This window comes from Pristiophorus japonicus, chromosome 11 (genome assembly GCF_044704955.1).
Source record: "Pristiophorus japonicus isolate sPriJap1 chromosome 11, sPriJap1.hap1, whole genome shotgun sequence".
NCBI classification, from domain to species: Eukaryota; Metazoa; Chordata; class Chondrichthyes; family Pristiophoridae; genus Pristiophorus; species Pristiophorus japonicus.
Window position 1 is genome coordinate 97109179 of NC_091987.1, and position 72089 is coordinate 97181267.

General features: G+C 43.5%; 1 protein-coding gene across 3 annotated transcripts; it reads left to right on the forward strand.

The window, feature by feature from the left end:
• The first annotated feature begins 16961 nt into the window (after positions 1–16961).
• On the forward strand, positions 16962–42869 carry LOC139276180 (interferon alpha/beta receptor 2-like). 3 transcript variants are annotated; one of them, XM_070893767.1, is made up of 9 exons: positions 16962–17149; positions 22160–22354; positions 22767–22847; positions 28121–28250; positions 30368–30576; positions 31268–31449; positions 36238–36409; positions 40305–40432; positions 41678–42869. In XM_070893767.1, the coding sequence occupies exons 3-9, from the start codon at positions 22796–22798 to the stop codon at positions 42329–42331; spliced, it is 1527 nt and encodes a 508-aa protein (XP_070749868.1). In that variant the 5' UTR covers positions 16962–17149; positions 22160–22354; positions 22767–22795; the 3' UTR covers positions 42332–42869. The 3 variants fall into 3 exon arrangements, with proteins under 3 accessions (XP_070749868.1, XP_070749867.1, XP_070749869.1); XM_070893766.1 differs by having other exon boundaries at positions 16962–17131; XM_070893768.1 differs by lacking the exon at positions 16962–17149 and adding an exon at positions 17307–17387.
• The last annotated feature ends 29220 nt before the right edge of the window (positions 42870–72089 follow it).

Below are 72089 nucleotides of genomic sequence, written 5' to 3' on the forward strand. Positions count from 1 at the left end.
GTTCACTTTACGGACCAGAGCAGTTGAGACGCATTGCAGGAACATAAATCTCATCATTAAAAAGGTAGCTACGCTGTTAAGTAGCAGCATAACTTTCTGCGGTGAGTTTAATTGGTAATTAATGCACAAATGCAGCAATTTCTCAAGGGGAGGTTGCGGGTGAGCAGCTATTTTCAGGAGGATAACAGCGGACCAGTGCAAATCATCCAGCAATTTGTGCCGATTCGCAAATCACAGAGCATCTCTCCTAGCCACAAGTTGCTGGACGATTTACGCATTGATAACAGCGAGCGCCATAAAATTCGCTATTATTTTGGTCGCAAAATTTTAAATATCAGCCTTTTCAGAAAAAAACAGAGGATTCTTGAAATAAACTGCCCTCTACTCCAAAGGTGGTGAAGCATATGGGGCTAGTGTTATGTCTCAAATAAAGCAATGTGACTGAGTACTGTCGACTTGAGTAAGCATGGGAGGCCTGCTTATATTCAGTGCTCCCAAGGGATGCTGAGATCCCTTGGGACTCCAACAGATGCGTACTCTGGTGGCGGTAGAATGCTAGTTACAAGATGTTGCATACATAACATCACCCCCCCACCCCGCCCCCCCCCCCAAAGTCAATAGTACACTTATTTACAGCGTGAGACGATCTGGGGCTTTCCGCTCCCTAGTCGATCATCTCGGTACAAACACATGTGCAGGTGAGTTGGTTGGGCCTTCCCTGGGCTGCTGCGCAGCTGGCCTTGCTGGGGACGAGGAGTTCAGCTTCGTGGTCGACCGTGATGTCGGTTGCCACTTGTGTGTGTATCGGAGGGTCGAAGTTGGTGGTGTCCTCTTCAGGTTGCTCGTGGCTGTCTGTGAATCGCAGTTTGGTTTTGTCCAAATGATTTCTGCAAGTTAGTCCATTTGCAAGTTTGACCTCAAACACCCTACTCCCTTCTTTGGCTACGACAGTGCTAGCAAGCCATTTGGGACCATGTCCATAGTTAAGTACAAATACAGGTATTTGTACTTCAATATCGCGTGACAAATTTGCGCGATCATGGTACATGCTTTGTTGATGCCGCCTGCCCTCGACATGATCATGGAGTTCAGGTTGGACTAGAGAGAGCCTTGTTTTGAGTGCCCTTTTCATGAGCAGTTTGGCAGGGGAAACCCCGGTGAGCGAATGGGGTCTTCTGCGGTAGCTGAGCAGGGCTCGGGACAGGCGGGTCTGCAGGGAGCCTTCCGACACGCATTTCAAGCTTTGCTTGATGGTTTGGACTGCCTGTTCTGCCTGGCCGTTAGATGCGGGCTTGAACGGGGCAGTTGTGACGTGCTTGATTCCATTGCGGGGTCATGTATTCCTTTAATTCACGCTAGTGAAGCATGGCCCATGTCGCTGACAAGGACATCAGGCAGGCCGTGCGTGGCAAACATGGCTCATAGGCTTTCGATGGTGGCAGTGGACGTGCTTACAGACATTATTACACACTCAATCCATTTTGAATAAGCATCCACAACAACCAAAAACATTTTGCCTAGAAACAGGCCAGCGAAGTCAATGTGGATCCTCGACCACGGTTTGGAAGGCCATGACCACAAACTTAGCGGTGCCTCTCTGGGTGCATTGCTCAATTGAGAGCAAGTGTTGCATTGGCACACGCAAGACTCCAAATCTGAGTCGCTGCCGGGCCACCACACATGGGATTTGGCTATAGCTTTCATCATTACTATGCCTGGGTGGGTACTGTGTAGGCCGTGTATGAACATTTCCCTGCCTTTCTTTGGCAAAACCACGCGATTACCCCACAAAAGTCAGTCCGCCTGTATGGACATTTCGTCTTTGCGCCGCTGGAATGGCCCCTGGGACGCTGGACCAGCTCCCATGGAAAACACAGTTTTTTACAAGGGACAGTAAAGGATCCTGGCTGGTCCAAATCCTGATCTGGCGGGCCGTAACGGGTGACTTTTCGTTTTCAAATGCATCAATCACCAACAGCAAGTCTGCAGGCTATGTCATTTCCACTCCGGTGGTGGGCAATGGTAGCCGACTGAGAGCTTCAGCACAGTTCTCTGTGCCTGGCCTGTGGCAAATTACATAGTTATATGCAGACAGCGTGAGCACCCATCTTTGGATGCGAGCAGAGGCATTGGTAGTAATACCTTTGCTCTCTGAGAATAGCGATATGAGCGGCTTATGGTCAGTTTCTAACTCGAACTTAAGACCAAACAGATACTGGTGCATTTTTTCACCCTGTAAACGCATGCCAGAGCTTCTTTTTCAATCATGCTGTAGGCGCTTTCGGCCTTGGACAAACTCCTGGACGCATAAGCGACCGGTTGCAATGTTGTAACACGCACCCGACCCAGTACGAAGGCGCATCGCAAGCTAGCACTAAACGTTTACATGGGTCATACAGAACAAACAGTTTGTTGGATCATAACAAATTTCTGGCTTTCTCAAAAGCAATCTCTTGTGATTTCTCCCATACCTTGACCCGGGTAGGAAATGACCAAAATAATTGAGGAGTCCCAGGAATGACCGCAGCTCCGTCACGTTCTGTGGTCTCGGCGCGTAATTGAAGGCCTCCGTCTAGGCATCGGTGGGTCTGATGCCGTCTGCCGCGATTCTATTGTTCTCCCTAAGAACTCGACCTCTGGCACCAGTAGAACACACTTCGAGCGTTTCAACCCGAGTCCCACACGATCTAGCCGACTTAGAAACTCTTTCAGGTTCTGCAAGTGTTCGATGGTGTCCCGACCTGTGATCAATATGTCGCCCTGGAAAACCACGGTGCGCGAAACCGACTTTAGCAGACTCTCCGTGTACCTTTGAAAAATAGCCGTGGTCAATCAAATCCTGAATGGGCATCTATTATAGATGAACAGACCTTTATGCGTGTCGATGCAGGTGAAGCCTTTCGGAGATTCCGCCAGCTCCTGTGTCATGTAGGCCGAGGTCAGGTTCAACTTGGTGAATGTCTTCCCTCCTGCCAGCGTCGCAAATAGGTTGTCTGCCTTGGGTAGCGGGTACTGGTCCTGCAGTGAAAAACGGTTAATCGTTACTTTATAGTCCCCACAAATTCTGACCGTACCATCGCCCTTGAGAACCGGCACAATCGGACTGGCCCACTCGTTGAACTCAACCGGCGCGATGATGCCCTCTCGTTGCAGCCTGTCCAGCTAGATCTCCACTTTCTCTTGCATCATGTATGGCACTGCACATGCCTTGTGGTGGATGGGTCATCTACCGGGAACCAAGTGGGTCTGCACCTTCGCCCCAAAGAAATTTCTGATACCTGGCTCAAACAACGACGGGAACTTGCTCAAAACCTGGGCACATGAGGCATCGTCGACAGAGGAAAGCGCTCGGATGTCATCCCAGTTCCAGCAGATTTTTCCCAGCCAGCTTCAGTGTGGGGCCATCTCCTGGTACAATCCATAGTGGTAGTTCGTGCACCGCTCCATCATAGGAGATTTTTATTGCTGCACTGCCAATTACAGGGATCAGCTCTTTAGTGTAAGTTCTCAGCTTAGTGTGAATAGGGCTCAGCTTGGGCCTTTGTGCCTTGTTGCACTACAGCCTCTCGAAAACCTTTTTGCTCATATAGACTGACTCGCATCCATGTCCAATTCCATGGATACTGGAATTACGTTCAGTTCAACTTTTAACATGATCGGTGGACATTTCATGATGAAGGTGTGTACCCCGTACACTTCTGCCGCCTCGGTTCAAGTCTCTAGTTCAGTTTGATCCGCCATGGATTGGTCTTCCTTTGCAACGTGGTGGTTTGCAGGGTTTGCAGCTCGTCTGCACATTCGCTGGAGGTGTCCCATTGTTCCACAGCTTTTGCACGCAGTGTTTGAAGCGGCATTGATGGGCTCGATGATCACCTCCGCAGTGCCAACAAGGTGTTAATTGCCTCGCATCCACACTGGAAGGCGAACTCTGGGTCATCTGAGGTTGTGCAGCTGCAGGCATGTACGTTCTGCCATATGCATTCCTGCCTGAAAACAATGTTACTTTGTGTACAGTACTTGCCGATGCATCTTTATGCTGTGAAATTTGTTTGGTGTTATCAATGGTGGACATAAATGCCTGGGCTATCGTTATGGCTTTGCTCAGGTTTGGTGTTTCAACAGTCAATAGTTTGTGAAGGATAATCTCATGGCCAATGCCAAGCACAGAAATGTCTCTTAGCATTTGCTCCAGGAATCTACCAAATTCGCAATGTCCTGCAAGGCGCCTTAGTTCGGCGACGTAGTTTGCCACTATCCTGGCCTTCAGACCATTGACATGTATAAAATCGATACCTTGCCATCAGAATGCTCTCCTTCGGATTTAGGTGCTCCCAGACCAGCGTACACAGTTCTGCATACGATTTGGTTGTTGGTTTCACCAGAGGAAGAAGATTCTTCATGAGGCCATAGGTTGTTGCCCCGCAGATGGTGAGGAGGATCGCCTTTCATTTGGCAGCGTTCTCATTCCCTTCAAGCTCATTGGCCACAAAGTATTGGTCGAGTCGCTCCACAAAGGCTTCCCAATCGTCACCTTCTGAGAATTTCTCCAGGATACCAACAGTTCTCTGCATTTTCACGTGATGGTTCGTTAGCTATTACTCGTCGCCAGTTGTTATGTCTCAAATAAAGTAATGTGACTGAGTACTGTAGACTTGAGTAAGTGTGACCTTAGTCTCTTTATTCTGACTCCAGAGTGCTGGCACAGCATGGGAGACCTACTTATATGCAGTGTTCCCAAGGGATGCTGGGATCCCTTAGGACTCCAACAGATGTGCCCTCTGTTGGCGGTAGAATGCTGGTTACAAGGTGTTGCATACATAACAGCTAGAACCTCCACTTTTGTGGTTTTCGTCCAAAAATGGGTGATATTTCGGCGTGGGCATTAAAAAAGAGTTTTCAGATCACTGGCTTCTCGCCCATTCTCAAAGCACCTGGTTTCCATTTTTGAAAATGGGCATTACTGCGAGCGATATAAAATGGGTGGTAGCGCTAAATTTTTTTTAACCTTTTTTGGTCTTTTTGAAGGTCAAAATGTGGCCATCCTTAGCAACGGCATGGCAACGCTTGATTGCCACGATTCTGGAGGTCAAGGGTCATCACGACATGTGCAGAAGAGGCGACAGAGAGAGAGCTCAGAGGGATTGAAGGTGTGGCTGGGTGTGGTGTGGCTGCTTTGGGAGGAAGGAGGGAGACTTTAGGGATTCACAGCAAGTAGGCAAACAAAAAGTAGCTGTTATCAGCCACATATTTGATTGAATTTGGCCTATAATGGAGAGAGAGGAGGAGGCATCACAGCACGCAGTGGAGACTGACACCGGAGAGAGCAGTGAGCTGAGAGAGGAGCACATTTGAGGGCGCAAAAGAGCCAGGAGGTTCTCGCACGAGGCAAATGCCTCCCCCCTGCAGGAGGTCGAGTTACGCTGGGGTGATTTGACACAGGGAGGACGTGGGAAGCCCACCCCATAGACATACCACAAGATAGGGACAGAGATAGCAGAGGTGGTTTCGTCAGCGACCAATGAGGTGCATGAGGGCAACCAATGCCGCAAACGATGGAACAATCTTTTGGGATCCACAAGAGTATTGCATTGATTTACATGTACTTATGTATTTATATAATTTGATTTGTAACAGTCATGAGTGACTATCAGCAGATGTGAGGTCTGCACTTTTACCAGGAATGTTTTACTCAAAGTCTGCGGTCACGGTGTACATCTTTAGGTAAAGAAGGATAATTTTCATAATAATGATGATTACATCTGTCGGTTATGTGTTGTATCAGTGTCTGTGACTGTACCTAGCAATGATATCACGCAATGATCTCATGCCACGTCATCCTGTCACCTTTTACAGAAGAAGCTATCGACGATGAGGTCCATGCAGAGGCGAAGGGTGGGGGGCCACCAGTCCCCAGCGACATCACTCACATGGAGGAGCGGGTGCTCGCACTCGTGGGGAAGCACCCCCGAACATCCACGGATGCATCTGCAGACCCTGAATTGATGCCACGTGAGTAAAGCTTACACCATTGCGTGATGTGAAGTCAATAGATGCCACACCCACTCATATCCGAACTATCATATATGATAGATGATTTCTAAAATTGTCATAGAAATAATGATGGCCTAATCAAACTCATTGGAATGCAAATGTGTTGATGGTCATGAAATGTGGTGTCTGCGATGATTTTGAGAGCGGTGGTGCTTTTGTCATGCATATGCTGTGTGTGACGCTGGACTCACCTTGTGACCCTAGCAACCGCTTCTCCTCTAATAAGCTCATTTGTGTTTCTCAGCTCAGCCAGCAGCACGTCCCAAAGCAAGACCACAGAGGTCAGAAGGTGGGGGTGCGGGGCCATACTCGCCGGACGATCCTACATCTGGTGCTGAGGAGCTCCGATTCTCGTCCATCAATCCACTGGGTCTGTTCTCCATGGATAAGAGCGCGGATTTCGAAGAACCTGCATCGCCACGCTCCAGAAGCCATTCCACCCCAAGGCCATCTAGTGGTCCTCTGGTCATTCCCACATCCACTCTGAAGGTACTGGCCCCAAGCACCTCAGTGCAGGGCACCCCATTTGTCCCCAGGACGACACCAACCCCGTGGAGGTCCGGCGGACATGGCAGGTCTGTCCCACGAGCGCCACATGGCAGCGGAGAAATGGTACAGTTGTCCAGGAGGACTGTAGACATTGGTGACCAGCTTATCGAAGAACTGGGGGGCATATCCCGACAGCTGGCCACCATGATCGAGTACATTCTGCGGATGGTGGAGGTCCTGGATGCGATAGCCAGGTACACTGCTGCTACAGGCCTCCCAGTGGTCTCAGAGCGCGGCACTCCACCCCTAGGTTCCGCACCACCACTGCGAACGACCGATGAGAACAAGGACCAAGATCCTGCTTCTGTATCAGAGAATGTTGCCTCCTCGGCATCCGCCGCTCCCGTATCCATGCAACGACCACATCTGCCTTCATCCCCCCCAATGAGGCACTGCCTGAGGAGCTCCTCAGCCAGGCACCGTGGAGCGAGGAGGGGAAGTGGTAGAGGTAGGGAGAAGAAGGGGAGGGGGGAAGGAAAGTGAGGTGCATGTCCGCAGGTGATGGCAGTGTTATATCTCCATCTGGGTATATGCAATTTGTTGCAATATATGGGGGCTGGGGACCACGCTCCTGCTTTGCCTTTGTATTCGGTGTTGCTGGACATGTTGAACACGTCGACCTCAAAGGTAGTAATCTCAGGATTGCAACCAGTGCCATGTGCTAGTCAGAGTAGGAATCGCAGGATAGCTCAGATGAATACGTGGCTTGAGGAGTGGTGCAAGAGAGAGGGATTCAAATTCCTGGGACATTGGAACCGGTTCTGGGGGAGGTGGGACCAGTACAAACTGGACGGTCTGCACCTGGGCAGGACCAGAACCAATGTCCTAAGGGGAGTGTTTGCTAGTGCTGTTGGGGAGGAGTTAAACTAATATGGCAGGGGGATGGGAACCTATGCAGGGAGACAGAGGGAAGTAGAATGGAGGCAGAAGCAAAAGATAGAAAGGAGAATAGTAAAAGTGGAGGGCAGAGAAATCCAAGGCAAAAAACAAAAAGGGCCACATTACAGAAAAATTCTAAAGGGGCAAAGTGTGTTAAAAAAACAAGCCTGAAGCCTCAATGCGAAGAGTATTCGGAATAAGGTGGACGAATTAACTGCGCAGACAGCAGTTAACGGATATTATGTAATTGGCATCACGGAGACATGGCTCCAGGGTGACCAAGACTGGGAACTCAACATCCAGGGGTATTCAACATTTCGGAAGGATAGGCAGAGATGAAAAGGAGGCGGGGTGGCGTTGCTGGTTAAAGAGGAAATTAATGCAATAGTAACGAGGGACATTAGCATGGATGATATGGAATCGGTATGGGTGGTGCTGCGGATTACCAAAGGGCAGAAAACATTAGTGGGAGTTATGTATAGACCACCAAACAGTAGTAGTGAGGTTGGGGACAGCATCAAACAAGAAATAAGGGATGTGTGCAATAAAGGTACAGCAATTATCATGGGCGACTTTAATCTACATATTGATTGGGCTAACCAAACTGGCAGCAATGCGGTGGAGGAGGATTTCCTAGAGTGTATTAGGGATGGTTTTCTAGACCAATATGTCGAGGAACCAACTAGGGAGCTGGCCATCCTAGACTGGGTGATGTGTAATGAGAAGGGACTAATTAGCAATCTTGTTGTGCAAGGCCCCTTGGGGAAGAGTGACCATAATATGGTAGAATTCTTTATTAAGATGGAGAGTGACACAGTTAATTCGGAAACTGGGGTCCTGAACTTAAGGAAAGGTAACTTCGACGGTATGAGGCGTGAATTGGCTAGAATAAACTGGCAAAGGATACTTAAAGGGTTGACGGTGGATAAGCAATGGCAAACATTTAAAGATCACATGGATGAACTTCAGCAATTGTACATCCCTGTCCGGAGTAAAAATAAAACTGGGAAGGTGGCTCAACCGTGGCTAACAAGGGAAATTAATTATAGTGTTAAAGCCAAGGAAGAGGTATATAAATAGGCTAGAAAAAGCAACAAACCTGAGGACTGGGAGAAATTTAGAATTCAACAGAGGAAGACTTATTAAGAGTTTATTAAGAGGGGGAAAATAGAGTATGAGAGGAAGCTTGCAGGGAACATTAAAAACTGACTGCAAAAGCTTCTATTAAAATGTGAAGAGAAAAAGATTAGTGAAGACAAACGTAGGTCCCTTGCAGTCGGATTCAGGTGAATTTATAATGTGGAATAAAGAAATGGCAGACCAATTGAACAAATACTTCGGTTCTGTCTTCACGAAGGAAGACACAAATAACCTTCCGAATATACTAGGGGACAGTGGATCTAGTGAGAAGGAGGAACTGAAGGATATCCTTATTAGGCGGGAAATTGTGTTTGGGAAATTGATGGGATTGAAGGCCGATAAATCACCAGGGTCTGATAGTCTGCATCCCAGAGTACTTAAGGAAGTGGCCCTAGAAACAGTGGATGCATTGGTAATCATTTTCCAACAGTCTATCGACTCTGGATCAGTTCCTATGGACTGGAAGGTAGCTAATGTAACACCACTTTTTAAAAAAGGAGGGAGAGAGAAAACGGGTAATTATAGACCGGTTAGCCTGACATCAATAGTGGGGAAAATGTTGGAATCAATCATTAAGGATGAAATAGCAGCGCATTTGGAAAGCAGTAACAGGATCGGACCAAGTCAGCATGGATTTATAAAAGGGAAATCATGCTTGACGATCTTCAGGAATTTTTTGAGGATGTAACTAGCAGAGTGACAAGGGAGAACCAGTGGATGTGGTGTATTTGGACTTTCAAAAGGCTTTTGACAAGGTCCCGCACAAGAGATTGGTGTGCAAAATCAAAGCGCATGGTATTGGGGGTAATGTACTGACGTGGATAGAGAACTGGTTGGCAGACAGGAAGCAGAGAGTCGGGTTAAACGGGTCCTTTTCAGAATGGCAGGCAGTGACCAGTGGATTGCCGCAGGGCTCAGTGCTGGGACCCCAGCTCTTTACAATATACATTAACGATTTAGATGAAGGAATTGAGTGTAATATCTCCAAGTTTGCGGATGACACTAAACTGAGTGGTGGTGTGAGCTGTGAGGAGGACACTAATAGGTTGCAGGATGACTTGGACAGGTTAGGTGAGTGGGCAAATGCATGGCAGATGCAGTATAATGTGGATAAATGTGAGGTTATACATTTTGGGGGCAAAAACACGAAGGCAAAATATTATCTGAATGGCGGCAGATTAGGAAAAGGGGAGGTGCAACGAAACCTAGGTGTCATGGTTCATCAGTCACTAAAGGTGGGCATGTAGGTACAGCAGGCGGTGAAGAAGGCAAATGTTCTGTTGGCCTTCATAGCTAGGGGAGTTGAGTAGAGGAGCAGGGAGGTCTTAGTGAAGTTGTACAGGGCCTTAGTGAGGCATCACCTGGAATATTATGTTCAGTTTTGGTCTCCTAATCTGAGGAAGGACTATCTTGCTATTGAGGGAGTGCAGCGAAGGTTCACCAGACTGATTCCCGGGATGGCTGGACAGTCATATGAGGAGAGACTGGATCAACTGAGCCTTTATACACTGGAGTTTAGAAGGATGAGAGGGGATCTCATAGAAACGTATAAGATTCTGACGGGACTGGACAGGTTAGATGCGCGAAGAATGTTCCCCATGTTGGGGAAGTCCAGAACCAGGGGACATAGTCTTAGGATAAGGGTAGACCATTTAGGACTGAGGTGAGGAGAAACTTCTTCACTCAGAGAGTTGTTAACCTGTGGAATTCCCTGCCGCAGAGAGTTGTTGATGCCAGTTCATTGGATATATTCAAGAGGGAGTTAGATATGGCCCTTACGGCTAAAGGGATCAAGGGGTATGGAGAGAAAGCAGGAAAGGGGTACTGAGGGATTGATCAGCCATGATCTTATTGAATGGTGGTGCAGTCTCGAAGCACCGAATGGCCTACTCCTGCACCTATTTTCTATGTGATTGATGTCGATGGTGGAAAAAGTGGGGTGTGGGCGGGGGTTGGGTGTTATTGCCTGTGATACTTACGATTTCAGATCAATGTTGGCATAAAAGTTTTGTTATTGACCATAACCTTGTTGCGCATTGTCTCAGATAGCTGCATCGTTACACACCGGTGATTCTTTAACATGAAAGGGTTCAATAGAACTTAACATTAATCAACGTAAACTTTAACTGGCACCAAGGTGATGGGCACCATTGATGTCTGAGCTGCACACACACAGCAGTGTGTCAGTGTTGTCACTCACATCAACGCTCCTTCAGGCAAATCATTCTGACTTCAGCTCCTCACGTAAGAGTGGGATTTTAAAAAATGCCAGCCACACCACTGGCGTTCGTTCAAAACAGTTCCACTTTTTGTGGGCGGTTTTTTGGACGAGCAATATTGTGGGCGATATGTGTGCGAGCTGGGGAAAGTGACGGTGGGCAATCTCCTGTGCATTAGTTTTGCCAAATGTGCTCTTTACGACAAAAAAAAGTAGGCAGGCGGTATTATTGAATTTCAACGTTAATTCCGTGCGGAAAGTAACGCTGGGCGACATTATAGCCGTTGATTTCGCTCATTCTGATTATTCCGCCCAAAAAAAGTGGGCGGGCGGTAATATTGTTTCCCGGCGTTAACCACATGGGGAAAGTAACGCTCGGCAATAAGTTTTCTAAAAATGCTCGTCAGTTTCCATTTTGTGCCAAAATGGGCGCTATATGGGCATTATACGTCATTTCAGTGGTAAAATGGGCATTAAGTGGTCGTTAAGCATGCAAAAAAAGTGGAGGTTCTAGCCCATGGAAAAATAGAAGAGTACAGCACAGAAGGAGGCCAGTTGACCCATTGTGTCTGCGCTGGTTCTTTCAAAGAGCAATCCAGTTAGTCCCTCTCCCCCGCTCTTTCCACATATTTATCCAATTCCCTTTTGAAGATCACTATTGAATCTGTATCTACCATCCTATCAACAAGTACATTCCAAATCCTAACCACTTGTTGCATAAAAAAGTTTTTCCTCTTGTCGCCTCTGGTTCTTTTGCCAATAACCTCTGATTATCGACCCTTCAGCCATTGGAAACAGTTTCTCTTTATTTACTCTATCTAAGCCGTTCATGATTTAAACACCTCTATCAAATCTCCTCCTTAGCTATATATATATGGATCGCAGCCATCGCAGTTTAATTCGCACAGCTCAAGCGTATTCCTACATCATAGCATTGAAGTAGAACTCAGTACGTCAACAAGAGATTCTGCATGTTGGGTGTATAGAAATAAGTTTTTGGTAAAATTAACATTGTTCTGTATTTATTTTGTTTCTATTTGAAATTCATTCTTGTAATAAATTGAACTTATAGTCTAGCCTGAATTATACAATTTTTTTCCACCTATTAAAGAGGACAGGAGCATATGGTGGGCAACCCACATTGAACTTCAGTGAGAAATAACTCGGTAAAAGGGTCATTGTTAATCCTGCTGCATGTTAACCTATTCAGTCCACACATAACATCACAAGTTTGTGATTATAGGAGGCGTGGATCTATCTATGACTGCTGCCTTGTAATGTGATCACGAATGGTGTTGGGACAGTTCTGAGTTGTAACAATCACATGCATAAAAACTCTAAAATAGCATGGAAAATTCAACAGCAAAACATTAGGAACCATACAATGTTCCCTCTAAAAACAGTTTTGGTGTGCGATCCTTTTAAATTTGCTGCACGGTATCCTTTCCAGCGGAGTAGCCGTGCACCTTAGAGGGAACATCTATGACCATATATGATATTGAATGTAATAGTATATCATGATTGAATATGATGGATCTCGCTACCACATCGAGTGATTGAGGCAAATAGCATAGATGCATTTAAGGGGAAGCTAGATAAGTACATTAGGAGGAAAGGAATAGAAAGGATACGGTGATAGGGTGAAATGAAGTAAGGTGTGAGGAGGCGCTGTGGAGCATAAACACTGGCATAGACCTGTTGGGCCGAATGGCCTGTTTCTGTGTTGTCAATAATTTGGAATACTTTGTTACACTACTGTAAATTGCCCGGTATAGCCCAGCACTAAACAATTCCTTAAGAAATGGAGGGAAGAAATCATTTTTTTATAACTGGCCCATTATCTCTGACCATGTATAAAGGCCAGCAAAGACCTGTTGGGCCGATTGGCCTGCTTCTGTGTTGTGAATTCTATGTAATTCTATGATTGTTGAAAAGCAAATGCCTCATTGTCCATACAATCGGAATTAAGAAATGCAGCACAGCAATCAAAGCACTCCAGACTGAGTGAAAGGACAGTTGCTAGTATAAGAGGCCAGTTTATAAAACCCAGTCAGGCAGAACGAATGGAACACACCTGACAACTACATGGTTTGTTGCCTAGCAAGGATTCAGCAAAATCAAAACGGAGGCTCCATTCTTTCCAAAACCAACATCTAGTGTTGCCAGGAGAAACTGTTTGGTCTCTGAGCAGATTTGCCAAGATTCATTCTTTTTGCATGAGCCTCATTTATTTCCGTTCCAAAATATAATTAATTGTTTTGATGTAACTTACACTTCAAACAACGCGCTGGTTGCTACACCTATAGACACCCTGAATTGTGCTGCACAGGGGATGAAGAGGAACAGAGAAAACTGACAATATGAAAACATTTGATATTTAGATCAGATTGACCCAATGAAAATTTCCACTCTCTACCCACGCTATAAAGTTCCTATCTGAAATGAGTTTTTGTGGTGTCAACTCAGTTCCTGCTGTGTTCACGCCATTTCCTTTTTCCCTTTATCATTCACTCCAGTCTAAGCACCTTCTACAGCCAAAAGGGCAAGCCAAGTATGCTGCAGTGGCACCCTTGGCTGGCCACCACAAAAAGCATCACACCTCTCAGAAACAGTTGAAAGTGCTTCGCATACAATGAATTGCTTTGAGGTGCAGGGGCTGGTATTACATTGGAAAGCCAGCAGCCAGTTTTGCACATGGCAGGATCCAACAAACAGCAATGAGATGAATGACTAGATGATCGATTTTTTTGGTATTGGGTGAGAGAAGATTGGGCAGGATCCCCGACTGAACCAGTGTGTGTCTTTCCAATTAAAATCAATGGTTAATGAAAATTGGGCGGTTTCGAGAACAGGCAGCTGATCCACATCACCAGATTAACACAGGGGTGGCAAGTTGAAAATCCACCACAATGGGTCTGGGATAAGCCAATTGACACATTTTGGGCAGTTTTAACCTAACCCATCCGATAGAAAATGACGGGATCGGGTGCAATGTTGGTTTCACACCCTGCCTAATTTTACTGTCTGTTGAAGTTAATGGAGGGTAATATTGGGCAGGATGTAAACCAGAGTTCTACCCAATCCCCCAGGTTTCCGACCAGGAGAGTTAGGTTAAATTTACCTCCAGTGTCTCAGTTCAAAGTAATATTCAAGTAGCAACATTCCACAAACTGGTTTATTTATCTTGAATAAGCATCTATTCCCCTTCCCCCAATCGCTGGCTGCCGTGATCATTTTAATAACTCTGAGACCTGATTTTAACTTAAATGTAACATGTAAATCTAACCAGGATCTTCTCTGTGGAAAAATGGTTAAAATTCCCAAAGCATTGTCCATTCCCCAAAACAATAATTGTTCAGTTGTCATCTATGAGAATTTACACATTTGGACAGAGTAGATAGAGAGAAACTATTCCCAGAAGCATCGAGAACCAGTGAACACTGATTTAAGGTGATTGGCAAAAGAACGAAAGGCGACGTAAGAGAAAACTTTTTTACGCAGCAATTGGTTAAGATCTGGAATGCACTGCCTGAATGCACTCTTTCCTAGCTCCCTAAAATCTGCTTGCAGTGCCTCATCCCTCTTTCTACCTATGTCGTTGTTACCAATATGGACCACGACCTCTGGCTGTTTACCCTCCTCCCTTAGAATGTTCTGCAGCCACTCAGTGACTCTGGCACCAGGGAGGCAACATACCATCCTGGAATCACGTCTGGGGCTGTAGAAATATCTGTCTGTTCCCCTAACCATCAAATCTCCTATCACTATTGCTTTCTCAATCTTCCTCCTCCGCTCCCCCCCCCCCCCCACCCGCCCCCCCGTCCCCATACAGCTGAGCCACCCATGGTGCCATGGACTTGGCTCAGGCCATATCCTTCCCCAGAGGAACCATCGCCCTCACAAGTGTTCAGTGAATACTGATTGGAGAGCGAGATGCACTTAGGGGACTCCTGCACTATCTGCATGGTTGTCCTTATCTGTCTGACGGTCACCCATTCCCTCTCTGCCTGCACACTCTAACGCTGCAGGGTGACCACCTCCTGAAACATGTTAGCCACGTAGCTCTCAGCCTCACAGATGCACCGAAGTGACATCAGCTGCTGCTCAAGCTCCAAAACCTGAAGCATGAGCTCCTCCAGCTGACGACACTTCCTGGACATATGGTTGTCCAGGACACAGGAAGTGTCTTGGAGTTCCCACATGGCACAAGATGTACATTCCACGGGACTGAGGTGCCCTACCATACCGCTACTTAATAGATTATTTACTATCTTAACAGAAATAAACTCAAGACTTTAAAAAAAGCAATCACCAGCTACTCACAAATCAGCTCCTTCTCTTGTGCTGACATCACTTCAGTTTTTTTTTTACCTCGCTCCCTAATGCTCAGACCCCCAGCTCTACTGCCTACCTTTATCTGCGGCCGCTTCTCTCGCTTCCCCGCAGGTCCACTTAAAGTGTCTATTAACTTAAAGTGGCTCCACTCCTCCTTTTCAGTTAGACATCTCAACCGCCTTCCACCTTTGCACCAAATTCCTGCTCTCACCAAATTCTTTCACTCTGCTTGCGATCCACTACGATTGCGTTTTCACCGCTCTGTCTCCAAACTCTGTGGCCTGTCAGATGAGACATTAAATTAGGTTATGATGGGGGCCTCCAGGAGTGTGTTATTAATTGGAGGGGTCTCTGGAAGTGTGTCAACATGTGCAGGGACTGTCACCCACATAGAAAAGTTTGCAAATCAATCCAGTATACCCAATGCCTTAAGTAAGGAATGGAGGGCAGAAATTGTTTCTTTTATAACTGTCTCATTATCTCTGATCTGGCTGACTCAAAAAATAAATGCATATCTTAATTTGAGATAGCAATTGGTTTCACTTTTGCTTGTCGTAGATGGCATCTCCTTTAAAGGAAAATTACCCATGTTGATAGCTCCATTTACCTGAAGTAAAAACTGAAATTGCTGGAAACACTAAGCAGGTCATACAGCATCTGTGAAGAGAAAAAGGTAGGATTGGCATTTCGAGTGGATGACCTGAAACATTAACCCTACCTTCCTATCTCCACAAACGCTGCCTGACCTGCTGAGTGTTTCCAGCATTTGCAGTTTGTATTTCAGGTAAGTGTGTTAAAAGTGGTTAGGATTTGGAATGCATTGGCTGATAGGGTGGTGGATACAGATCCAATAGTAGCCTTCAAAAGGGAATTGGATAAATACTTGAAGGAGAAAAAATTGCAGGGATATGGGGAAAGAGCAGGGGAGTGGGAATAATTGGATTGCTCTTCAAAAGAGCCGCCGCAGACTCAATGGGACGAATGGCCTCCTTCTGTGCTGTACTTTTCTATGCCCCAGCATTGAAGCACTGACCACATTCGATCAGCTCCGCTGGGCAGGCCACATTGTTCGCATGCCAGACACGAGACTCCAAAAGCAAGCGCTCTACTCAGAACTCCTTCACGGCAAACGAGCCAAAGGTGGGCAGCGGAAACGTTACAAGGACACCCTCAAAGTCTCCCTGATAAAGTGCGACATCCCCACTGACACCTGGGAATCCCTGGCCAAAGACCGCCCTAAGTGGAAGAAGTGCATCCGGGAGGGCACTGAACACCTCGAGTCTCGTCGCTGAGAGCATGCAGAAATCAAGCACAGGCAGCGGAAGGCGCGTGCGGCAAACCAGTCTCACCCTCCCTTACCCTCAACGACCATCTGTGACAGGGACTGTGGCTCTGGTATTGGACTGTTCAGCCACCTAAGGACTCATTTTAAGAATGGAAGCAAGTCTTCCTCGATTCCGAGGGATTGCCTATGATGATGATGATGATGACTTTTCTATGATTCTGTTAGTGGAGCTGTCAACACGGGACATGTTCCTGTAAAGGCGCTTCCATTTATGATAAGCACAGATGTTTCCAGTGTTTTCCTTTTTTAGTTCAGATTTCCAGCTTGTGTGCAGTATTTTGCTTTTTGTTGCACTCCAGTGAAACATGCTTGGCAACTCCTGAGTCACGTGATTGCCGATAAAGGCAAGCAGGCGGGGCGGGGCTGACAGCTGCAGGGTTTGCCATGACATCATCGCCCGGCGCTTTGATTGACAGCTCCGATCTTCCGCCTCGCCAAGGACTTCGAACTGTAGACAAGAGGTTACCTCCGGGAAACTGCTCAGCATTTGTGGCGCAGTTAGGATTGGCGGCAGCAATTCAGCTTGTGTGTGTGGGGGATAGAAAAAGTTGTTTTTTTTCTTCCCCTTTCATGAAGCAGCGAAAGATGTTTCCCCACCGACATCAGTCCAGAGGGTAAGATGTCACAAAAAGGCGAGAAATGATTAGGATGACGATGGGGTGTAATGGCGCTGCAGCTGATTGTTGGGCAGGGGGGGGGGGGGGGGTTGTGTGTTGACCATTATAGGGCTGTAAATGTGAAGTTTGATTTCAAAACAAAAGATCACCCGGTTAAAGTTCTCGGTGGGCTGCAGGAGTGCCAGAAAAGGTCAAGGCAAAGGCTCGCTTTATTGTCATAAAGGGCCAAGACAACTTATTTTGTTAAGTTACGGTTAGTGTGATAAAATTTTAACTTGGGCAAACCCACAGGAAAGGGGTTCGGCTCCAATTATTTTTTTTAGGTCAAATGAGCCGGCACAATAAAAACAGAAGGAAGCGCTGCCCATAGGGTGACTGTTTTCAGAATGAAGTGCTAAAATCTATAGGGTCATGTGAAAGGGAAACAGTTTAATTAATGCCTGTCAGAATCGCTTCTTAAAGTGAGTGTTGGATTTTTTTCATGGAAAAGGTCTTTGTCATCATGCTTCCATGTTTTTGGAGATTTTTTGGGAACAGCTTGCAGCTTCCGCTTTCTGTTGGTTCTTGTTTCTGCTTCATTGCAATTTTTAGGAGCTGGGTTGCATTGACATCTATGCATCAATACATTTATCTGTGGTTATTGATCTGAAGTGTTAACACACTTTCTCTCCCCACAGATGCTGCCTGACCTGATTATTTCCAGCATTTTCTGTTTTTCTTTCAGATTTCCAGCATCTGCAGTAATTTGCTTTTGTACTTGCATTTATTTGATGTATTTAATAAAATGTCCCAAAGTCTTCACTGAGGATGAATGAAGGCCAAGCAATAATAATAACTTGTATAGCACCTTTAACATAGTAAAATGTCCCAAGGTGCTTCACAACAGTGTTACAAGACAAAACAGATAAATTTGACACCGAGCCACAAAAGAAGAAATTAAGGCAGATGACCAAAAACTTAGAGGTGGGTTTTAAGGAGCTTCTTAAAGGAGGATGGAGCAGTTTAGGGAGGGAGTTCCAGAGCTTAGAGCCCCAACAGCTGAAGGCACGGTCACTGATGGTTGAGCAGTTATAATGAGGGATGTTTAAACCAAGAGGCCAGAATTCGAGGAGTGCAGACATCTTGTGGGGTTGTGAGGCTGAGAAAGATTAGTGATAGGGAGGGGCATGGCTATGGAGTGATTTGTAAATAAGGATGAGTTTTGAAATCGAGGCATTGTTTAACTGGGAGCCAATGTAAGTCAGAAAGCACAGGTATGATGGGTGATCGTGACTTGGTGCGCGTTACTACACGGATTGCTAAGTTTTGGATGACCTCAAGTATATGTAGTGCAAAATGTGGGAGGCCGGCCAGAAGTGAGTTGGCGTAGTCAAGTCTAGAGGTAACAAAGATATGAATGAGAGTTTAAGCAGTAGAAGAGCAGAGGCAGGCAATGTTAAGGAGGTAGAAAAAGGCGGTTTTGGTTATGCCGCAGATGTGGCTGGAAACTCGTTTCGGAGTGAAATGACACCTAGGTTGCGAACAGTCTTGTTCACTCACAGATTGAGGCTAGGGAAAGGGATGGAGTCAGTGGTTAGGGAACGCAGTTTGTGGCGGGAACCAGTAGGAGTTGGGAGGTGATTGAAAAGATGGAAATTGAGGTGACTAGTGGAAGGATGCAAATGAGAGGGACTAAAAGGAGTTCCAGAGAGTGGGGCAAAAGCTTCTGCTGTAGTTGGTGGAGCAAAGCGTGAGACCAGAAGGGCGTGATGCACAGGCGGTTATAGATCGGCTGGGACAGGTAAAAAGGGATGAGGTCGAGAAGAGATTTATGTTTAAAAATGGTGTTTGGTGAAAATGCTGCAGGAGCATATTGGTATTAAACACCCAATAATCTCTCTCATCAACAACAAAAAACCCCATCGGTGATGAACAGAGCAGTGCCATACTTATTCTGGGTGAACTGTAACTACATCTGCACTCCATAATCATCATCATAGGCAGTCCCTCTGAATCGAGGAAGACTTGCTTCCACTCTTGGCATGAGTTCTTAGGTGGCTGTACAGTCCAATACGAGAACCACAATCTCTGTCACTGGTGGGACAGATAGTCGTAGAGGGAAACGGTGGGCAGGGAGCCTGGTTTGCCACACCCTCCTTCCGCCGCCTGCGTGTGATTTCTGCATGCTCTCGGCGACGATACTCTAGGAGCTCAGCGCCCTCCTGAATGCACTTCCTCCACTTAGAGCGGTCTATGGTCAGGGACTCCCAGGTGTCAGTGGGGATGTCACACAAGGACACCCTCAAAGCCTCCCTGATAAAGTAACGTTTCTCTGCCTGCCTTTGGCTTGTTTGCCATGGACGAGTTCCAAGTAGAGCGCTTGCTTTGGGAATCTTGTGTCTGTCATGCGAACTATATGGCCTGTCCAGCGGAGCTGATTAAGTGTGGTCAGTGCTTCAATGCTGGGGATGTTGGCCTGGACGAGGACGCTAATGTTTGTGCGTCTGTCCTTCCAGGGGATTTGCAGGATCTTGCGGGGACATCGCTGGTGGTATATCTCCAGCGACTTGAGGTGTCTACTGTACATGGTCCACGTCTCTGAGCCATACAGGAGGGCGGGCATTACTACCGCCCTGTAGACCATGAGCTTGGTGCTATCTACCCACCTACATCTTGGTGCAATGGATCAGACAGACAGCTTGAGGTTCAGTAATGGCCAGAAGGAGTTAACTATGGCGTGTCAATAATGAATGGCGTGTCATAGTTAGCCTGACAGATGGAATAAATAGATTAGGGATACCTTGGTTCTTTACAGGTGCACTTTTATATTATTTCAAAAATAGTTTGATTATTTGTGATTGGCTACCATTAGGATAGTAACATTAAAAATAAGGGGTAAAAGTTAACTGTATTAAAATGTTTATGTATAAATATTCTATTGCAGTATATCTTTAACTCTGTTTTGCCATATGAAGAAATTATTGAAAACATAGCTAACTTTCACAAAGTTACATAAAATTAAAACAGTAAATGAATTTAAATATTGGTTACATCAAAGATTTGAAAGATTGAATGATATATAACTTCATGTTTTGTTAATCAACTTTTCAAGTTGAATTTCTTTCATGTTGAGTTATGCAAAACAACAACTTGCATTTATATAGTGCTTTTAACATTAAAAAAAGATGTTTTAAAACTGGAAAAATAGAAATAAATAGGGGAAAGGTTACCGAGCCATGGTGGGAGAAAGCTTAGAAAAGGGAGCCTGAGAGAAGGGACAGGACCTCTGGAGGCTCTACCACCAATGGAAGGCCAGAAGGAAGGGGATGCAGAGAAGGCTAATGTCGGGGCTGAATGCGGCGTTTGCAGAATTAGAGTTGGATGAAGACTATAAAGGTATTTGAAGCTGAGAAATTCAAAGTTAATGTGTTGGGACAGGAGCCAGTATAGATCAATAAGGATACAATGATGGGTGAGCAAGAGTTTAAGCAGGACATCATATAGGCAGCTGAGTTTTGGATAAGTTGGATTTTGTGGTGTATGGGCAGTGGTGGACTGAAGTAGGGTTGGAGCAATTTGGTGAAAACAATTAATCTTGGTGATGGATAAGATCTGGGTTTACTTCTCAATTCTGGGGCAACTGCAATGCCAAGAGTTCAGACATCTGGGTTCAGCCTAAGGCAGTGGCCAGGAAGGGGACTGAGTCTATGGAAATGGAATAGAGTTAGTTTACGGCAGGAGCCAAAAATAGTATTCCCAATGTTCAGTTGGAGGAAGTTGTGACTTCTCCATGAATTGATATTGAACAGGGGGTCTGACTGCACACAAGTAATCATCGGATCAAGAGTTGGTGGAAAAGCAGAGGTGACCCCATGTCTGCAGATAATGCCACCGAAGGGCACCATATAGATGAAGAAAAGAAGGACAAGGATAAAACTAGGTGATCGGGTGAGAACAAAAGCCATTGTTGGAAATAGCTGTGTTCTGACCAGCAGAAGTGATGAGGATGGTCAACTATGTTGAACACTGCAAAAAAAAGTCAAGAGGAATAAAGTGCCACAGGGGAGCTTGGTTCTGTGAAAAAGAAACAAGTTAAATTGGAGGGATTCCAACAGGGAGTTTTTAATAGAGACTAGCATGCAGTTGGCAAGTAATGAAACTTTCAAGGACCTTGTGACAAGACATATTGGAGAGAATGGAGAGGGTGTGATGATAACCAGTTTGAAGAGATAGGGACAGTGTCTGAGGAAAGAGTCGTTAACTGTCAAGTAGGGGAGCAGAATCAGAGCTGCTGCCACCAATGGAATGGCTAGTCTTTTAATTGGTCTTGAGTGGATAGCAGAAGATGCATAAAATGAAGGGCACATGCTTCTGATTACTGGTACAGATCTGAATAGTTCCCAAAGGTTCTACCTCTGTGTAAAAACAAGATAAAAATTCCTTGCCATTTAATCAAATGAGGTTGGAAATTGTGCTGCAGATTCTCTGAAGTTAATACTTCAGATGTTTTACCTGTAGGTCGCTGATCAACAATGGCAGTCACTAAAGCCCATGTTTGCAGATGGTAATGCCATAAAAGGCTTGAAAATCAGATTTTTGTAGCATTTCTGTTACCCTGGCTGAAGACTGGTTAATTCTTTTGGTGCCAAATTACTATAAAGGACCACAATAGGAAGTGAAAGTTCTGGTAATCCACAGAATTTTCCATAGCTGCTGCCAATTTGCCATTTCACAAAACCAGGTGTGTGTGTTTTTTTCCAAGGAAGTGCAGCTGAAATGAATTATAATCTAATATATAATGACTAACATCTCCTAGTTTATCACTGGACAGAATTAATTATTAAATAAGTTATTACATCGCCATTAATCCTTCAATGTGAGTTATCAGAAACCTACTGCATGGAGTTCACATCTGCCATGATGCCCTCCAGTAGCAAAGAGGAACTAAAAGCATAATGAGGCTGTATGACTTGCTACGTATGTGTTTTTTAAATCTAAAAGAATGGTTAGATGGCTGTAATCTAATTTCTAGTTTTGCTCTTGCAGTTTGACATCGTCTGAAATATGTCAATCGATCACTGGTTTATCTTCATTCAAGATATTTTCAAGTCACAAGCCCATGATAAATTAAATCTCTGCAATAGTAGCTATGTTGGACAGTTGGTAACTGCATTCCACTTGGAGTAATAAATGAAAAGCGGGCCAAAGTAGAAGGAAATGCATCAAGGAAAATTAAATAAGGTAATTGGATATTACAGAATTTACCACCTTAAAAACATATACTCGTTTATTTGTCTGCACTTTAGTTTAATTTGTTTGCAAGGGTAAGTAATAAAGAGGTCTGTCGCCTTGCAAGGAATGTTGATTAGAGAATGTGTGTGTTATCACACTGGAAAGCAGCACCGAATATCGAATTCTTACTCCCGCTGATGAAATCATCCTATTTACACTGCAGGTCAGTTAGCCAATAATGGGAGGCAAAGGATGGTCCAAGTGCAAAATAAGTCTTGCTTATCATCTAGTTCTGCTTCAGAAAGCTGGTTAATTTTGCTTTTGAACTTCTGCTTACAAGGAACAGATTGCAAAAGTGTTTACTTTTTAATTTTATGATGTAATCAGTTGCAGTTTTTGATCAATTTTTTTTGTATCACAGGATGAAAAAAGGAGAGTGGTAACATTTTAATGATGTTTAAAGTAGTGGGCCTCCTGTACTTTCATCAGTTTCTCAACTCTGGTAAATATGTAACTTCTCAATGTATCATAAAAATATTTTTGTTTCGTAGATGTTCACCACCTTGCATCTTCTAGAAAAATAATTATTTAAAGGTTTATTCTTTGACTCCTGAAAGATGTCTCACCTATCATAGTTAACATTTTTCCTTTCATATTAAGCTTCCAGAAAAAGTTGTCTATTTCTAAATTTTAGAAGTACTTGAAAACCATCTCAATTCGTGAGTTTGAGAATTGGGGGAAAAATATTGTGCATTATTTTGATGTTGAAAGGTTGCTGCCTTTTGGTGTCAGTCTTGGCTCGGTGGTAATATCTTGCTTCTGAGATATAAGGTATGGGTTCAAGCCTACTCCAGAGATTTAAGTAATCTAGGATGACATTTTGGTGCAGTGTTGAGGGTGTGCTGCACTGTCAAAGGTGCAGCCTTTTGGATTAGATGTTTAAGGCCTTCGTCGGCCTTCCTGAAGTGGATATAAAAGATCAAATTGCTCTGTTCAAGAAAGAGCAATGGAGTTCTCCCAATGTTCTGTCCTAAATTTATCCCTTGCCCAACATCACTAAAATAAATTATTGGGTCATTAATTTCATGCTGTTTATAAGATCCTGTTTTGTGCAAAATTGGCTGCCATGTTTCATTACATTACAACAGTGACTACATTTCAAAATACCTAATTGGCTGTGAAGTACTTTGGGATGTCCTGAAATTGTGAAGGGTGTTCTATAAATGCAAGCTTTTCCTGCTGTTCTCTTCTCCCCTTACTTTCCTAAAAGGACTACTCTGAATCCTAAGATTACCTAATTGAAAGCGCAGACGTTACTGACTTGGTTTTGTTTATGGCACCATCCATTGCTTATAACTATGAGTACTGGTAAATCTCTTCTGGCCTTACTCGTATTTAGTTGAAGGAAATGGTGTGTTCTTCAGCTGTGTTTGATGCTACAGGCTGAGAGGAGTTACAGTAACATTTCTGAAGTCAGCAGTTCTTGTAATTGCTTTTAGCAATAACAGTTCCATTCTGTGGTGGAACTAAAAATAGCAGGTATTAATGTTTCAGATAATAAACCTGATACAGATTCAATAGTAGTCTTCAAAAGGGAATTGGATAAATACTCGGAGAACAAATTGCAGGGATATAGAGAAAGAGCGGGGGAGTGGGACTAACTGGATTGCTCTTCGAAAGAGCCAATGCAGACTCGATGGGCCGAATGGCCACCTTCTGTGCTCTACTATTCTATGATTCTAAGATGCCTTTTGGTGTAAACCTTGAGTTTCTGGGTCTCTGCCAATTAACCCTTTCACTCAAGTTCAGAAAGATTTGACTTGACACTTATTGGTGACAGTGATTAAAATATATTCATTGTAAACAAGACTTGATGCATTACTGATATCTGAGCAGTAGTTAACCAGGCGCAATCAAGTGTTATGCCCTGGGTAGAAAGGTTGCGATCTCCACGAGCAAACCCCCGTCGGCCTGTTAGTCCTTTAGACTCTGTGTACGATCGGTGTCACACGTGGTCCTTCCACCAGACCCTCTTGGCCTGTCTGTGGAGCGTCCCAAGCTTTTCAGCTGAAAACCTCTACAACCCTTGTGTCTAAGAGTACCCCTCTTATACCCCTTCTTCACAGCAAAGTCTATGCACCTGAATTTCACTACCCACTTCACAGATCCTCCGTCTGTTATGGTGAATGTTATTTTTAAAATTTGGGACCTGACCGTTATGCACAGAATGCTTTTGCGCAACTTCCTGTAGCTTCCGGTTCGTTAGCAGCAATCAGTCGGTTTTAAATTTTGGTCAAGAAGGATCCATCTTGCCTCCCAACTCAGGGCTACCTAGGGCATTTCACAACAGATTTACAAGTATGATTATAAGTGAAACAATTACATAATGAAATCTTTAATCTACAATTAATAGTACAAAGATACGTGTGAAAGCAAGTTGTGAGGAGGACGCCAAGAATTTGCAAAGGAATATAGATAGGCTAAGTGAGTGGGCAAAAGTTTGACAAATGAAGTATAATGTGGGAAAATGTGAGGTTATCCACTTTGGTAGCAAAATTTTTTTTTTAATTATTTAAATGAGGAGAGATTACAAAATGCTGTGGCACAGAGGGATCCTTTTACATGAAACACAAAGTTAGCATGTAGGTACAGCAAGTAATTAGGAAGGTAAATGGAATGTTGGCCTTTATTGCAAGGGGGATGGAGTATAAAAGTAGAAGTCCTGCAACAACTGCATAGGGCATTGGTGTGACCACACATGGAGTACTGCATACAGTTTTGGTCTCCTTATTTGAGGAGGGATATACATGCATTGAAGGCAGTTCACAGAATGTTTGCAAGGTTGATTCCTGAGATGAAGGGGTTGTCTTGTGAAGAAAGGTTGGGCCCATACCCATTGGAGTTTAGAAGAATGAGAGGTGATCTTATTGAAACGTATAAGATTCTGAGGGGGCTTGACTGGGTAGATGCAGAGAGGATGTTTTCCCCTCGTGGGGGAATCTAGGGGGCATAGTTTCAGAATAAGGGGTCGCCCATTTAAAACAAACGAGGAGGAAATTCTTCTCCGAAATTCGTGAATCTTTGATACCCAGAGAGCTGTGGAGGCCGGGTCATTGAATATATTTAAGGTGGCGATAGGCAGATTTTTGAATGATAAGGGAGTCCAGGATTATGAGGAGCGGGCAGGGAAGTGGAGTTGAAGCCAAGATCAGATCAGCCATGATCTTATTGAATGACGGAGCAGACTCGAGGAGCCAAATGGCCTACTCCTGCTCTTATTTCTTGCGATCTTATTATAAGTTAGTAAGTGAATGTGAAATGGAGACCTTCCCAGTATTCTCACTGCTTTGCCTTGTCCTATTTAATGGACCTTTCCTTGTTCCGTACTCCAGCTTTACTTCTGTATTATACTAAGCTCAAGTGATGACACGTGATCTAGGCTGATGCAATACTAAGGGCATACCCCATTCTCTGCGATGCTGTCTTTCCAATGAGACATTCAACTTGGGCACCGCCTGTTTATTCAGGTGGCTGTAAAAAAAAAAATTCCAATGACGCTATTCAAAGACGAGCAAGGGTGCTCTCCCAGTGATCAAGCCAGCATTTATCCTTCAACCAACACTACTAAAATAGTTAATCTGGTAATTCTTTTTCATTTGCTGTTTGTAGGATCAAGCTGTGTGCAATTGGCTACCAAGTTTTTCCAAATGGCAATAGTGACTACACTTCAAAATTAATTTATTGGCTGATGAGCACTTGGGACATTTTGAATGCATGAAAGTCACTATATAAATGCAAGTTCTTTATATGTCAAAAAATACTTTTCTGGCTGGAGTCTGAAGATTCATCAATTTACCCTCGACATTGCCACAATATTTTGACCAAACCCACTGTAGCTTTGAGCCTTTCTCTACAACAAAATGCATACATTGAATTGCACGATAGAACTGCAGTCCTCACTACTACTGAACACCAATTTTAAAGGTTATTCTGGAAATGAATGTTTCAATTAATTTGAAGGAAATAGATGTGTGCCAGTTTACACTATGCATCCATTTTGCCCCCCTTCCCAGACCATGGGCAGCACATGTACACAGGATGCCAATATAAAGTTAATTAGTGTGATACAATTTTCATTTTTCTCTTCTGTTAAATAGATCACTGCTGATCCTCCAAGTTTGCAGCACCTCTCCCACTAGCTAATGTCAGGGTGAATTTATGGTACTGGGGGTGGAGGAATGCTCGTTGCAATTAGGTGGGAGGTTTTATCTCTCGTCTGCCCAGCCCACCCAAATGCTGCAACCTGATAATGGCTGGATAATGGGTCTGCTACTCTGCTTGAATTCATAAATATTTCAAGAACTAAATGTTCCTCCGGTGATGTATAAATCACTAAAAGTAGCGACAATAAGGCTGAGTTTAAATAAAAAATAAACAAAGCACTGGGGTTCATTTCCAGAGGAATCGATTTGAAAACCAGAGAAGTTATGTTAAATTTGTATAGAATCTTTGTTAGCGAGTACTGTGAGCAGTTCTGGGTCTCCATATTATAAAAACGATAGAGGCACTGGAGAAGGTGAAAAAAAGATTTGCAAGCATGATACCAGAGCTGGGAGATTATACCCATCAGGAAAGAGAGAACAGACTGGGGCTCTTTCTCTCAAAAAGAGAAGACTGAAGGGTGACCTGATGAAGGTCTTTAAGATAATGAAAGGGTTTGATGGAATAGATATAGAGAATATGTTTCCACTTGTGGGGGAAGCCAGAACTAGGGGGGGCATAAATTAAGATAGGCACCACTAAATCTAATGGGGAATTCAAGGAGAAACTTCTTTACCCAGAGAGTGGTGAGAACGTGGAACTTGGAGTAGTTGAGGTGACTAGCATAGAAACATTTAAGGGGAAGCTAGGTAGAAAAAGGAGGATATGTTGATGGGGTTAGATGCAGAAACATAGAAAATAGGTGCAGGAGTAGGCCATTCGGCCCTTCGAGCCTGCACCGCCATTCAATGAGTTCATGGCTGAACATGTAACTTCAGTACCCCATTCCTGCTTTCTCGCCATACCCCTTGATGCCCCTAGTAGTAAGGACTACATCTAACTCCTTTTTTGAATATATTTAGTGAATTGGCCTCAACAACTTTCTGTGGTAGAGAATTCCACAGGTTCACCACTCTCTGGGTGAAGAAGTTTCGCCTCATCTCGGTCCTAAATGGCTTACCCCTTATCCTTAGACTGTGACCCCTGGTTCTGGATTTCCCCAACATTGGGAACATTCTTCCTGCATCTAACCTGTCTAAACCCGGCAGAATTTTAAACGTTTCTATGAGATCCCCTCTCATTCTTCTGAACGCCAATGAATACAAGCCCAGTTGATCCAGTCTTTCTTGATATGTCAGTCCCGCTATCCCGGGAATCAGTCTGGTGAACTTTCGCTGCACTCCCTCAATAGGGTGGGAGGAGGCTCATTTGGAGCATAAACATTGGCATGAACCTTATGGTCCGAATGCCCTATTTCTGTAATGTCATGTGATTGAATTAGACTATTATGTCCACCAATTATGCCAAATTAAAAGATTACTGCCCTCTGGGCATACAGAATGTTATAATTTAGCATTTGTCTCCACTTTACTATCTGAGCACAGTTGTACTGACTACAGCCAACATGAAATAGAGGAATTTGAGATATTATCTTGTATAAATTTATTTTGCTAATAGTTTTTTAAAATGTTGTTTGATGTTTATGCCAAAATATTTTTTTAAATACTGTTTTAGCATCTGCTGTGATGCCTCCACCTCGCAATGCGTCATTTATGTCAGAAAACTTTCGTCACATCCTGATGTGGGAAGCCGGGATAGATGCGCCATTCGGCACGAACTACACGGTGGAATACTTGCCTTTGAAGTTTGTACCTTCAGATCTTTTCCAATCCTTTCAAATTATAATTACTGTGCAAAAATAATTGCAAGGATAATTAACTTGTGCAAGTTAAATTGCCTGTGTATTTGGGTGGAGGCTACGGAGGAGCAGACTTCAAGATCAGTGGCATGGGGAACATACCTTCAAAGGCAAGGCAATAAAATTGCCTAAATGTTTTGGTTGATATTCAGTTCTAATTTTTCCTCTAATCAGTATAAAAAAAAAACATAAGTTCCTTCCTGGACCTTTGCTTTCAAAATTGCCAACATCAACTCCATCCTCAACCACACTCCGTCCTTGTAAACTAGTACCTCATCTCCAACCTCTCTGTCCCCTCCTTAGTTTGAGGATGCTGTTGCTTACCAAATCCATGCCCATCTTTCCTGTAACTCCATCTTTGAATTTCCCCAGTCAGGCTTCTGCTCCTGCCACAGCACTGAAATTGCCCTAACCAAAGTCACCGATAACATTCTCTGACTGTGGTGCATTATCCCTCCTCATCCTTCTCAACCTCCCTACAGCCTTTGACAGTCGACCACACTCTCCTCCTCCAATACCTTTCTGTTGTTCAGCTCCGTGGGATTATCCTCACTCTTTCCCATTCTTACCTATCCAAAAGTAGCCAGAGCAGGTAATGGCTTCTTTTCCTGACCCTGGACCATTAACTTTGGTGTCCCCCAAGGATCAGTTCTTGATTCCCCTCTCTTCCTCATCTATGTGTCGCCCCTTAGTGACATCATCGTAGACATGGGATCAGCTTCCAAATGTACACTTGCGACTCCCCAGCTCTACCTCTCCATCACCTTACTCGACCCCTAAACTGTCTCTGTGCTATCAGTCCGCTTATCTGATGTCCAGTCTCTGATGAACTGTAATTTCCTCAGTTAAGTATTGAGAAAACTAAAGCCATCTTTTTTGCCCCTTGCCACATTCTCCATCCCTTCGCCACCAATGTTCCCTCTCCCCAGCCATATCTGGTTGAACCAGACTGTTTGCAATCTCGGGATCTTACTGGACCCCAAGCTGAGCTTCCCACCCAATGTCCTCTCTATCACAAAGACCGCCTATTTCCACCTCTAACGTCACCCAGCTCCATTCTTGACTCGACTATTCCAGTGCTCTTCTGGCCAGCCTCTCATCTTCCACTCTCTAAACTTCATCTCACTCAAAACTCTTGTTGCTCGTATCCTGTTCCACACCAGGCCCCAATTGTCCTTGTCCTTGCTGACCTACATTGGCTCCCAATCCCCTCTCCCACCTGAATACCTCCAGTTTAAAATTCTCACCCTTGTATTTAAATTCCTTCATGTCTTTGCCCCTCCCTTTCAACTTTAAGTTGTTCCCGCCCCCAAACAAGCAAAAAAAAACTCTCCATGCCTCTGACTCTGGCCTTTTGTGCATTCCCTCCCTTTTGCCCCACCATTGAAAGCTGTGTCTTCAGCTGTCTGGACTCCATGCTCTGGAAATCCCTTCCTAAACCTGTCTGCGCCTCTTTGTTAAGGCCCTCCTTAAAACCCACTTTTTTCACGAAGCCTTTGGTCACTCTCCTAATATCTCTTTATTTGGTTTGCCATCCATTTTTGCCTGAATACACCTTTGTGCAAGATCTTGGAACATTTGCCTACCTTAAAGGCGCTATATAAATGTAGGTTTTGTTGCCTTTGTAATAGTATGAAGAGGTCTTTTAATATAAATGCTACTCTTAAATTGCTCCAATGTTTCTGCAATCAAGCTGCCATGCCTTTTTGCAAGGAGCAGGAAAGATAGATATGATGAGCAGCTCATGAACATTGTAATTATGGTGCTGCTGTTCTATGATAAATACCTAAGTGTTTCATGAAACACTTGTCATGTAAATTGTCTATAGCATGTTAAACTATAGTGTGTTTCAGAAATGGGGACTAGGGTGCGAACTTGTAATTTTATTTCTAAATCTTACTTTAAATATGTTCTAGTGTAAATTAACTACTTGATTAGTACTTATTCCTTCTTTGCCAAAATAGTTGATGGCTTAATTTGTGGCATAATAGGTTGAAGCTTCTGCACAACATTGCCTCTAATCTGTCTCCTCTGTTCAAAATGTTTGTTTAAATTCCAAATAGCGCACTAATCGAATTAAGCGCAAACCCATGTGGTCCAGAGAATCAGTGGCTTGTTGCACAGAACTGCTCACTGATCACGAACCGATCATGTGATCTAACAGATGACTTCAGTGACATCAATGAGTCTTACTGGGCTCGAGTTAAAGCGGTTACAGAAATGGATGAATCCAATTGGACTTGCTTGGATGAGTTCCAGCCACATCAAGACAGTAAGCTTGCCATCTTGTTCTTGGATACTTACAACTGTATTTCTTGAGCATAATCATGTACTAATTATAGCTTGCTCATAATTTTCATTGTTGCAAATGTACAAAGACTTTTTTTTAAAAGAAACTAACTGTACTTATTCTTTAAAATATTACTTGCCCTGTATATTACTTTCTCTGCATACTCTTTTCTGTTCCTATTTACCTTTGCACATGTTCTCTCAGATTTTGCCTATTTTACCTTCTACATTTATTTGTTTCATACTAGTTCTCTTTCCAGACCTGTAGAACTTTAATAGGGAAAATGTGGATCAAATAAATGGGTATGTCATATAAACTGGCAAGTTTATTTGTTTAACTGTATATTAAATGTCACCGGCAACTTTTACTCACACTGAAGATTAAAGGAAGCCCTAAAAAATTAAGCCAAATTTCAACTTATTGGCAAGTTTAATTAAATTGAATAAAGCTTTGATTACAAAAATCGAATGCACTGTTTTCAGGTTTGCATTCATTTCAATAGAACAAAGTACATCTGATTTTCTGAAACTATAAAGTTGGTGTGGAAAAACAGTTTATTCACAATTTCTCTGTTTCAGGTGCTCTTAGAATTTTTTTGAAAATACAATCTAATACTATTTGCATGTAAATGTGTTTTTCCTCCTTTTAATTCAATTTTATTTTTCTTCCACAGCAAAAATACGACCAATTAATATTCACCTTGCGGAAACCCCCGTTGGAGTCCTTAAAATTAATTTTGATACTGCAGCACCTCCACCACATATTTCACGTAGCTTAGAAGTCAAATCACTAATGGATATCTATGGATCATTGTATTATCAAATTGACATATTCAAAAGTGGAGAGCTGGAAAAGGTATGATTTTAAAAAAACAGCTGACTAATAGACACATTTTAGACTAAGGCAATTTCAGAAATAGTCCTAAATTTCCAAATAACATGAATAGATGAACAATAACTAATTTATTTACTCTTATTTCAGTTCTGGCTGTTGTAAGTGCTACTTCGTTCTTCCTGAAATGATGTGTGGTGTTCGCTTTCCTTTTAGGATGCTTTCAAATTTAATTAAAAGCATTAAATCAAACATCAAAATTAATTTGCAGGCTGTGTGATACAAGTTTATTCATTCGTGTCTGTCAAAAGTGTTTGTTTCTTCAACACTGCTTTCTGGACTTTGGATGTGCTTCCACTCAGTTTTTTTTCTTTGATAGGCTAAATATGGACAGGTGAAATGGCCTCTTATCAGTATTGTCACAAGGCAATAAGAAATGCACATAAATATCAGGTAGAGTTATGTTAGGCTACTTAAGAATTTGTGTATTAGTCACACTCATATTATCAGTGCATTGTTTATTAAGCTACAGCAACATAAGAACATAAGAAATAGGAGCAGGAGTAGGCCATCTGGCCCCTCGAGCCTGCTCTGCCATTCAATAAGATCATGGCTGATCTGATCTTGACCTCAACTTCACCTCCCTGCCCTCTCCCCATAATCCTTGATTCCCTTATCTTTCAAAAATCTGTCTATCTCCACCTTAAATATTTTCAATGACTCAGCCTCCACAGCTTTCTGGGGCAGAGAATTTGTCCAGTGGTGTTGCAGTAGCTTAAACAATGTAGAATTTTGGGGGATTGATCGGTGTAATTTCTGAATTGACGGTGAGTGTTATATAGGACCTGGATTAAATCAGCCCAGAACACTGCTGAATGTCTCCTTTCTGCTTGGCTGTATGGCTGTGGACCCAGTTTCTAGTAGAGGGTGCATATACAGTATAAATAATGCTGCCACTCTTAATCAGATACTGTAGAGAATGCTAGTTATGAAGTTAAATAATTTACATTGATTCTGTGGGTAGTGTTATGGCACATTGGGGGAGGGGGTAGCATAAGGAGAGATTTTCTCCACATCTGTTATGTGCTATACTGACTGGGAAGTCTTGTTCATGCCTTGTCTCAGTGGTAGTACTCTTGCCTCTGAGTCAAAGATTGTAGTTTCTAGCTAACCTCCAGAGACTTGAGTATATAATCTAGGCTGATAGTAGTGCACTACTGATTGGTGCTGCATGGTCTAACCTTAAACCCAGATGAGATGTCTGCCCCCTCAGACATAAAATATCCATGGTACTATTCAAAGGAGAGTAGTTCTCCTAGTCTCCTGGCCAACATTTATTAATGGTCTTGGTGTTGGATAGGATATAGCAATTGAAACACCAAGATTGCAAATAATCTGGTTTAGTCTAAGAGTAACTAAGACAGGAAATGGAGTCAGTGGCAAGAGAGTAGTTTGTGATATGTGCAAAAGTCAGATGTTGAGCTGAAGGAAGTTGTCTTAGAAACATAGAAAATAGGCACAGGAGTAGGCCATTCTGCCCTTCGGGCCTGCACCACCATTCAATAAGATCATGGCTGATCATTCCCTCAGTACCCCTTTCCTGCTTTCTCTCCATACCCCTTGATCCCCTTAGCCATAAGGACCATATCTAACTCCCTCTTGAATATATCCAATGAACTGGCATCAACCTGTGGAATTCCCTGCCACAGAGAGCTGTTAACAACTCTGAGTGAAGAAGTTTCTCCTCATCTCAGTCCTAAATGGCCTACCCCTTATCCTAACACTGTGTACCCTGGTTCTGGACTTCCCCAACATCGGGGACATTCTACCCGCATCTAACCTGTCCCGTTCCATCACAATCTTGTAACTTTCTATGAGATCCCCTCTCATCCTTCTAAAGTGAATACAGGCCCAGTCGATCCAGTCTCTCCTCATATGTCAGTCCTGCCATCCTGGATATCAGTCTGGTGAACCTTCGCTGCACTCCCTCAATAGCAAGAACGTCCTTCCTCAGATTAGGAGACCAAAACTGAACACAATATTCCAAGGCCCTGTACAACTGCAGTAAGACCTCCCTGCTCCTATACTCAAATCCCCTAGCTATGAAGACCAACATATCATTTGCCGCCTTCACCGCCTGCTGTACCTGCATGCCAACTTTCAATGACTGATGAACCATGCCACCCAGGTCTCGTTGCACCTCCCCTTTTCCTAATCTGCCGCCATTCAGATAATATTCTGTCTTCGCCTTTTTGCCCCCGAAGTGGATAACCTCACATTTATCCACATTATACTGCATCAGCCATGCATTTGCCCACTCACCTAACCTGTCAGTCACCCTGCAGCCTCCTAGCGTCCCCCTCATGGCTCTCACCGCCACCCAGTTTAGTGTCATCTGCAAACTTGGAGATATTACACTCCATTCCTTCATCCAAATCATTGATGTATATTGTAAAGAGCTGGGGTCCCAGCACTGAGTCCTGTAGCACTCCACTAGTCACTGCCTGCCATTCTGAAAAGGACCCGTTTATCCCGACTCTCTGCTTCCTGTCTGCCAACCAGTTCTCTATCCACGTCAGTATATTACCCCCAATACCATGTGCTTTGATTTTGCACACCAATCTCTTGTGTGGGACCTTGTCAAAAGCCTTTTGAAAGTCCAAGTACACCACATCCACTGGTTCTCCCTTGTCCACTCTACAAGTTACATCCTCAAAAAATTCCAGAAGATTTGTCAAGCATGATTTCCCGTTCATAAATCCATACGGACTTGGACCGATCCTGTCACTGCTTTCTAAATGCGCTGCTATTTCATCCTTAATAATTGATTCCAACATTTTCCCCACCACTGATGTCAGGCTAACCGGTCTATAATTACCCACTTTCTCTCTCTCTCTCTCTCTCTCTCTCTCTCCCCTTTTTTAAAAAGTGGTGTCACATTAGCTACCCTCCAGTCCATAGGAACTGATCCAGAGTTGATAGACTGTTGGAAAATGATCACCAATGCATCCACTATTTCTAGGGCCACTTAAGTACTCTGGGATGCAGACTATCAGGCCCGGGATTTATCGGCCTTCAATTCCATCAATTTCCCGCCTAATAAGGATATCCTTCAGTTCCTCCTCCTCACTAGACCCTCGATCCCTGAGTACTTCCGGAAGGTTATTTGTGTCTTCGTTCATGTAGACAGAACCAAAGTATTTGTTCAATTGGTCTGCCATTTCTTTGTTCCCCATTATAAATTCACCTAAATCTGACTGCAAGGGACCTACGTTTATCTTCACTAATCTTTTTCTCTTCACATCTATAGAAGCTTTTACAGTCAGTTTTTATGTTCCCGGCAAGCTTCTTCTCATTCTCTATTTTCCCCCTCTTAATTAAACCCTTTGTCCTCTGCTGAATTCTAAATTTCTCCCAGTCCTCAGGTTTGTTGCTTTTTCTGGCCAATTTATATGCCTCTTCCTTGGATTTAACACTATCCTTAATTTCCCTTGTTAGCCACGGTTGAACCACCTTCCACGTTTTATTTTTACTCCAGACAGGGATGTACAATTGCTGAAGTTCATCCATGTGATCTTTAAATGTTTGCCATTGCCTATCCACCGTCAACCCTTTAAGTATCATTTGCCAGTCTATTCTAGCCAATTCACGCCTCAAACCATCGAAGTTACCTTTCCTTAAGTTCAGGACCCTAGTTTCTGAATTAACTGTGTCACTCTCCATCTTAATAAAGAATTCTACCATGTTATGGTCACTCTTCCCCAAGGAGCCTTGCATAACAAAATTGCTAATTAGTTCTTTCTCATTACACATCAGCCAGTCTAGGATGGCCAGCTCCCTCGTTGGTTCCTCGACATATTGATCTAGAGAACCATTCCTAATACACTCCAGGAAATACTCCTCCCACCGCATAGCTATTCAGGACTTAATGTCAGACAAATAGGAGGGGGCCAACGAGTGAGAAGTGGTGGAGAGATAGAACTGTGTATCTTCAACATAAATGTTAAGTGCCCCTGTCCCTATGAATGATATATGGAAAAGGAGGGGGGCAAGAATAGGTCTTTTGCTAACCCCACAGGTGATTGTGCAAGGGAGGGAATAAACGTCATTGCTGGAGATGCACTACATGAGTACAGATAGGTTGGAATGGAAACATTCAAGGCCTGGACTGATAGAGGATAGGCATTGGAGTGGGCAACTGTATTGAATATTGTAAAAAGGATTCAGAATAATGTAGCACAATCATAGAAGATGCCATTTATGACATTGGTCAGTGCTAACAATGGTAGAAGTCAGACTGTCGGGATTCAAACATGGAGTTTTGTGAGATGGGCATGGAGATGGGAAACGATGACCAGTTCAAGAACTGTAAAAGAAGTAAAGACTAGAGATGGGATAGTGAAGAGGATGGGTGTATCGAGGAAGGGCTAATGACTGGTTTTGAAAGGAAACCACTAACTGCTTGTAAGCCAAGAAATGGATTTAATTGATTTAAAGTTGGCTGAAGAGGTGATTAAGTGGGCAGGTGTTGGGACGCACAGATGAGATGAGTTTGTCAAAAAAAACTTTACCTATGTGAACACTTCATATTTTCGCTAGAAATTTAAAACTTAATGGAGAAAATTGCTGAAATTAGATCTAATCAGCACTGCTGATGCCTATTCTAAATTTAATTATGATTGCATACCAAAAACTGGTCTACAAGCACAGCACTTGTACACAATATTGTGTTGATCGCAGAAGACTTTCTAAGTCCAGACATTAAATTGTCCTGTATTGATTTGGATGTAACTTGTCTTTTTCCTTTAACAGAACAGAAATGTGTTCAGGCACACAGATGACATGAGTGTTGAAGAAATAGTTGAAAATGTGCAGCCTCATGCAAATTACTGTGTCACAATAAAAATGTTTAAATTTGAAGAAGATCGCTCTGACCCTTTGGAAATGAAATGTATAGTCACCCAATATGTGAAGGATGATAAAGGTACAGAATGATGGCACAAGCTATTTGGCACGGTTCCAGCTTTCTTCATTAAAGTTTGGAGTTTTGAAATTTGAAAATTACCAACATTTTTCATCCATTTTGGAGGGAATTCAGATTTCCCAAATGAATTAAAATATCTGTGTAAATTTTAACCTAACCTGCCCATCAGCAAACTGATGAGATCAGGTGGAATGCCAGCCCAATATTACACTCCATTGATTGCAACGGAGAGCGAAATTGGGCAAGATGTAAAACCAGCATTGTACCCAAGTCCATCAGTTTCCCGCTGGGCAGGTTAGGTTCAAATTTCCCCCTTAATCTGCTTAATGTGCTTTGAAATGGAAATCGACCACAGACACCTGATCTTGCTTCTTGAAATAGATTTTCTTCCTTGAGGGGAAGTAGGAAAAATTTGACCTTGCTCATTTTGTCCTGGTTTGTAACCATACCTGTTGTCTGCATTGGAGGTGGTTCAGTGTAGCTAAAGAGTTTCGCTTCTCACCAAATTTATTCCCTCTCCTATCTTGAATGCATTGTTTTTTTTTTGCTGGAGCATGGTTCTGTGGATGCTGGATACTGTTTGGTATCTTGTCTTGGTGACTGTTCTTGTATACCTGAATAATGACTAGTGGTAGGCTGTTCAACTGCAACGCCAAAGCTGTCTGCACCCCACATCCACATACGTGCTTCTAGCAGGAGTAGTATCATAGAATCTTGCATCCCAGAAGAAGGCCATTTGGCTCGACATGCCTGTGCCGGCTCTTTAAGAGCTGTCCAATTTAGAATCACACCTCAGCTTTTTCCCTATAACCCTGCAAATTAGCCTTCAAGTACATATCCAATTGCCTTTTGAAAGTTCCTATGGAATCTGCTTCCTCCATCCTTTGAGGTATGCGTTCCAGATCCTAACAACCCTTTGTGAAAAGAATTCTCATTTATCCTCTAGTTCTTTTGCCAGTTATTTTAAATGTATGACCTCTAGCTACTGACCCAATTGCCAGATGAAACCGTTTCTCCTTACTTGCTCTATGAAATAATTATTCGTAATTTTGAATAGCTCTATTTGGTCTCCTTGGCTTTCTCTGTTCTAGGAAGAACAATCCCACCTTCTCCAGTCTCTCCACATAACTGAAGTCAGTCATCTCTGGTAAACTCCCACTGTATGCTTTCCAAAGCCTTGACATTCTTTCTAAAATGTGGTACCCAGCATTGTGCACAATACTCCTGCTGAGGCCTAACCAGAGATTTGCAAAGTTTAGCATGACTTCCTTGTTTTTTGTATTCAATGCCTCCATTTATAAAGGCAAGTATCCCATATAATTTCTTAACCATTTTATCAACTTGCTGTACCACCTTCGAAGATTTGTGAATATGCACCCCCTCTCAAAATAGTACCATTTAGATTATACTGCCGCCTCTTGTTGTTTCTCCCAATGTGCATCACTTCAGATTTATAAATAAATAGACTTGCATTTATATAGTGCTTTTCACAATCTCAGGACATCCCAAAGCACTTTACAGCCAGTGAAGTACTTTAGAAGTGTAGTCACTGTTGTAATGTAGGAAACGCAGCAGTTACTTGCGCACAGAAAACTCCCACAAACAGCACTATGATAATGACCAGATGTTTTTTCTTTAGTGATTTTGGTTGAGGGATAAATATTGACTAAATTATCCATATTAAATTGCAGCTGCCATGTGTGTATCTATTTCACTGATCTATGTCCTGAAGCCTGCTACTTGATTGCTATTTATTGTTTATTCGTTCACGGGATGTGAGCATCGCTGGCAAGGCTGGTATTTATTGCCCATCCCTAATTGCTCTCGAAGATGGTGGTGAGCTGCCTTCTAGAATACAGTGACTTGTTAGGCCATTCAGATGGCAGTTAAGAGTCCACCACTTTGCTGTGGGTCTGGAGTGACATATAGGCCAGACCGGGCAAGGACGGCAGATTTCCTTCCCTAAAGGACATTAGTGAACTCGATGGGTTTTTATGCCTATTCATCTGCAAACTTCAAAACTGTACTCCTATACACAAGTACAGGTCATTTAGATGTATCTATATCGAGACATTAAACATCTATTGCAAGAAAAGCAATGGTTCTAATACTGACCCCTGGGAGATCCCACTTCTTGCTTCTCTCCAGTCAGAAAACCATCCATTCACCCCTCTGCCTCCTATTCTTTGTCAATTTCATACCACTCTCCCTTTAATCCCATGTGCTTCTATTTTCCTAAAGTCTGTTAAGTAGTACTTTATCAATTGCCTTTTGAAAGTCCATGTATACATTATCTACTGCACTACCTTCTTCAACCCTCTCTGATTGAGATCTTTGAACTATCAGGTTAGTCAGCTTTTATGTATCTTATGAATCTAGTCAGATATGATTTGCCTTCAACAAATCCATGCTGGCTGTCCTATATTAACCTATGCTTCAAGTGAGAGTGGTTTCTACAGGTTGAACGTCCGAAATCCGGAGTTCCAAACTTTGGAATCTTCCGGAATCCGGACACCAGGCCGATCTGTGGCGGGGTTGTCCGAAAATTGGAAAATGTTCCGAAATCCGGATTCCCCCGGCACTCAGCGGCCCAATCTCGCCGCAACTTTGGCGGCCCTACCTCGTTCTGGCCCTCGGCAGCCTGACCTCGCCCCGGCCCTACTTTGTTCTGGCCTCCGGCAGCCCGACCTCACTCTGGCCCAACCTCGCTCTGGCCCTCGGCAATCCAACCTCGCCCCAGCCCGGCTCTCCCCCTTACCTAGGTGGGCCTACCGCGGCCCAGGCAAAGACGTTGCAAAATCCGGAACGGCCTTGGTCCCGAGGTTTCCGGATTTCGGATGCTCAACCTGTAGTAGCTTTCCCACCGCTGATGTCAAATAATCGGGTAATGATGAGGCGCAGGAGCCTTGGCAGATTATTTTCTTCCTATCATCTGAGCCAAGATTTGCTAACTCCACACAGTCCTAATCTGGCACTTTTCTAATCTGTAGGGACTGACTGATAAATATGCTATGTCAATGAGGGAACCTGAAAAAAAAAAGTATCAGTGAAAATGATTACTGTTAATGCTTTTCATTAACTATGTTGCAAGTGTGCTGAGCCAATTCCAATGTTAAAGTCATGTTAAGTTACGATCCTGTTAAGGTACGATCCCACCCAGATATTTTCTCAACCTGCGTAAATGTATTTTTAAACAGAAACTCAGTGGTGCAGTTCAGATGAGAGGGCAAAATAATTTCATACAAACACACTCGTATGCTAATACAATACCGTGTGATTTAATCAGTGAAGTTCAAATACAACCATTTAGTCCCTAATAATAATCCTTAGTCATAAAATCATAGAATAGTACAGCACAGAGGAGGCCATTCGGCCTATCGAGTCTGGATTGCTCTCAAGTATTATCCAATTCCCTTTCGGTGGCTACTATTGACACTATCCACCAATCAGGCAGTGCATTCCAAATCCCAACCATTCGTTGTGTAAAAATGCTTTTCCTCATGTTGCCTCAGGTTCTTTTGTCAAATACCTTAAGTCTGTGCCCACTGGTTATTGACCCTTCAGCCATGAGGTATAGTTTCTCTATTTATCTAATGCCTTTGTGCTTTTAAACACCGCTATCAAACCTGTTAACATCGCCATTAAAATGGAAGACAAAGGAATATCACACGAACATATTCTGATGCTAACATTGCAGTGTGTCTTCAGATATTGGTGAGCACATATTGAAGAAACCAAACTTGCATAGAGGTTTGAATGCATTTAACTTAAATAAAATCTATTTTTACTGGGTTTAAGTAGAACAATGGGACTTGCCACTGTGTTGATTTGGATAGTTCTAGGGGCAGGAAAAACTTACAAAGACATGTTTCTGATGTATCTTATTCTTTTGCAGTACCTGTACCACAAACACTGCTAATAGTTGCTTTATGCATTTTGGGATTTGGCTTGGTCATCTGCATAACGCTATTGTACCGAGGAGGCTGTCTTGGTATTATAAACAAATATGGTCCACAAGCTCTGGTATGTAATTGATTTTCAAAAAAGATTATCCAATTTTGAAGTCTGACATGAAATAGTTTTTCAGTGCTTAATAAAAGTAGATTGATGGATTCTTAAAGCTTACCTTTTCAATCCTAGATAGCATCTTTAGAAGTTGTTTGTGATTACAGTTTTAGAAGTTGAATCCTTTGTTTGCCCTAGAGAGAGAAGCATTTTACTCATCTATATATCATTGAGCTTTTAATGATGCCTGCTGCACTCGCAGGTTCTTGTCTGGCAAATGTGCTGATCAAGAAATGCATATAGAGATTATAGCAGCTAGGTCTATGAAACCATCAGCCCAATGTCATATGTAGTGGGGGTGCATTAGAGTTAAAAGTACAAAACAAACCATACTGTTCATGAAAAGTGTTGGTGAGATCTTATCTGTAGTACCATGTGCCATCTGGTCACCTAATCAGGTAGTGATAAAGAAGCAATAAAGATGCTTCTAGGTACTGGGAATTTAAATTTTATGAGGAAGGCTACAAAAGTGGAGGGTGGAGACTTTGAGGTAACCTAATTGATTGAATTGATCTATGGTAAATTGTTCACTGGCAAATAAGAACAAAGATCTAGTGAGATGGGATTGATTTTTGAAGAAAGGGATTGGGTTATTGAGTTTAATGGCCTCTTTCTGTTCCTGAAACACTCTTATTTTCCAGGATATCTAATTAAGTATCCTACTTTGTACATCCTGCTGCTATATTGCACCAAAAATGACACTGATGCTTATAAGCTTTATTACATCATTAATCTGTTTTAATAGTTACGTTTTAATAATGTGTAGATGAGATTACTTTTTTCTGTTTAAAGTGCAGATAATCAACAGTATCTCCAGGCCACTACATCACATCTCAGTTGTAGTGCTTCCCCCCCACAATGGATAGATACAACATGTGGTATGGCATGTATCCATACAAGTCAGAAGGCCCAAACTTCAATCTCTCATAATTTGTGTTGAGCCTGACCGTGTGTGCCAGATGATCATGAGGTTACTTCAGTTGATCTAAATGTGCCAGGGAAAGGGGGGAAATTTAACCAGGATTCTGCTTCTGTGTATGTCCACAAATCTTGCTGAAAGTCCTTCTGTTATGTGAGGATAAATTGGATCATATTTAACAACTTGAGTTACCCTCTTCAGAAGAGGTGAAGCAGGAGAAAATTAAGAACCTTAATGTCATTTTAATGTTTAAATTGAATGTTTTATTTGGTCTGTCCCATTAGAATAATTTAAAACGTGCCCGTGCTGTCTACAGTTGTAATGATGTTCAAGATAAAATCAGCACCGTGGAAAATGTTTGTTTCAAAGAAAAGAAAATCCAATACATTGAAGAAGACAGTGAAGAGGAGCTAATGAATAGTGATGAGGAAGCTGGTTATGAGCATAATTCACTACCTGTACCTGTGCAGAACAGTTCTCATAGTTCCAGTGCATTTTCTAAAGGAACAGATGGCGCCAGCACAATGTCTTGTGATGATCAACTGTGCGATTCAGGACCTGAACATTTTTCCACTGATCTCAATGACTGTCAGATGGCTCCAACAGACTTAAAGCAAAATGAATGTCCAGATACTGAGACTATGAGCCAGATGCAGGAAATCCACAGCAGAAAGGGCAGTTCAGCTTCTGATGTCCCACTGTGCTCTGTCCAAATCCAAGACACAGACTCTTGTTTTATAGACTTTGCAAATGAAACGATGCATGATCTGGAGGCACTTAAACTTGATACTGCAGAAATTGATGATTTGAGAGAATGTTTGAGATATCAGGTTTGTGAGAATGCTGGAAACTACCAATCTGAAAATCGCAGTCTGTGTGACGTGCCAGGCCACTCATCCCTTCCTCAGGCTTTGCATTCTAACTATATGAGACGCTGAAGAAAGTTTGCATGAAACAAGTGTGATGATTACTTTTGTAAAACTGGTCAGAATATCCTCAGAACTTTTAAATGCAAAAATGTTGTCGCTCAATGACTTTGATATCTTAATTTAAAAAGGTTTAGCTGATGGAATTCTCCTTTCAGATCCTGCAGTAATCACATTTAACTGTGTATGCTGTTGAGAGGATTTGAAATATCTAATTTAGCTTATCAAAAAATAAGCATGTTGGGGTTTACAGTTATTTGTAACATCTTGTAGAATTTTCAAAATTTGGATGAGAAGGGAAGTCAACTGTTGAGCTTTGAGTGCTGGTATATTTTATCAAGGTGTGTTTCTGTTTTCAGGGTGTTTATTGCCAAAGTTTGGTGGGGGAAGAGAGGGCAAGAATAATTAACTATGAACATTTTGTGTCACACTTGAAGGGAAAAAAATATTCTTTAAGTGCATTACTTTGTTTTTGGGTAAATTTACCTTTGTTGCAACAAAATGATAAGTATTGATGAGATAGAAGTAAAACAAACTATTTGGAAAATGAGCATATGGACATAAGTGCAAAATTCAGAAACTTCAAACAAGGTTCCCATTCCAGGGACTTGGAGTGCAAAAATCTAGGCTGACACTCTAGTGCAGTACTGAGAGAGTGCTGCACCTGGGTGCCGTCTTTCAGATGAGATGTTAAACCGAGGCCCAATCTGCGCGCTCTGGTGTACGTAAAAGATCCCAAGACACTATTTCAAAGAGCAGGGGCATTATACCTGGTGTCCTGCCTTATCTTGATCCCTCAATCAACATCACTAAAACAAATTATCTGATCATTATCACACTGCTATTTGTGGGAGCTTGTTTTGCGCAAATTGGCTGACTCATTTCCTACATTACAACAGTGACTGCACTCCAAAAGTACTTCATTGGCTGTAGCACTTTGAGACGTCCGGTGGTCATGAAAGGCGCTATATAAATGCAAGTCTTTTTTTCTTTTTATGTGGAAGAATCTCCCAAAGAAGAAGCTTGATTTGGGGTCCATTGGTTCTTTTGTAAAATGGTCTGGATCAATATCTTGAAAAGCAGGATGGAGGGTTTCAAAGGAGGTGGGGAAAGTAAATAAGCGAGTTCCCTAAAATAAGGGATCATCAGGTGATATGGGGAGAAGTCCATAATCACATCATGCATAGAGATTGATGGGCTGAATGGCTGTTTCTTGCTCTGGATTTTCTTCTGTCTGTGTACATTCTGATTTTATTTGTGGCTATCTTAAACAAATTGTCAATGTAGAGCATTTTTTTAATTTTAAATTTAGTTTTGGTTATTTTTAGTAAGGTTGCATTGTTTGCTCCCTTCAAAATATGAAGATGCATTACATTCCTTTGGTTCAATCTCCACCAATTGAAAGATTTTAGTCAGATGTTCGGGAAAGTTGATTTAAAAATGAAGACTCTTGCAGTTTCGGTTATCTGCTATTCTATCTTGGAGAATGGGCTGACTTCATGTTTATCTGTACCATCTCAAAGAAAACTTGTTTCTAAACTGAAAGCAAACCTTGCCTATAAAACTGAAGCAAAATATTGTGGATGCTCAACATCTGAAATAAAAATGGAAAATGCTGGAAACACTCAGCAGGTCAGGCAGCAGCTGTGGAGAGAGAATCAAGAATTGATGTTGCAGGTCGATGAGCATTCAGCAGAGTTCATTCATTGTTCGAATTAAATCAAATGGATCAGTAACTTTTTGTTCCCTGCTGGGTATGCAACTCTATGCTAAGTATCTCCTTGCATAAAGAAGTACTGACACCCACAGGGTGTTTACATTCCTTTCTTGGCTGCAATGATGTCTCAACAAATTGTTCTATAATAGCCATGTCTTCACTGACACCTAGGAGTCCCTGGCCCAAGACTGCCCTAAGTGGCGGAAGTGCATCCGAGAGGGCGCTGAGCACCTAATCTCAACGACGAGAGCATGCAGAAATCAAGCGCAGGCAGTGGAAAGAGCGTGTGACAAACCAGTACCACCCACCCCTTCCCTCAACGACTGTCCCACCTGTGACCGTCTGTGGCTCTCGTATTGGACTGTTCAGCCACCAAAGAACTCACTTCAGGAGTGGAAGCAAGTCTTCGTCGATTCCGAGGGACTGCCTATAATGATGGATGATGATGACGATTACAGTATCATTGCAGTTAGAAGAAAATGCTGCTACTATGGATGTGTTGTGACTTGAAAGTCTTCATTGTCCCTACGTGGTCATGTAAAAACCCTATTGTATTTTATATTCTGTTTTTCCTCGGGTTTTATACTGCAATTTACAGTATGATTTATGTAAAATGACTTTACAATTTGGAAAATATTTTTTAGTTGTTAGACTTGTATTTATTACATGTCTGCAGGGACACTGAACACCACATAGCAAAGTGGCTTCTTCGTGCCTCTGGACCACTATTTTGTCCAGGCCATATAGCATGTAGCCCTCAAAGTTGGAGAAGGTCGACTCTTGCAAATACAGTTGCTTTAAAGTTGCCATAATGACTATTTGAGGCAACTATACATGTGTAGTTCGAGTTCCCACTACATTCTGAATCTGCCCACCCCTTGGTAACAGTAGGATTCTGGAGCGTAGTCACTTTGAGGAATCACTTTTTTTCGGAAGGCGGGGGGAATTACTTTTATAACTTTTTGCTAGGAGGAGTAACTACCAATGAAATTTCTACTCTAACTGAAGCAACCTGTCCTTGGCCTTTATCCTTTTAATCTGATTTCTTTCTGAAGCAGAAAGGGTAGATAGTCATACTTGTGGATGCATAATCTTGAGTTGTAAGTTTTTGAAAAATTTAGGACAAATAAGTACATTTTATGAACTGTTGATGAAATGGGTATGAAAACAATTTTGGCTAGAGCACAATTTAAATAGGTATTTTAGCAGAATTATTCATCATGGTGAACCTCTGTGCTGAGAAATCAGGTCGAGTAGTATGCAGATGAGATGCAAAGTTGCCTTTGCTCCTGCTCTGTGCCTTATCCCACCTCAGAAGCACAAGTGTCAATTTCTGAATCGGCACATGGGCCAGCTCTGAGGTAGTCAATTTTTGCTGAGAGCTCGGAGGCCTGGTCTTTCCACTCTTGATTAGGGTGCATCTCAGCCAGGCCCAAAGTGCCTCACAGATCTTTGCCATATTTCCAATCCTGGAGTAATTTATGTAGGTGGGCTCTCTAGCCTGTCCCAGGAAGTTGAATTAGTCTGCAGCAGAGATTTGTTATGACAGGCCTCAATGAGGGGCAGAGGAGAGGGTTTTGCGGCTGGAGGAACAGGCTGCTGGTGATCTTCACACACTATTTTTAATTTGGATTATAGGACCTGTGTATGGCAGTGCTTTGAAAGCACTTACATGGGATCCTCTTCTCGTATCTTACCGTTCCCTCGGCTCACCTCTGGGTGCTGGGGCCTAACAATTTAGCTACTGTGTCCAGCTTTTGAAAAATGGCAGGAAACATGGTGTTGGGTTTCTCTCATGTGTGTATTTTTCACCTGCCCACCTGTGTGGGTGTAGTTTGCCTTGACTGGCCTTGCCACTGGAAAACAGCGAGGTGGGGCAGGGGGGAGAGGAAAGCAGAAGAGCACGACCATGACCATCTACCTCCGATCCGTTAATAAATTGACAGATGAAGAGGGGAGGTAAAAAAAACTTAAGCCATACTCAAATAAATGTTGCCAAACATGCTTCCTCTAGTTCTCTTGCAGTACAAAGAATTTAATTTGATCAGTAGATTGGACTGAAACCTATGTCCCACTATCATCAATGCTGCAACTATAAAATAATAACCATTGTTTTATGAGATGATCTTTCAGAATTTCCCTCTTTTTATGACTAGCGGAAGGAATAAAGATACTTTTAAGAAGCTAGCTGAACAGTATTGGACTGCCTATGAGGGTGCCAGTCATTTTGATCGTGTTACAAATTTGAACTGGGATGATGTTAGGATAACTGTTACAGCTCTACTTTGTGTGAAAAGAATGATCATCAATAATTTCACACTTGCCAGTGCCACAGGTACTATCAGGATACGGTGGGTGTACTGTGGACATTGTGACCCTTTTATTATCAAAGCAAATATCAACTTGCAATTTTTAGAGTAAACAATGTGTAAAACATGGAGCTTCTCAAATTGAAAATGTTAAAATAAAACAGGTATCCATGACTATTAATCTTTTCCAAAAGCTGGTGAAATGAAAATGACAATGTTTCCAATTGTAAAGTGTAACATGATGTTTATTTAAAGAGTGTGAATCTACCTTTTCTCATATCAGTAGCATATGCTGGCCTTTTCTGGTCTAACCTCACATCTTTTTTATTACCTATTCCCCTGATTCAGGAGTCCTATCGCCTAATACCATTAACTTCTAAAGAGAAACATAGAAAATAGGTGCAGGAGTAGACCATTCAGCCCTTCGAGCCTTCACCAACATTCAATGTGATCACAGCTGATCATGCAACTTCAGTACCCCATTCCTGCTTTCTCTCCATACCCCTTTTTCCCTTTAGTCGTAAGGGCCACATCTAACTCCCTTTTGAATATGTTGTGTATGCATGCCTGTTTACTGTATGATGTCTGTAATACTGTTATGCCACACTGAATGTACCCTTGTACTGTACACACCTTACCTGTACACCAGAGGGTGCTGATGCTGGAGACCTAAGTGTTACCTGCACCCTGCAGGTATAAAAAGGAACTCACAGCTTGTTCTCACTCAGGAGCTGCAAATAAAGGACTACAGCTCTACACAGTTTAAGTATCATACCCTACCTTGTGGAGTCATTACTGAAGGTGCCTACATACACCACAACTGGCGATGGGAATACGAGGTCACAAACCACACGCTCAGCAGGTCGAATCTCAGCATCTTTCAGCAATTTATCGATGGGGAAGATTGGGACACTTAAGGAGACTGGCTGCACTTGGCGACCACCTAAATGAAGCACTAAGGAACTCTAAACCGCCAAGAGCAGTGCACCGCATTGATACTTCTAAGGGCAGAAACGCTGCCCCGAGTCCCACAACCCCGAGTCTGCCACATGGGGCAAACTGGCTAGCCCTGTGCTGGTGCTGTAGAGGAAACCACAGGGCCAACCAGTGCCGCTACGAAGACTATGCAAACAAAGAGAAAAGGCACCTTCAAAGGATGTGCAGAAAAAGCTTTATTCACCGCGTCTCTGATGAGTTGGCTGATCAACGGCGCTCTGACACAGATGAAGGCGAAGTTGCTCAACCCCTGGAAGAAGAGTATGGAACTCATACCTGCTCCACCGAAAGTTCTCCGTGGATGATGAAAGTAGACATCGACGGGGTCCCAGTTTCTATGGAGATCGACATTGGGCGAGCCAGTCTGTGATGAGCCAAATGACCTTTGAAAAAATTTGGATGAATCTTGCCACTTGACCAAAACTGTCTCCTGTCCAGGCAAAGCTGCTCACCTATACCAAAGGTAAAATCTAAATCGTTGGCAGTGTAGACGTCCAGGTCTCCCAGGGTGGCATGTTGAACAAACTCCCCTTGTGGATTGTAGCCGGCGACAGTCCCACGCTGCTGGGCAGGAATTGGATGAACCGGGTCCACATCAGGTGAAGTGGCCCTGTGGAAGAAAAGAGCACCACAGTCCACCTGCAGGAAATGGCTTCAAAACCAGCACCACGAGGAGAAAAACTTGTAATCAAAATGGCCACCGCCATGCCACGAGTGAGCATGGAGGAGCATCATGTGACAGAGCGGCCAATCGGATTTGAAGGCTCCCTTAAAGGAGACCGGTAACCAAAATAATTTAAAGGGGAAGTTTCAACTATTTGAGTACAGGGACTTTAAAGCTAGAGATGCAATTAAAGGGTGCAAGTATGAAAATGTATGCAATGTAACCATGAATTGTGATGCTGTTTTAACTAATGAGACGAATGCAGGTGTCAGTAAGGTTAAGAACAAGTATATTATGCTTAACAATAATGATAGAGAATATGAAATGCCTAATGTAACCATGTCTGTTGAAACCAAGCCACCCAAAAGTGAAGCAAATGCTAGAATGTATAATGCAGGCTCGGCTATGTGTGATCAGAGCCAAGGTGTCATGTATACCGCTAGGACACTGCCAAAGTACGTCGGGTTCGACAGGGACCATGCTGATGCCAATGGAATCCCTCTGTGGGAGACCCCCAGGTCCAGCAGGCTACCTGACCATGTAGCCTGGACTTTTGGAACAAATATTATGCCCCTTGCAGGACACACACATACCCAGTGGGAGCAGACCCACTACAGGGACAGTGGTCAATAGGCAGCCCAGCCACCACCAATGGCAACCTGCACCAGACCAACCCTGGCCACCAGGACCAATGCCAGGAGCATGAGGCCAGTACACTCCAGCTTCCCTGGGATGACCTGATCCTCATCCCAATTGGTGGACAAGGAGCCCACCCAGTCTTGTGGCCCTGCCCACCACCACACAACTACCCATACCAGTGTATACACACCACCCATTGCTGCTGTGGCTACCCCCCCCCCTCCCCCGAGGGATTCCACAATAGTGACACCCATGTGGTCTGTGTGTGAGGGAGGGGAAATGTAGGAGGCCAGCCTCAAGCACAGGGGTCACACCTGGCAACCACACAACCCTCCCCACAATCTCTTATAGCCCACCACTGATCACTCCCCTGCTCATGACAATAAGGATATGAAAAATGCTTAGGGGGGAGTATTGTTGTGTATGCATGCCTGTTTACCGTGTGGTGTAATACTGTTATGCCACACTGAATGTACCCTTATACTGTACACACCTTACCTATACACCAGAGGGTGCTGCTGCTGCTGGAGACCCAAGGGTTACCTGTACACTGCAGGTATAAAAAGGAACTCGCAGCTTCTTATCCTCACTCAGGAGCTGCAAATAAAGGATTACAGGGCTACACAGTTTAAGTATCATACACTGCCTCGTGGAGTCATTACTAAAGGTGCCTACATCCACCACAGAATATATCTAACGAACTGACCTCAACAACTTTCAGTGGTAGAGAATTCCACAGGTTCACAACTCTCGAGTGAAGAAGTTTCTCCTCATCTCTGTCCCTTATCTTTAGACTGTGACCCCTGGTTCTGGACTTCCCCAACATCGGGAACATTCTTCCTGCATCTAACCTGTCCAATCCCGTCAGAATTTTATATGTTTCTCTGAGATGCCCTCTCATTCTTCTAAATTCCAGTGAATAAATAATTGTCATCCGTCTCTGAAACCACACACCTCCTTCAGGGAAGATGCGGTCGGTGACCTGCTCACCATCACCAATGATTAACGTTTATAAAACTTTGCTGCAGCCTCAACTGCAGTATTGTGTCCAATTCTGGGCACAGCACTTTAGGAAGTATGAATGCATTAGAGAGGGTGCAGAAATGATTTACAAGAATGCTTCCAGGGATGAGGGACTTCAGTTATGTGGATAAACTGGAGAAGCTGGTGGTAGTCTCCTTTGAGCAGAGAAGGTTGAGAGGAGATTTAAGTAAAAGATGTAATTCTGGAGCATTTGTCTCTGCTTTGCATAAAATTCAGTTAATTCCCCCCCAACCCAAGAAAATTTATTCCAGGATATTATCTGGGTTCGAAGTCTTAAGTAGATATAAGCAATCACAAAAACATATGCGAGCCTGATGGTTATAGATTTAAATCATGTACTGATTTAAATCCAATCTTGTGATAAATATATTTTCTTATATTAGGATTGACAGCCCTTGTACTGTATTTAGCATTAAGTAATGGTATTGGTTAATTTTAGTGGAGCAGTGATTGGAGCAGAGACCATTTTAAGCACAAGTTTATGAAAGGTACAGAATTTATATGAGGAAAAACTTTCTCCCCAAAGGATGATAAATGTTTGGAATAATCTTCTTGCCAGGGTAGTAAAGACATAGATTTTCAAAATACAGCTGCATGCTAGGTTGGGAAAATTACAGTACTAACGGGATACATTTAAATGGACTGGATTGCCTTTACCACCTTATCTAGCCCAGGGATTTAAAGGAAGTAGATAAGCACATTGCAGATGCCCTAACTATAATTGTCCAAAGTTCTCTCGATTCAGGAACCGTTTCTTTAGATTTGAGAATTGCACATGTCATTAACCTATTTAAGAATGGTCAGAGGGAAACCAGCGAATTTGAGAGCGTTAGTCTTAAGATCTGTTGTTAGGAAATTACTAGATTCTATAATTAATAAGGTGCCTGAACATCTTTGGCGTGAAATTGGGGGCGGTAACAGCTGAGAGGTGGGACTTCCTGCGCCAAGTGCACAAGTCCCACCTCAGAAGTAAAATTGGTGTGCCAGCTGTGGCTCAGTGGGTAGCACACTCACCTGAGTCAGAAGGTTGTGCGTTCAAGCCCCACTCCAGGGACTTAAGCACAAAAATCTAGGTTGACACTCCAATGCAGTACTGAGGGAGTGCTGTACGGTCGGAGGTGCTGGCTTTCAGATGCGACGTTAAACTGATGCCCTGTATGCTCTTTCACGTGGACGTAAAAGATCCCATGGCGCTATTTTGAAGAAGAGCAGGGAAATTATGCCCGGTGTCCTGGACAATATTTATCCCTCTATTAACATAATGAACAGATAATCTGTTTCGTTATCAAATTGCTATTTGTAGGAGTTTGCTGTGCGCAAATTGGCTACTGCATAGAAACATAGAAGAAACATAGAAATTTGCAGCGCAGAAGGAGGCCATTTCGGCCCAGCATGTCTGCGCCGGCTGACAAAGAGCTGCACGGCCCTTCGTCAGCAGCTCTAAAGATTACATACAAACTCATGAACAATGATGCAAATGCAAAGAGCACCCAGCCCAACCAACACCATTGCAACACCCCTTATACTAAAAACATCTACACACCAACTCAACTGAAGCCATGTGATCTCCTTGGTTAGGCAAAAACCAGATTAAAAGCCCAGGTCAATTTAGGGAGAAAAAATCTGGGAAAATTCCTCTCTGACCCATCCAGGCGATCGAAACTAGTCCAGGAGATCACCCTAGCCGTATTCTATTCCCTGCAGTATTTAACATTATATCTGCGCTGACCAACAGAAGGTCATCTAGTCTAATCCCAATTACCAGCTCTAGGTTCGTAACCCTGCAGGTTACGGCACTTTAAGTGCCCATCCAACCATCTCTTAAAAGTGGTGAGGGTTTCTGCATCCACCACTCTTCCAGGCAGTGAGTTCCAGATCCCCACAACCCTCTGTATAAAGAAGCCCCCCACTCCTCCTTAAATCTCTTCTAAACCTTCCAACAGCCACCTTAAAACTATGCACCCTCATAATAGCCCCCTCCACCAATGGAAATAGACCCTTACTATCCACTATCCAGACCCCTCAATATTTTGTACACCTCGATGAGGTCTCTTCTCAACCTCCTATGTTCCAATGAGAACAAATCCAGCCTATCCAATCTGTCCTCAAAACTAAGATTCTCCATGCTAGGCAGCATCCTAGTAAATCTCTGCAATCACGTCCTTCCTATAATACGGTGACCAGAACTGCACACAGTACTTCAGCTGTGGCCTAACCAAAGTATTATACAATTGAAGCATAGCCTCCTTGCTCTTATATTCTATGCCTTGGCCAATAAAGGCAAGCATTCCGTATGCCTTCTTAACCACCTTATCCACTTGGCCTGCAACTTTCAGGGATCTGTGGACAAGCACTCCAAGGTCCCTTTATTCATCTACACTATTAAGTGGCCTACCGATTAATGTGTATACCCTTTCCTTATTAGCCCTCCCAAAGTGCATCACCTCACACTTCTCTGAATTCAATTCCATTTGCCACTGCTCTGCCCACCTGACCAGTAGATTGACATCCTCCTGCAGCCCATGACTTTCCTCTTCATTATCAACCACACAGCCAATTTTAGTGTTGTCTACAAACTTCTTTATCATACTTCCTATATTCAAATCTAAATAATTGATTATATACCACAAAAAGCAAGGGACCCAGTACTGAGCCCTGCGGAACCCCACTGGAAACATCCTTCCAGTCACAAAAACATCCATCAATCATTACCCTTTGCTTCCTCCCTCCAAGTCAATTTTGGATCCAAGTTGCCACTTTGCCCTGGATCCCATGGGCTTTAACCTTCATGACCAGTCAACCGTGCGGGACCTTATCAAAAGCCTTGCTAAAGTCCATATATACTACATCGTACGTACTACCCTCATCGACCCTCTTGGTTACCTCCTCAAAAAATTAAATCAGGTTAGTCAAACACAATCTTCCCTTAACAAACCCATGCTGACTGTTACTAATTAATCCTTGCCTATCCAAATGCAGATTTATCCTGTCTTTCAGAATTTTTTCCAATAATTTTCCCAGCACTGGCATTAGGCTGACAGGCCTGTAATTACTCGGCTTCTCCCTTCTTAAACAAGGGTACTACATTAGCAGTCCTCCAGTCCTCTGGCACCATGCCCATATCCAAAGTGGACTGGAAAATGATAGTCAAGGCCTCTGCTATTTCCTCTTTTACTTCGCTCAACAGCCTGGGAAAAATTTCATCCGGGCCTGGGGACTTATTTACTTTCAAAGCTGCTAAACCCCTTAAAACTTCCTCTCTCACTATATTTATTTCATCCAGAATATCACACTCCTCCTCTATAGCAATATCTGCATTACCTCTTTCCTTTGTGAAAACAGATGCAAAGTATTCGTTAAGAACCCTACCAACATCTTCCACCTCCTCACAAAGATTACCCTCATGGTCTCTAATAGGCCCTACCCTTTCTTTAGTTACCCTCTTATTCTTAATATATTTATAGAACATCTTAGGGTTTTCCTTAATGTTACTGGCCAAGAATTTCTCATACTCTCTCTTCGCATTCCTAATATCCTTTTTAATTTTATCTCTTATCTTTCTATATTCCTCTAAACATTCTAAAGTATTTAGCCGTTGACATGTGACATAAGCGTCCTTTTTTTCATAATCCTCCCCTGTAAGTCCCTGGACATCCAGGGGGCTCTAGAATTACTTTTCCCAGCCTTTTCCTTTAAGGGCACTGTCCCAATTAATATTTGGATAGTTAAAATCCCCTACTATTACCACCCTATGATTTTTAGACTTCACAGCAATTTGCCTACATATTTGCTCCTTTATCCCCTTTTTTATTTTTCAAACTGACCCATATGGCCTCAGTTAATGAACTCTCTAACATATCATCCTGCCTCACACTGTAATAGTTTATTTAATTAGTACCACAACCCCCTCTCCCCCCTTTTAACCCCCCTCTCTATCTTGTCCCACATTACAACAGTAACTGCCCTCCAATAGTACTTCATTGGCTGTAAAGTGCTTTGAGCCATCCGGTGGTCATGAAAGGTGTTATATAAACACAAGTCTTGCTTTCTTTCTTTACCTCTTGCGAGAGGAAGTGGGGCGCTAACCAATGTGAATTTTCCAGTGCTACGCAGAGAGGCATGTAGCGCTGGCAGAAACATAGGGCCCTCCCCTTCCATTAAAGGGGAGGGCCACGCTGCCAAGTCTGCAGGAGGGAGAAGGGACTATTGCTAGAGCACCAAGGAGCGGGGTGCCATGGCAGCAACTCGGCACAGAAGTGGACTGCCGGGCTGCAACATTGCGGCACGGAACCCATGATCTGAAGTTGAGAAGACTGGTAAGTCGGCCATTTAAAAAATGACATTGTCATCGCCGGTGATGTGGCATAGGGCACAGCCGGCAGGAGCGGTGCACTACTGGTTAGCACTGCTGCTAAACTCCCGCGGAATTTCACGGGAGTCGGTAGCGGCACTGCGCCCGGGCGAAAAGTCATTTGCGCACCATTAGCGCCCCCTAACGGGAGGTGCAAACTAACCGAATTTTTCAGCTCATCACAGAGAGCCAGCATGGATTTGTGAAAGGTAGGTCATGCCTGGCAAACCTGATTGAATTTTTTGAAGAGGTGACTAAAATAGTGGACAGGAGAATGTCTATGGATGTTAATTATATGGATTTCCAGAAGCCATTTGATAAAGTCCCACATAAGAGATTGTTAACTAACTAGGTTGAAGCCGATGGAATGGAAGGCAAATTATTGATCTGTTTAGAAAATTGGCTGAGTGGCAGGAGACAGTGTGATAATGTAGGTACTCAAAATGGCAGGATGTGACTAGTGGTGTCCTGCAGGGATCTGTTTTGGGACCTCAACTATTCACCGTATTTAGTAATGAATTAGATGATGGCATAGAAAGCCATGATCCAAATTTGCCGATGATGCAAAAATAGACAGCAGTGTAGATGAAAGCATAAAACTACAAGTGAATAGGCAAAACTTTGGCAAATGGATTTCAATGTAAGCAAATGTGAGGTCATCCAGTTTGGACCTAAAAAGGATAGAACAGGGTACTTTCTAAATGGTGAAAAGCTAAAAACAGTGGAGGTCCAAAGAGACTTTGGGGTCCAGGTATACAGATCATTAAAATGTCATGAACGGGTACAGAAAATAATCAAAAAGGCTAATGGAATGCTGGCTTTTATATCTGGAAGACTAGAATACAAGGGGGGTAAAAGTTATGCTGCAGCTATACAAAACCCTGGTTAGACCGCACTGTGAGCAATTCTGGGCACCACACGTTAGAAAGGATATATTGACCTTTGAGGGAGTGCAGTGTAGGTTGTAGAATGATATTCAGACTCCAAGGGTTAAATTACAAGGAGAGATTACGCAAATTAGGGTTGTATTCCCTAGAATTTAGAAAGTTAAACAGCAATTTGATCGAAGTTTGCAAGATATTAAGGGGAACAGGTAGGGTAGATAGAGAGAAACTATTTCCGCTGGTTGGGGAGTCTAGGACTAGGGGGCATAGTCTAAAAATTAGAGCCCGACCTTTCAGGAGTGAAATTAGGAAACACTGCTACACATAAAGTGTGGTAAAAGTTTGGAATTCTCTTCCGCAAATGGCAACTGATGCTAAATCAATTGTTAATTTAAAATTTGAGATTGATAGATATTTGTTAACTAAATGTATTAAGGGATATGGGGCAAAGGTGGGTATATGGAGTTAGGTCGCAGATCAGCCACTATCTCATGGAATGGCAGAACAGGCTCGAGGGGTCTAACCCTGGTCCTATGTTCCTCTAATCAAATGACTTACAGGTTAAGACTCACACATGAATAATGGTTATTTGGATCAAATATTATAGACCAATTGGTGCCATGAACAGTACCTAATAGAACTGGTTGCTTTACGAGGAGAGGGGAGGAGAAAATTGTGATCAAATTTAAAAAGCTATACATGGTGTATGTTTGAGCATCAACATATGTTGGACTTTGCTGTCCTGATTTGGCATCTGACCCTAACCCATCCCTCCATTCATGCCTTTCCTACATTTTTTGCTTATCCAATATATTATTTTCTTGTATTTCAAAAATTCTACTCTTGTACTTTATATTCTGAACGTGCAGGTGTCTTTATATTATGCATTTCTAGCCATCTATTGTTATGTTACGATTATTCCTTTATATTCTGTTGTTCTTTGCTGTGATTTACACAACTATTGGAAGTCATTGGGGTCTATATTCGACATTGTTGCCCCCATTTTACAGATGTAGATCCTTTGGCCCCTGTTCCTCAGCATTGCCACATAGTCGACAGTGAACGCTGGTCCTTATTGTACCCTGAGCCCAACTTAGGAACATAAAAAATAGGAGCAGAAGTAGGCCATACGACTCCTCAAGCCTGCTCTGCCATTCAATAAGATCATGACTGATCGGATCATGGACTCAGCTTCACTTCCTCGCCCGCTCACCTTATCCCCTTATCGTTTAAGAAACTGTCTATTTCTGTCTTAAATTTATTCAATGTCCTAGCTTCCACAGCTCTCTGAGGCAGCGAATTCCACAGATTTACAACCCACTGGGAGAAGAAATTTCTCCTCATCTCTGTTGTAAATGGGCGGCCCCTTATTCTAAGATCATGCCCTCTAGTTCTAGTCTCCCCCATCAGTCGAAACATCCTCTCTGCATCCACCTTATCAAACCCCCTCATAAACTTATACGTTTCGATAAGATCACCTCTTATTCTTCTGAATTCCAATGAATAGATGCCCAACCTACTCAACCTTTCCTCATAAGTCAACCCCCTCATCCCCGGAATCAACCTAGTGAACCTTCTCTGAACTGCCTCCAAAATAAGTATATCGTTCGTAAATATGGAAACCAAACTGCACGCAGTATTCCAGGTGTGGCCTCGCCAATATCTTTATATAGCTGCAGCAAGACTTCCCCGCTTTTATACTACATCCCCTTTGCAATAAAGGCCAAGATGCCATTGGCCTTCCTGATCACTTGCTGTACCTGCATACTATCCTTTTGTGTTTCATGCACAAGTACCCCCAGGTCGCGCTGTACTGCAGCACTTTGCAATCTTTCTCCATTTAAATAATAACTTGCTCTTTGATTTTTTCTGCCAAAGTGCATGACCTCACACTTTCCAATATTATACTCCATCTGCCAAATTCTTGCCCACTCACTTAGCCTGTCTATGTCGTCCTGAAGCCTCTTTATGTCCTCCTCACACATTGCCCTTCCTCCCATCTATGTATCATCAGAAAACTTGGCTACATTACACTCAGTCCAAGTCGTTAATATAGATTATAAATAGTTGGGGTCCCAGCACTGATTCCTGCAGCACCCCACTCGTTACTGATTGCCAACCAGAGAATGAACCATTTATCCCAACTATCTGTTTTCTGTTTGTCAGCCAATCTTCTATCCATGCTAATATATTACCACCAGCCCCGTAAACTTTTATCTTGTGCAGTAACCTTTTGTGCGGCACCTTATCAAATGCCTTCTGGAAGTCCAAATACACCACATCCACTGGTTCCCCTTTATCCACCCTGTTCATTACATCCTCAAAGAATTCCAGCAAATTTGTCAAACATGACTTCCCCTTCATAAATCCATGCTGACTTTGCCTGACCAAATTTTGCTCTTCCAAATGTCCTATTACTGCTTCTTTAATAATGGACTCCAACATTTTCCCAACCACAGATGTTAGGCTAACTGGTCTATAGTTTCCTGCTTTTTGTCTGCCTCCTTTTATAAATAGGGATGATATGTTTGCAGTTTTCCCAATCTGCTTGGACCTCCCCAAAATCCAGGGAATTTTGGTAAATTACAACCAATGCATCCATTATCCCTGCTGCTACTTCACTTAGACTCTAGGATGCACGCCATCAGGTCCAGGGGGTTTATCTGCCTTTAGTGCCATTATCTTACTGAGTGCCACCTCCTTAGTGATTGTGATTGTGTTAAGTTTCTCTCCCACTATAGCCCCTTGACTATTCACTGTTGGAATATTGTTAGTGTCCTCTACCGTAAAGACTGATACAAAATATTTGTTCAGAGTTTCTGCCATCTCCATGTTCCCCATTACTAATTCCCCGGTCTCGATGCTAAGGGGCCAACATTTACTTTAGCCACTCTTTTCCTTTTTATATACCTATAGAAACTCTTGCTATCTGTTTTTATATTTTGTGCTAGTTTACTTTCATAGTCTATCTTCTCTTTCTTAATCATTTTTTTTAGTCATGTAGTTAAATCAACAGTACCCTAAGCATACTGTAATTAAATATTCTGAGTCATAGAACTATAGAATGGTTACAGCACGGTAGAAGGCCATTCAGCCTGTCGAGCCTGTGCCGACTCTCAGCTAGTCCCACTCCCCTGCCTTTTCCCTGTAGTCCTGCAATTTTTTTCCTTCAGATACTTTTCCAATTCACTTTTTAAACATAAAATTGAGTCTGCCTCCGCCAACCTTTCAGGCAGTGCATTCCAGATCTTAACCACTCGCTACATAAAAAAGTTTTTTCTTACGTCGCCTTTGGTTCTTTTGCCAATCACCTTAAATCTGTGTCCTCTGGTTCTCCACCTTCTGCCAATGGAAACAGTTTCTCTTTATCTACCCTGTCCAGACCCCTCATGATTTTGAACACCTCTATCAAATCTCCTCTCAATCTTCTCTGCTGTAAGGAGAACAACCCCAGCTTCTGCAGGCTATCAACGTAACTGAAGTCCCTCATTTCTGGAATCATTCTCATAAATCTTTTCTGCACCTTCTCTAAGGCCTTCACATCCTTCCTAAAGTGTGATGCCCAGAATTGGACACAATACTCAAGTTGGGGCCAAACCAGTGTTTTATACAGGTTCATCATAATTTCCACACTTTTGCACTCTATACCTTTATTTATGAAGCTCAGGATCCCGTAAGCCTTTTTAACTGTTTTCTCAATCTGTCTTGCCACCTTCAACGATTTCTGCACACATACCCCCAGGTCCCTCTGTTCGTGCACCCACTTTAGTATTGTCCCAGTTAGTTTATATGTGCTGTTCTCATTCATTCTACCAAAATGCATCACTTCACACTTTTCTGCGTTAAATTTCATCTGCCACGTGTCCGCCCATTTCACCAACCTGTCGATGTCTTCCTGAAGTCTATCATGAAAACATCGAAACATAGAAAATAGGTGCAGGAGTAGGCCATTCGGCCCTTCGAGCCTGCACCACCATTCAATAAGATCATGGCTGATCATTCCCTCAGTACCCCTTTCCTGCTTTCTCTCCATACCCCTTGATCCCCTTAGCCATAAGGGCCATATCTAACTCCCTCTTGAATATATCCAATGAACTGGCATCAACAACTCTCTGCGGCAGGGAATTCCACAGGTTAACAACTCTCTGAGTGAAGAAGTTTCTCCTCGTCTCAGTCCTAAATGGCCTACCCCTTATCCTAAGACTGTGTCCCCTGGTTCTGGACTTCCCCAACATCGGGAACATTCTACCCGCATCTAACCTGTCCCGTCCAGTCAGAATCTTGTATGTTTCTATGAGATCCCTTCTCGTCCTTCTAAAATCCAATGTATAAAGACCCAGTTGATTCAGTCTCTCCTCATATGTCAGTCCCGCCATCCCGGGAATCAGGCTGGTGAACCTTCGCTGCACTCCCTCAATAGCAAGAATGTCCTTCCTCAAGTTAGGAGACCAAAACTGTACACAATACTCAAGGTGTGGCCTCACCAAGGCCCTGTACAACTGTAGCAACATCTCCCTGCCCCTGTACTCAAATCCCCTAGCTATGAAGGCCAACATGCCATTTGCCTTCTTCAACGCCTGCTGTGCCTGTATGCCAACTTTCAATGACTGATGAACCATGACACCCAGGTCTCATTCCACTTTTCCTAATCTGCCACCATTCAGATAATATTCTGTCTTCGCATTTTTGCCCCCAAAGTAGATAACCTCACATTTATCCACATTATACTGCATCTGCCATGCATTTGCCCACTCACCTAATCTGTCTAAGTCACCCTGCAGCCTCTTAGTGTCCCCCTCACAGCTCACACCGCCACCTAGTTTAATGTCACCTGCAAACTTGGAGATATTACACTCAATTCCTTCATCCAAATCATTGATGTATATTGTAAAGAGCTGGGGTCCCAGCACTGAGCCCTGCGGCACTCCACTAGTCACTGTCTGCCATTCTGAAAAGGACCCGTTTATCCCAACTCTCTGCTTCCTGTCTGCCAACCAGTTCTCTATCCGAGTCAGTATATTACCCCCAACACCATGTGCTTTGATTTTGCATACCAATCTCTTGTGTGGGATCTTGTCAAAAGCCTTTTGAAAGTCCAAATACACTACATCCACTGGTTCTCCCATGTCCACTCTACAAGTTACATCCTCAAAAAATTCCTGAAGAATTGTCAAGCATGATTTCCCCTTCATAAATCCATGCTGACTTGGACCGATCCTGTCGCTGCTTTCCAAATGCGTTGGTATTTCATCCTTAATAATTGATTCCAACATTTTCCCCACTACTGATGTCAGGCTAACTGGTCTATAATTACCCTCTTTCGCTCTCCCTCCCTTTTTAAAAAGTAGTGTTACATTAGCTACCCTCCAGTCCATAGGAACTGATCCCGAGTTGATAGACTGTTGGAAAATGATCACAATGCATCCACTATTTCTAGGGCCACTTCCTTAAGTACTCTGGGATGCAGACTATCAGGCCCCGGGGATTTATCGGCCTTCAATCCCATCAATTTCCCAAACACAATTTCCCGCCTAATAAGGATATCCTTCAGTTCCTCCTTCTCACTAGACACTCTGTCCCTTAGTACTTCCGAAAGGTTATTTGTGTCTTCCTTCGTGAAGACAGAACCAAAGTATTTGTTCAATTGGTCTGCCATTTTTTTGTTCCCCATTATAAATTCACCTCAATCCGACTGCAAGTGACCTACGTTTGTCTTCACTAATCTTTTTCTCTTCAAATATCTATAGAAGTTTTTGCAGTCAGTTTTTATGTTCCCGGCAAGCTTCTTCTCGTACTCTGTTTTCCCCCTCTTAATTAAACCCTTTGCCCTCCTCTGTTAAATTTTAAATTTCTCCCAGTCCTCAGGTTTGATGCTTTTTCTGGCCAATTTATATGCCTCTTCCTTGGATTTAACACTATCCTTAATTTCCCTTGTTAGCCATGGTTCACCCACCTTCCACGTTTTATTTTTACTCCAGACAGGGATGTACAATTGCTGCAGTTCATCCATGTGATCTTTAAATGTTTGCCATTGCCTATCCACCGTCAACCCTTTAAGAGCCAGTCTATTCTAGCCAATTCACGTCTCAAACCATCGAAGTTACTTTTCCTTTAGTTCAGGACCCTAGTTTCTGAATTAACTGTGTCACTCTCCATCTTAATAAAGAATTCTACCATATTATGGTCACTCTTCCCCAAGGGATCTCGCACAACAAGATTGCTAATTAGTCCTTTCTTATTACATGTCACCCAGTCTAGGATGGCCAGCTCCCTGGTTGGTTCCTCGACATATTGGTCTAGAAAACCATCCCTAATACACTCCAGGAAATCTTCCTCCACCGCATTGCTGCCAGTTTGGTTAGCCCAATCAATATGTAGATTAAAGTCACCCATGATAACTGCTGTACCTTTATTGCATGCATCCCTAATTTTTTGTTTGATGCTGTCCCCAACCTCACTACTAATGTTTGGTGGTCTGTACACAACTCCCATTAGCGTTTTCTGCCCTTTGGTATTCCGCAGCTCCACCCATACCGATTCCACACCATCCAAGCTAATGTCGTTTCTTACTATTGCATTAATTTCCTCTTTAACCAGCAATGCCACCCTGCCTCCTTTTCCTTTCTGTCTATGCTTCCTAAATGTTGAATACCCACTGGATGTTGAGTTCCCAGCCTTGGACACCCTAGAGCCATGTCTCCGTGATGCCAATTACATCATACCCATTAATTGCCATCTGTGCAGTTAATTCGTCCACCTTATTCCGAATACTCCTCGCTTTAAGGCACAGAGCCTTCAGGCTTGTCTTTCTAACACACTTTGCCCCTTTAGAATTTTGCTGTAATGTGGCCCTTTTTGCTTTTTGCCTTAGGTTTCTCTACCCTCCACTTTTACTTTTCTTTTTTCTATCTTTTGCTTCTGCCCCCATTCTACTTCCCTCTGTCTCCCTGCATAGGTTCCCATCCCCCTGCCATATTAGTTTAACTCCTCCCCAACAGCACTAGCAAACACTCCCCTTAGGACATTGGTTCCGGTCCTGCCCAGGTGCAGACCGTACGGTTTGTACTGGTCCCACCTCCCCCAGAATCGGTTCCAATGTCCCAGGAATTTAAATCCCTCCCTGCTGCACCACTCCTGAAGGCACGTATTCATCTGAGCTATTCCGCGATTCCTACTCTGACTAGCACGTGGTACTGGTAGTAATCCTGAGATTATTACTTTTGAGGTCCTACTTTTTAATTTAGCTTGTAGCTCCCTAAATTCGTCTTATAAAACCTCATCCCTTTTTTTACCTATATCGTTGGTACCTCTATGCACCATGACAACTGGCTGTTCACCCTCCCTTTTCAGAATGCCCTGCATCCACTCCGAGACATCCTTGACCCTTGCACCAGGGAGACAACATACCAGCCTGGAGTCTCGGTTGCGGCCACAGAAAAGTCTATCTTACAATCTTACAATTGAATCCCCTATCACTATAGCTCTCCCACTCTTTTTCCTGCCCTCCTGTACAGCAGAGCCACCCACGGTGCCATGAACTTGACTGCTGCTGCCCTCCCTGGTGAGTCATCCCCCCCAACAGTACCCAAAGCAGTGTATCTGTTTTGCAGGGGGATGACCGCAGTGGACCCCTGCACTACCTTCCTTGCACTGCTCTTCCTGTTGGTCATCCATTCCCTATCTGGCTGTGTACCCTTTTCCTGCGGTAAGACCAATTTACTAAACATGCTATTCACGTCATTCTCAGCATCGTGCATGCTCCAGAGTGAATCCACCCGCAGCTCTAGTGCTGCAATGCGGTCCGTCAGGACGGATGTACTTCTCGCACACGTTGTCATCAGGGACACTGGAAGCGTCCCTGACTTTCTACATAGTACAGGAGGAGCATAACATGTGTCTGAGCTCTCCTGCCATGACTTAACCCTTAGATAAACTTAATTTGGCAACAGCAATGCTAAATGTTACTTACTGATAAAGAAAAGAAAAAGAAAAAAAGAAAAAACTACTTACCAATCACCAGCCAATCACTTACCCCTTTGGCTGTGACGTCAACTATCGATTTCTTTCTACTTCCTTATTGCCTCCCTGCTGCAGCTGCACCAGCACGCCTTTATAGGCCGCTCCGACTCGATGCTGCTCCTCCTCCTCTCTCTCCCATTCCCCGACTGTGACCGATGGGCCTTTATAGGCCGTTCCGAATCGACACTACTCCTCCTCCTCTCTCTCTCTTTCCCCAACTGTGACTGATGGGCCTTTATAGGCCGCTCCGACTCGATGCTGCTCCTCCTCCTCTCTCTCCCTTTCCCCAACTGTGACTGATGGGCCTTTATAGGCCACTCCGACTCGACACTACTCCTCCTCCTCTCTCTCCCTTTCCCCGACTGTGACTGATGGGCCTTTATAGGCCGCTCCGACTCGATGCTGCTCCTCCTCCTCTCTCTCCCTTTCCCCGACTGTGACTGATGGGCCTTTATAGGCCGCTCCGACTCGACACTACTCCTCCTCCTCTCTCTCCCTTTCCCCAACTGTGACTGATGGGCCTTTATAGGCCGCTCCGACTCGATGCTGCTCCTCCTCCTCTCTCTCCCTTTCCCCAACTGTGACTGATGGGCCTTTATAGGCCGCTCCGACTCGACACTACTCCTCCTCCTCTCTCTCCCTTTCCCCAACTGTGACTGATGGGCCTTTATGGGCCGCTCTGACTCAACGCTGCTCCTCCTCCTCGCTCTCCCGTTCCCCAACTGTGACTCACTCTCCTCATCACTGTTCATTACACTTCAAAGTTTTGTGTCATCTGAAAATGTTTAAATCGTGTCCTTTACACCCACGTAAAAATCATTAATATATATTAAGAAAAGCAGTGGTCCTAGAACCGACCCTTGGGGAACACCACTGTATACTTTCCTTCAGTCCGAAAAACAACATTTCACCACTATTCTGTTTCCTGTCACTTTGTATATTTTGGATCTATGCTGCCACTGTCCCTTTTATTCCATGGGCTTCAATTTTGCTGGCAAGCCTATTATGTGGCACTTTGTCGAACGCCTTTTGGAAATCCATGTACACTGCATCAACCACATTAACCTTATCAACCCTCTCTGTTACCTCATCAAAAAACTCAATCAAGTTGGTTGACATGATTTGCCTTTAACAAATCCGTGCTGGCTTTCCTTAATTAATCCACCCCTATCCAAGTGACTGTTAATTTTGCCCCTGATTACTGTTTCTAAAAGCTTCCCCACCACTGAGGTTAGACTGACTGGCCTGTTGTTGCTGGGTTTATCTTTACTCCCTTTTTGAACAAAGGTGTAACATTAGCAATTCTCCAGTCCTCTGGCACCACCCCCGTATCTATGGAGGATTGGAATATTATGGCAGTATCTCTGCAATCTCTGCCCTCAATTCCCTCAGCATCCCAGGATGCATCCCATTCGCTCCTGGTGATTTATCTAATTTAAGTACAGCCAGCCTTTCTAATAGCTTTTCTTTATCAATCTTTATCCTCTCAAGTGTCTCCACTACCTCCTCCTTCACGATGTCTATGGCAGCATCCTCTTCCTCAGTGAATACAGACGCAAAGTAATCGTTTCATACCTCAGTCATACCCTCTGCCTCCATGCATAGTTCTCCTTTTTAGTTCCTAAACAGTTCCACCCCTCCTCCTATCCTTTTAATATTTATATGCATGTAGAAGACTTTTGAATTACCTTTTATGTTGTCTGCCATTCTATTCTCATACCCTCTTATTTTCTTTTTCACGTCTCCTCTGACCTTTCTATATGTAGCCTGATTCTCAGATGCAATTGCAACCTGACATTTGTCATATACGCTCTTTTTCTGCTTCATCTTACTCTCTATCTGGTTCGTCATGCAGGGAGCTCTAACTTTAGTTGCCCTACCTTTCCCTTTAGTGGGAATGTACCTTGACTGTACCCAAACTATCTCCTCTTTAAAGGCAGCCCATTGTTCCACTACAGTTTTGCCTGCCAATCTTTGATTCCAGTTTACCCGGGCTAGATCCATTCTCATCTCACTGAAATTGGCCTTCCCCCAGTTAAATATTTTTACTCTAGATTGCTCCCTGTCCTTTTCCATAGCTAGTCTAAACCTTATAATACTATGCCCACTGTTCCCTAAATGTTCACCTACTGACACTTGCTTCACTTGACCTATCTCATTCCCCAGAACCAGATCCAGCAATACCTTCTCCCTCATTGGGCCGGAAACATGCAAGTAAATTCTCCTGAACGCACTTCAAAAATTCTTCCCCTGCTCTGCCCTTAACACTATTATGATCCCAGTCTATATTAGAATAGTTGAAGTCCCCCATTATTAATACTTCTTGCACCTTTAATGTAATTTCTCTGTAAATTTGCTCCTCCGTATCTTTTCCACTATGTGGTGGTCTATAAAATACACCTAGTACAAAAGCAGTCTGTAGCCATTTTCAAATCTGGTAGCTTTGAAGCCAATGCTTCCAACTTGAGGGAAAAACCTGCTGGACTTCCTGAGCAGAATCGCAATATAGGCCAAGAGCCTGATCTAAAATTGGCCTCCTTTTGAACTATGGTTGGAGCAATAAAGAGGAATTTTCTCACTCTGGATCCATTTTATCACAAATTACCCATTCTTTGGAAGGAGGAATTAGTACACTTATCAATGTGGTCTTTGTTATAAATAGCTGTCTCACTCGTTTCGCTCCATTGCTTTTAACGTTGAATTACCCGCACACACTCAGTTGTAGTTGTTGTGTATGCATGCCTGTTTACTGTGTGATGTCTGTAACACTGTTATGCAACACTGAATGTACCCTTGCACTGTACACACCTTGCCTGTACACCAGAGGGTGCTGCTGCTGGAGACCTAAGGGTTACCTGCACACTGCAGGTAACCCAGTATAAAAAGGAACACACAGCTTGTTGTCCTCACTCAGGAGCTGCAAATAAAGGACTACAGGTCTACACAGTTTAAGTATCATACCCTGCCCCGTGGAGTCATTACTAAAGGTGCCTATCTACGCTACAACTGGCGACGGGAATACGAGATCATGAACCACAAGCTCAGCATGTCGAATCTCAGCATCTTTCAGCAATTTACTGATGGGGAAGATTGGGACACTTTTGTAGAAAAATTGAAACACTTAAGGAGACTGGCTGCACCGTGCGACTTTGGCGACCACCTAAATGAAGCACTAAGGGACTCTAAACCGATGAGAGCAGTGCACCGCATTGATACTTCTAAGGGCAGAAATGCTGCCCCAAGTCCCGCAACGCTGAGTCCGCCACATGGGGCAAACCGGCTAGCTCCGTGCTGGCGCTGTGAAGGAAACCACAGGGCACACCAGTGCCGCTACAAAGACTATGCATGCAAAGAGAAAAGGCACCTTCAAAGGATGTGCAGGGAAAGCTGTACTCACCGCGTCTCTGATGAGTTGGCTGATCACCGGGGCTCTGACACAGAGGAAGGTGAAGTTGCTCAACCCCTGGAAGAAGAGTATGGAACTCTTACCTGCTCCACCGAAAGTTCTCCGTGGGCGATGAAAGTAGACATCGACGGGGTCCCAGTTTCTATGGAGAGCGACACAGGGACGAGCCAGTCTGTGATGAGCCAAGCCACCTTTGAAGAATTTTGGATGAATCCCGCCAATCGACCACAACGGCAACCTGTCCAAGTGAAGCTGCTCCCAGGCCTCCCGGCTCTGGCAATCAACCTCGAACATGGATCCATCGCAGCATCCGGGGGTTCCACTGTCCAGCTCAACTGTCCACAGCACCCCGGCAAAATCTCCGAGACCGAGGATCCAAACTCCACTTTCTGGGCCGGGGCAGCACTCCAAGAGGTGAACATCAACGAAAGAAATGGATTTCCAACATCCAGGATCGAACCTGTGGAAGAAAAGAGCACCACAGCCTACCTGCAGCAAGACCAGAAAATGGCTGCAGCACCACAAGCAGCAGAACCTGTAATCAAAATGGCCTCCGCCATGCCACGAGTGAACATGGAGGAGCATCATGTGACATCGAGCGGCCAATCGAGTTTGAAGGCTCCCTTAAAGGAGACCGGTAACCAAAAAAATTTAAAGGGGAAGTTTCAACTATTTGAGTACACGGACTTTAAAGCTAAAGATGCAATTAAAGATGCAAGTATGAAAATGTATGCAATGTAACCATGAATTGTGATGCTGGTTTAACTAATGTGACTAATGAGATGAATGCAGGTGTCAGTAAGGTTAAGAACAAGTTTATTATGCTTAGCAATAATGATAAAGAATGTGAAATGCCTAATGTAACCATGTCTGTTGAAACCAGGACACCCAAAAGTGATGCAAATGCTAGAATGTATAATGCAGGCTTGACTATGTGTGATCAGAGCCAAGGTATGCCAGTAGGACACTGCCAAAGGACATTGGGTCCTACAGGGACCATGCTGATGCCAATGGAATCCCCCTGTGGGAGACCCCCAGGTCCAGCAGGCTACCTGACCATGTAGTCTGGACCTTTGGAATGAATGTAATGCCCCTTGCAGAACACACACATACCCAGTGGGAGCAGACCCACTACAGGGACAGTGGTCAATAGGCAGCCTAGCCACCATCAATGGCAACCTGCACCAGATCAGCCCTACAATCCCTGGCCACCAGGACCAACACCAGGAGCATGAGGCCAATATCCTCCAGCTTTCCTGGCAAACCTTGGGATGACCTGACCCTCATTCCAATTGGTGGACAAGGAGCCCACCCAGTCTTGTGGTCCTGCCCACAACTACCCACATCACAGTGTATACACACCACCCACTGCTGCCGTGGCTACCCCCCCCCCCCCGAGGGATCCCACAACATTAACACCTACGTGGTCTGTGTGTGAAGGAAGGGAAACGTACGAGGCCAGCCTCAAGCACAGGGGTCACACCTGGCAACCACACAACCCTCACCACAACCTCCCATAGCCCACCTCTGATCACCTCCCCTGGGCATGACAGTAAGGATATGAAAAATGCTTAGGGGGGAAGTGTTGTTGTGTATGCATGCCTGTTTACTGTGTGATGTCTGTAACACTGTTATGCAACACTGAATGTACCCTTGCACTGTACACACCTTGCCTGTACACCAGAGGGTGCTGCTGCTGGAGACCTAAGGGTTACCTGCACACTGCAGGTCAGGTAACCCAGTATAAAAAGGAACACACAGCTTGTTGTCCTCACTCAGGAGCTGCAACTAAAGGACTACAGGTCTACACAGTTTAAGTATCATACATTGCCTCGTGAAGTCATTACTAAAGGTGCCTACCTACGCTACAGTAGTAAAGGCAGGATAGGGTCTTTTATTTAAACATACTAAACAAACCAAGTATGAAAGTTACTGAGAACAATTCACAAAGATTTCCGTGACTGATTGAGACACACACCTTCTGAATGTCCAGTGTCTCTGGTGTCTATGTGTGTGTGTCTCATCTTTATACTGAAAAAGCCTTTGAACTTTATTTCTTTGCATTTAGATAATCACGGCTAACTACTTTATGAGTTGTTTAACATACAGGCTTGACATTGCTTGTTTAATCTACAGATGCCATTAAATAGTAACAAAGGTACAATCAAATATTTAACATACAGACAATGACTAGTTACTCATTTCAATGGCTGAAGGTACCACGTTGTCTAGCAGTCTCTTTTGATACAAAACTTCCAATCTTCCTGTTTTTTAATCCAAACTTCAATCTTCCCGTTTTCTTAATCCAAACTTCAGCCCGCGTGCTGAAGCAAAGAGTTCAGAAATGTGGGACCATGCTCTCACAGTCTTCACAGACCCTCGTGGATTCTCTATCACTGAAGTACTACAATTTTAAAATGATCGACAAAGAACTTGATGGTTCTTGAGTAAGGAAAATGTGGCACTCCTTTAGAAATTAACAAGAATCTCCCAGTACAAGAATGTAGATGTATGCCACACTACTTGTATGTCTAAGAGAACACTGAAATTCAGTGATCAAACATCGCAAGTTTCTACCAACGTTGATTCAAAGATTTCCAGCTGAGCTGATCTTAATTTTAAGCAAATATCCTTTGAGAATATTAGTAATGCATCTTGGACTTGGTCTGCAGTCGTCTTTGGTTAACCCTTGCCACTGGATCAAGACCAAGCTCTGTTAAGCCCGTGTGGTGGCTGGTGTGCAACGGCCACCCCTCATTAAAATAATCCATGTACAGGCATCTTCCACCCTTCAATATGTAGTTCGGGACCTAGAATGTCAGGTTCCTCGTTGACACACCTGTGAACTCATCCCTTTTTGGTATGGGAAGCAGGTCATCCTCAATACAAGGGACTGCCTAATATTATACTACACCTAGTAGTGTAATGGCACATCTATTATTTCTTACCTCTAGCCATATAGATTCTGTCCTTCACTCTTCCAGGCCATCATCCCTCTTCAGCATTGTAACATTCTCCTTAACCAATATTGTCACACCACCTGCTATCTTTTAACCATGAATATTTAATACCCAAAGCTACCCTTTTTTGAGCCAGGTCTCTGTTATATTGGCACAACATCATATTCCCATGTACCTATTTGTGCCTGCAGCTCAATTACCTTGCTCACTACACTTGGTGCGTTCACATACAAACACTGCAAATCCATCTTCGACCATCCTGTATTCTCTCTTAGTTTGACCCCACCTAATACCTTACTATTTCTTACTTTAGTGCTCTATGCCTCTCCCAATCCTGTGAGCACTTTCTAATGTCACATCCTGGTGCCTACCCCCCTGCCTAATTAGTTTAAACCCTCCCCAACAGCACTAGCAAACCTCCCCGCGAGGATATTGCTTCCAGCCCTGTGGAGATGCAATCCGTCGGGCCTGTACAGATCCACCACCCCCAGAACTCGTCCCAATGCCCCAGGAATCTGAAGCCCTCCCTCCTGCACCATCTCTCTCGCCATGCGTTCATCTGTTCTATCCTTTTATTTCTATACTTACATGCACATGGCACTGGGATTAATCCGGAGATTACTACCTTTGAGGTCCTGCTTTTTAATCTCTTTTCTAGCTCCCTAATATCTCCATGCAGGACCTCATCCCTCTTTCTAACTGTGTCACTGGTACCAATATGGACCACAACCTCTGGCTGTTCATCCTCCCCCCTCAGAATGTTCTGCAACTATTCAGTGACATCCTTGACCCTGGCAGCAGGGAGGCAACATACCATCCTGGAGTCACGTCGGTGGCCGCAGAAACACCTGTCTGCTCCCCAAACTATCGAATCCCTGACCACTATTGCTCTTCCACTCTTCTTCCTCCCCACTCACCCCCGGTACAGCTGAGCCACCCGTGGTACAGTGAACTTGGCTCGGGCTGTACTCCCCAGAGGAACCATCGCCCTCACCAGTACTCAGAACAGAATACTGGTTGGAGAGCGAGATGCACTCAATGGAGTCCATTGTACAGAGAACATATAATGAACAAAAAGTTGTCTGTCCAAAGTAGAAAGTTGAATACAATACATAGTTGGCTAAGTGCCCTTTTAGATCAGCATTCAATTCAAAAGCTTTCCAACAAATTTGCATACTTACATGGAAATACATAGTGAGTGATGCCAAAAACTTTCCCCAAAACATACGGAGGGCAATTTTCTAGTGGAGTGTAAATCGGGCCACGTACTGCGTCCACTCAAAGGAGTTTGTCTAGAGGCCATGCCACTTTCATGGTCAGGCCTCATTTAAATTAATTCAGCAAGCTGACAGCTTGAAGCATGCTCCCTATATACAACACACTTATTAGCAGGGTGAAGAGTTTGGTAGGGAAGTTACTATTTAAATTGTCTGTAGGAAAAAATGCTACAAAGTGATTTTAAACTTTACTTTAGGGAATTGCCTTTGTATCTTCACATGGTTTAATTTTATTTTTAACTTAATGTGTTTGTTTTCCGAAAGAAACTTCAGACACAAACCATGGCTTTAACACACTAGAAAATTTCTATTACAATCTAAACAATGGCCCTGAAATTCCGTTTTGGCCTTCCCGCGGGCATTTTAGAGAAAAAACACGCACCTGCGTGCTGCCCACGTTCGACTTTCTGAGGTTGAGGCCTCTCCTGACTGCCAGTCGCAGCGCGTGCACGTCAACGCGTGCTCAAGCCTACAGATGGAGTCACATGGCTCTGGGCAGCCAATCAGATAAAGTATCATAGTAATAGGAGTTCCACAGGGTCCTAAACTCCTATTACTATGATTGTGATAGAGCCCGAAACACCCAAAACACAGCCCCAAACACCCAAAACACTAATAAAAAATAGAAAATAATTACACTATTCATTTAAATTAAAGTTATTAATGTCTTAAAAAAAAATAATTTCCCGATTTAAAATTTTTTTTTTAAATAAACTTACCATTGTGGGGAGGGTTTTTAATGATAAAATATGTTTTAATAACTTTATTTTTATGTTTTTGTGCTTTTTCAGGCGCAAGATTTTTACGGACATTTGTAAGCATAAATATCGGAAATTTCCACTTACAAATGTTCTCGCTCCCAAGATGCGGCCATCTGCCAAGCCAGAAACTTGACAGGTCAGAAATGCCGGTTTCGAGCACATGTGCATTGCGCGCTGGAAATCGGCATTTCCGACGCCTTCCTGGGTCCGTAGGAACTCCATATTGACCCAGGGAGGCCGAAATTGTTGGCCCAATATCTTGGATTTATGCATAAATCCGAATTGCCTTAACACTACAACACCTGAATTACAAGATGTGTAACTTTTAGAAATTAAGGCCGTGATTTCGCCTACTGAGGTGAGTCCGGGGCTGCCGAGGTCTTTAACAAGGTTCTGGCCTGCTATTAGCTGCAACTCGCTCACTCCAAGTAATTTTAAGCCCACCCAGCAAAGCTCCCGGCCAATTAAAAGGAAGCGGGTCTGATGACGTCATTTGATGATGTGTCATCAACCAGTTTCCTTAAAGGGACCATGCCCAAATTGATTTTCACAATTGTGCTGTCAGTGTTCTACAGCATTGAGGTGCTGCAAACACTGCCAATTACTGCACAGAGGTGCAGGGCTGCACCCAGGCTCAACCATGATTCCCTCCATATGCTTATGGAGGGAGTCACAGCATGCAAGGTGGTTCTCTTTCCTGCCAATGGGCGGAAGAGACCTCCCCAGGAGACCAACGCAGCCTG

Coding starts and splice junctions, on each gene's coding strand:
- LOC139276180 (XM_070893767.1), top strand. CDS start 22,796: ATGATGTTTAAAGTAGTGGGCCTCCTGTACTTTCATCAGTTTCTCAAC. Junction 22,848..28,120: donor TCATCAGTTTCTCAACTCTG/GTAAATATGTAA, acceptor ATACTGTTTTAG/CATCTGCTGTGATGCCTCCA. Junction 36,410..40,304: donor ATATGTGAAGGATGATAAAG/GTACAGAATGAT, acceptor ATTCTTTTGCAG/TACCTGTACCACAAACACTG.